The sequence below is a fragment of the Argopecten irradians genome, chromosome 14 (genome assembly GCF_041381155.1).
Source record: "Argopecten irradians isolate NY chromosome 14, Ai_NY, whole genome shotgun sequence".
NCBI classification, from domain to species: domain Eukaryota; kingdom Metazoa; phylum Mollusca; class Bivalvia; order Pectinida; family Pectinidae; genus Argopecten; species Argopecten irradians.
In genome coordinates, this window is record NC_091147.1 from 176645 (window position 1) to 248733 (window position 72089).

General features: G+C 36.9%; 3 protein-coding genes across 3 annotated transcripts; all 3 read right to left on the reverse strand.

Annotated features, from left to right (window-relative positions):
* Positions 1–13426: 13426 nt before the first annotated feature.
* LOC138308063 (run domain Beclin-1-interacting and cysteine-rich domain-containing protein-like) lies at positions 13427–31240 on the reverse strand. Its single transcript, XM_069249013.1, has 20 exons — positions 31165–31240; positions 29900–30053; positions 29191–29416; positions 28662–28768; positions 26964–27144; positions 26153–26704; positions 25703–25824; positions 24354–24524; positions 23673–23715; positions 22483–22545; positions 21526–21573; positions 21281–21370; positions 19589–19631; positions 19149–19313; positions 17075–17175; positions 16329–16378; positions 15573–15646; positions 14588–14652; positions 13855–14155; positions 13427–13529 (listed from the first exon to the last, which is right to left on the reverse strand). Exons 1-20 carry the CDS (start codon positions 31194–31196, stop codon positions 13442–13444), a joined length of 2676 nt encoding a protein of 891 aa, XP_069105114.1. The 5' UTR covers positions 31197–31240; the 3' UTR covers positions 13427–13441.
* A 5951-nt stretch (positions 31241–37191) lies between these two features.
* LOC138307690 (monocarboxylate transporter 13-like) lies at positions 37192–41911 on the reverse strand. Its single transcript, XM_069248524.1, has 4 exons — positions 41710–41911; positions 41210–41353; positions 40237–41034; positions 37192–39880 (listed from the first exon to the last, which is right to left on the reverse strand). Exons 1-4 carry the CDS (start codon positions 41894–41896, stop codon positions 39561–39563), a joined length of 1449 nt encoding a protein of 482 aa, XP_069104625.1. The 5' UTR covers positions 41897–41911; the 3' UTR covers positions 37192–39560.
* A 6534-nt stretch (positions 41912–48445) lies between these two features.
* Positions 48446–50445, reverse strand: LOC138308104 (uncharacterized). Its single transcript, XM_069249048.1, has 3 exons — positions 50347–50445; positions 49754–49857; positions 48446–49253 (listed from the first exon to the last, which is right to left on the reverse strand). The coding sequence occupies exons 1-3, from the start codon at positions 50352–50354 to the stop codon at positions 48499–48501; spliced, it is 867 nt and encodes a 288-aa protein (XP_069105149.1). The 5' UTR covers positions 50355–50445; the 3' UTR covers positions 48446–48498.
* Between the last annotated feature and the right edge of the window lie 21644 nt (positions 50446–72089).

The following is a 72089-nucleotide window of genomic DNA, read 5'->3' on the forward strand; positions in this document are numbered from 1 at the left end:
CACTGTCAATATCTACTGAAAACACAATGTAACAAACTGTATCTAAGTGTTTTGTTAAATAGGTTTTCTTGTCAATCAACTGATTAATTTCTTAAGAAGTTGTGAAACATTTTTTTATTGCAAGTCGCTATTTTGATGTAAGAACCTCAGTATTAGTGTTATTGGTGTGAGATACCTGAATGAAATTATCGACATTGTATTTTATTCTCTACAGAAATGAGAAAATTATTATCACACAGTATACAAAGTATGCAGCCAGCAAAAAAGACAATAGACCAAAATCTCACGGGAAAAGTGTCATGCAAGGTTTATATGAAGAATCACTAGAGCATGAAGTGAGGGATTTTCAAGAGAGAATAAAGCAAATGTAATAATTAATAAATATTAATGATCTTACCTGTCGACTGAAAACACTCTCATCGTCGTGCTGTTCCTCCCCCTGCTTTTTCGTTTTTCCTTTCTTTTTATTTTTCACTTTCTTCTTCTCTGTTTTGTTGAACTGACTTGTTTTCCTGGCATTGTTGTCCGATTCTACTTCTCTGTGAAGATAACTTTCGTTGTCACTTTGCCTGTTGCTGGCCATATCATCAGATTCGTACATTCTTGTAAGTCTCGGCTTTTCTGACAACCCTAACTTAAATGACGGATTCGGTTCCCCGGTAAGTCTGCCGGCGGGCATAGTTGCCCTGAGTTGATTATGTCTGTTAAGGTTCTGATTATTTGGCAGATTACCTGCACCAGATAAGAAGGTATCGGGGAGTCTATCATTTTCTTGATTTGCTATTCCATCGACTGTCGTGTTACGATATCCTGTATAGACAACAGACCGCTCAGCATCATTGCTGCATCCTCTTCGGCCTTCTGTTCTGCATTTTTATTCGGACTATTGAATTCTTTGAACGAAAGTGGTCCAAGAGATCGCCTCAAAGGAGAATTCTGTGTATCCGTTGGTCCATCAAATCCTTCGAAAGCACGTGGTCCAAGAGATCGTCCCAAATTGGTATTCTGTCTATCGTCCGTAGGCACATTATCGGTGTTCGGGTGGTAGGTGTGGCGGAGATAATGACTATCGGCCATGGTCAGCTAAGAACCATCAAGTGTTGCACTGCAAAAGTTGGCGTTTTAGATCACCAATGGCTCTCCCCACAGGTACCTACAACACCGAATGGTTGTTCACACAGCTTCACTGGGTGATTTTACTTTTACTTTTGGTAAATTCCTTTTTATATTGCAACAGAACCTTGCGTATATCTCAAATCTCGTATGCTAATGAAACCTCTCTGTTTTACCGAGTTCTGTTAACAACTGCCAATAAATAATCCGATACCCACAATCTTATACACTCCGAGTCCACCAACTGTCCGGGGTGCGCCACAACTTATGTATACCACAGGTAATGAATGATTCCTCCATGCATTTCATTACACAACAAAAACAACTGGAATTTTACTACCGGTTTGGGAACCATTCGTATAAGATAGATATTATATACAGAGAATCGGGGGTTTAAATATTAACAATGGCAATCGATCGATATTATTTAAAACAACAATTGTCGATCATTATCTCGGTTAAGATATTTCGTTAGTTTTGTGAGTAGGAACAGTGAAATAATAATTACCGAAACTTTGCGTTTTGTCGTAAGAACCTTAGATTACCTATCATTTAGGCTGAATCTACCACAAATAAAGGTATGTAAAACAACATACCTGGTCTAGTTTACAACGCTTACTTATTAAGCCATTGCAGTAGTTGAAGGCCATTCTGAATGCCATGGGATTCACGCTTCTTTTCACCTGGCGGGTATATATATCCAGATCGATCTATGATGATTATCCTTGCTGACATCTTCACTTTTTGGTTGTAGTATAAATTTGATGTAGTCATTATTGTTATATTGAATTGTTTACCTGTACCAATTAAACTGCTACTTTATTTTTGTTTGAATTATTAATTAGAAAGCATGATACGGTGTGATTCGGGGTAGTTTTTCCTTGTTTCCTAACGCCCACCACTCAATATAATATCAAGTAAAGGTCCCCCACATATATATAATTATCTTTGGGTGGTGATTTTTGAAGCCTGTATTATCTACATGCGTGTTCCCAACATACCTTAAGCTAGGCTGTGAATCAGGCCAACTATATAGTGTATCTCAATGCATCAGGCACTTTCAACAACCCATTCAACACACCCACCTATCATAGAACAGTATACTTATGCAGTTTTATCTAGTCGTCCCCATTCATCACGCCACTTTCCAAACCCCCCACCAGGGCAACCCCCCATTTTTTTTTTTTTTAAAAACAACTTTTTTTTAGGACCCCCCGCCCCCGAAGAACACATGTTCCCACCCTGCCCCCTCACCCCGACATTAGTAAGTCTAGGCCGAAACAACAGAAACCCGCCCCCCCTCCCCCCCATTACATGCCCGAACCCGGGTTTAACAGACCACCTCCACATTGTGAAAAAGGAAACCATACACCCAGAAGTCGCCCCCCACTCGTGACATTACGGTACAGCATTTACCCCAACCCCTAACCACCCAGAATAAACCACTATTCTGTCCCCTCCCGCGGGCCTCTAAAGTGGAGATCAAGCTTACCCCCTGGTTTTTTGCCCCCCCCACCCTCGTTAGTCATCAAACCCCGCCCACACCCCACTGCCGCCCAGAATGTACCTATCCCCGCCCCCACCAGCGATAGACACCCCCCCAGAAAACATTTACAAGTACACAGTTTCTAACCCCAAAGTGTCAAGGTAGACCAAAGACACCCGTAGTCGACCCTTTACCACCCCTAATGTACCTCATTTGGATCATCATGGCGCGTTTAGTGCGATAGCCCCTTTTGAAAGATTAAAGCGCGCTTATCGACGGTGCTAATACTTTCCCCATTATTCAGCACTGAAGCTGAGTTTTATCAATGCCTGATTTACCCCTACCTTAAAGCAATGACTCATTCCGTACAGAATTGCGGGTTGTAGTGTACCCATATGAGCATACTTTCATCGAAGTTACGGGCGCAATCACAGTTATACAGGTGAGTCTATCAGGTTAGAAGATGCTAGCGGTCAAATTTCACTTTACGATGACAGGAGCTCCTTAGCCCAAATCAGTTCCCCGTTGCTACTCCAGACTTGTCCATTACCCTAAAACGCCAGTGTCTTTAAAGCAACGACCTCCCATGGTTCTTACCGCGAAACTGAGGTCGACATGTTACACAATTTGTCATTTGATCACATGGACACCAGTTTCCTTCCTTTCGAGATGACTGCAATACTTGGCGTTTTTGCACTTTGATAGTATCAATTGGTTTCCCTGCACATACCTAAAGGGACAATATCAAACTATCCTATTATCAAAGTGGACAAGTTCACAGCAAGAGTAGACATCTTATCTGATTGGTTTGCTAAACCGTTGGTCACCAACCAGATTCTAGTGCGACAGAACCACTGCGTGTTGATTAAATCATCCAATCTGGCAAGTAGCGACTATTCCATCCCAAGGAAAAACTCGATTTGGGTTTGTGAACAACGTATAAATCTAAAGTAAATCCGACCCATCTGTGACGGACAACATTGTACAGCAATCAATTTCAAATCGTTGTTTGTATCTCGGGGTAATCAACTGTACCGACGTTGCGTGCCAGTCCATTGGTTTTCAACGGTAATACATCACATCCCAGAACTTGTACATTTCATGATACACATTGGATTTCAGCTGGGAAATCTTACTGACCGGAGTTGAAACGAAGTCAAAGTCTTGAATTCACAGAATTATACTTATTCGTTTAGTACCAAACCACTTGAACAATGACGAATCGTATTTTCCTCTAAATTTGAAATTGTTCCTATACTCCTATTCTCTCGACAGTTTAATTTCATCCCATTTTTTTGTGATAACTTTTTGGTGCTACGTTTCTCAAGTGAATTGTACAAAAAATTATTCTTCAACCTTCACAATTTTGCATGAGTTCGTAAACAGTCATGTTTCCTGACTTTTTCTTTTCCCAGAATTGAAATGATGCAAAGTATGTTTTGATAGATTACAACGGTTGATTTCCAACAGTCTAGGGTATCGCAACAAAAAAGCTTACTTACAAAATCCATTTTAGGAATTTTTTTTATTAAGTAGTTCAAGGCATTCGTGGTATCTTTGGGAATTTCGCTTCTTTTAGTACCGCCATCTATGTCTTGATTATATTTTCAAGTTATTTGGTTGATTACATAATTCCTTCGGGTCTGACTTGATTTTTGTATGGGGGGGGGGGGTGCCCTATTTGCGTAGATGTTGCATCGGTTCACTTTTACGATTCATTTCAGCATGTAAGTGCATTTTGGATATTGATTACAGTTAGACCCTAGTATACATGTATCTTGCAACTGTTAGTATTTTAGTGTAATGTTTAGGCGAATTAATGAATGTACTCATTCATTACGTTATTTGCCCTGTTTGCCTAATGGCCTGCAAGGCTTGTTGATTAAATCAAATGATATCTGCCACTATTCCTTCGCATTAACATTTGCCGATTTGGTCTTTTGTGAAAATACTCATTGATTCGATAAATCCTACGATTTGAACTGCTTTAGTGAGGCTGTGGGATTCATGTGCCATCTTCAGCAAAAACTTCATTGCAATAAGGACCAAACGACACCCCTTAAGCATGTCAATTAGCAAAATAAAATGACTATAGAGTAACATTTCAGATTGGTTAGAAACCTACTCAGGCCCTGCAATTCATACAGCGGAATGGAGCTAAACCCCCAAAAAGATATCAGAGCATTTAGAGTTTCATAGGCCCGGATAAGAACGCAGCTGAAATTTTCTATTAACACCCCATGGGAGAGTGAAAACGAATTTGGATATTCAAATGGTTAGATTGATCAAAATGGCATTGTTTAATGGGGTGGGACCATCAGCTGAGACCACTTCGTATCACCGTAATTGTAATACTTGAGCATGAGTTTTCGCAGTCCCTTGTAAACCTATTCATTGCTATACAGGACACTGAACATTGTACACATCCCATTTCTTAAACAAATATTAAAATAAGATTCCGTCGGTAAATCTTGTAACATTCAGGAATTTTACTCTTCTATAAAATCATATTCTTCAGTAGGGCATGTGCCCGAAAGTACAAACTGCATATGTGAGTATCAACGTCATGTGATTCATGAACTAATAAGTCTGTCTCAGGAAAGGAGTGCAATAGGCCACAATGTTTGCTGTGAATCTAGTTAACATATTTTAAACAACAAACTACATCCATTGTGTTCGCACGATTTTTTTGTAACGTATACGCAATATTTTTTCAATTGCGTACAAACATAAGTCGCACTGGCAGTTAATAAGTCGCACCTAAATAAGTTAAGACCATGGTAATTTTCAATCCTCTAAAAGTGTTGAGCATACATTAATCTCACATTATTTGGTTACTGGTAGAAACTTACATTTGGTTTCACTACAGTTACGTTGTCCCATTTTTTATTGGTAAATAAACTAAGAGTCCCTAGCTAATCGCATATTACGGTGAATCTGTACTCATTTCGAGCAATAAACATTCTTGTGATATATTTTTTGGGGGTATTTTGAGTCCCTAGGCGCTTATTACGGTGAACTGTACTAACAGTAAACAATGGGAAACGAGGTTCACACTATAAGTTTCCGCTACATATGTGTGTTTTTAGCTACGCTCTTTGCGAAGTGTAATTTAACAAACTACAATGTAAATGAATGAATCGGTATCTCATCATTAGGATCTTGCACAATATAAATTTACCTTGGATCACAAAATGTTTTTTAGTATAAACTTCTATTTACCAGAACTTGTCACAAAATGCATTGAGGTCATTTTAATAAATCAACAGTCATATGTACTGAAAATCATTACAATTTATTGATCACGCAAAATAATACTCTCACAGACAAGTATCAACATCTAGCCCATTAGATCAATTGCACCTTCACACTGTAAAATCTTCCCTCTCAGGATCCCTACCTGTAAGCTTTATCAACACAATCTCCCTATACGTAAGTACAATTGTACATTTCCATTCTACGCAACACCCAGACTCTTTAAGATTCAAAATACAACGAAACGGATCATATCTTTCCAAGTCATCACTCCCTAAATAGCTACAACTCAATATAATTTGAAGACTATTGAATCCTACTTGAGAACTAAACCAGGATGCTTGTTATACAGAAAGTGATGGTTTTCAAACATTCTCAATGTAACCACAGAGGATCTGCCGATTTGGGTAACATACAACTAAAAAGAAAAAGAAGTTTTAAATGTCTTCAATTTTGGGGTTCAGAAACACACTATATTAACTTATACACTCTCTAAAATTTGCAACAATAGAAAATCTCTCTAGTCTTTGCGATTTACAAATGTACAATCGACATTATAAATTTGTCCCAAGGTGGAACCTGGTTTAAAAAGTAATTAGGCCTTACTCATAATTTCTGACATAAAGTTAACATGGTATATAAAGCGTGCGAACTGGAGTTTCAAAGCTCTCAAGATTACTTAACCAATGAAACCTCTGAGAGGAAACAAACTTACTGTCTTGTATTTCATAAGTGTGGATACACAATACTAACCAATAGTTGGTGTTTAAAACTTCGTATCTACCAAAAAAAATATGAAAAGAAAAACATAAAGCCACGAACTTTTTGTAGCTAATGTAAACCAAGACACTAGTGACAAACAATTGTATTTACCCGAAAGACTTTAACATTAAGCACAATGGTCAATATAAGATAGAGATAATTAAGCAATAATTTATATGATTAGTGCTTGTAGTAATAAATGTATCCAAAATTTACATTATTTCATAGTTGAGGGCTTCAATTTTATACAGTTTTAGTGGTTACATAACAACAGACTAAAAGTAAGATACTTGTCCTGACAATATAATAAAACCCCTCGTGCTCAAAGTTAAGAAGGCCAAGCCAAATCATTATTGTCATGAATACATCACTTCTAGAAATTACTGGCATTAACAACTTTTGTTAGTATTTTGACATATAATAGGGAAACGCAGTTTCTATTCATCTATCGCAACCTTATTGAACATGTCCAACTTTTTTTTTTCACGCTACACACTTAATTATCGCATTATTAATTTAATAAACCGCATTGAGTAAAAAGTTAAGAGCTACCATTTTTTAAATTTTATCAAAATAGTCTATGATTTAATTTCAACGATATTGGGAATGCAGAACCAACATATTACATTTAAAGTAAGTTTATACCCAGTAAAAATTTAGCTAATACAGCTAAAAAGAACCGCTGGCGCAGTTATGATTTAAGTGAAATACTGTCAATTTTAGACAAAATAAGTCGCATAATGGGCCGGTGGGTGGCTACTATATAAAAAAGTTCGCGACCGAACTAGTATCCCAATGGGATTTACGAGATCCCATATTCCCTCCAGTATCTTCTAGAAATGAATTTACTGGTGACGATAAATCCTCAAGTGTAAGTTTCCACAGCTACTTAAACATATATTTTGAAATTTCACACGCAAAATCTTCAGATGTAATTCTTAATAAACTTAAAGAAAGGAACCTACAAGAATACTCCATTATCCTAACTGCTACATATTATTCTTACTACGGTGTAACAATAATGTCAATACCATTTTGGACACTCTGAGCATTATGGCTCTTAAATTACTGTGACCAACAGGTATGGCATCTACCATGCTGATCCTACAATTGATGTATGTTTATTACAATGGTCAATGTCTTCGCCTCTGTTACTTTACAAGTTAATAGCGTTTGCACAAATAAATAACACGCACAATCATAAAGTTTAGTATACAGTAATTTTTTAAACCTAAATCCGTATTCATATGACATTAGACAGTTTAATACATTCAAATTAATCAACTATTCCAACAGTTTAGAGTCACATCAAACTTGGTAATTGTAAGCTATGTCAATTGTAAGATCTGTACTCAACGGCCAGCAAATTCATCATTACACTGGTATCAAAGGCCAATTTGCAGAAAAACTTGATATAACCCTTTTCTATTAAAATAATCAACTAGGGAATCTTCAACGAATAGCGAAAGATTTCTAGTCTAATACTGAAATCGCGTCTATCACATCTGTATGACTCACAAATGTCTACCCTTCATCACATGGTACACTGGCACCTTCAACCGCAAATAACCCACCTATCACAGATTGTCTGACATCGTACTTAGCCTCACCTGTTGGGAAGGTCCTCAAAGGTCTGCGAAATGGGTTGTTATATAAATTGACCTTCCCATGTAATCAAATCAACGATAAGTTTCGAATGAATAAACACATGGTAATTTTCAATTACCCAAGTTTATTAATTATCACATAACAGTATGTGTAATAAACGACTTATCCTTCATTCACGTCTGTTGATCAATGACGTCCTATACACATATCTAGACTTACCAGTTGAAGAAACCAAAGACTAACCTCAAACATAAAATGTGAAATATATCCTTCCCCGTACTATGTGGACATTTCAAGCGCACTTTCAACAAGTAACATAATCCAAAAACAAATCTTTCAAAAGAGACATAGCTAATTATACATAAGGTTAGATACTCTGTTACAGCATTAATCTTCGCTAAAGATGAGAACCATTTGTAGTACTACATGAATCGTAAATCAAGTACATGATTTTAAGCATACTTGGACCTTGTTCATATTCCTGAACAGTGTAACCCCAATTTTTTGCAGTAACTCTCCATTTGTAAATGAACAGCACCTACCAGATAAACATGGTCAATGACATATCTCGAAGTTAAACTATTACAACTCTCCAGAAAACATGGCATAACACATTTATATGATACTAATTGAACACAATAATTAGAAGACAAAATGAAGACCTTTACCAAACCGGATGTCATTCGACCGAACTCTATTTCTCATAGTACTGAAAATTATTTGTTGTATATAAAACTTTTTTTCTCACATTAGCTATACATCTTTTTGCGATTAACTAATGTCATACACTATGTATAATAGTAATAAACCTGAGAAAATAGGGAATAAATATGCCTTTCTATGTTAGATATGATCAATCTACAAACTCTATAATTTCAAGATTTTGGACTTACTAGTACGATTTGATCACCTCTGAGTGGCTCAAAATTGGTCCTTGTATTAAAACTTTTCTTTTATCCATAATGTATTTGTCGAATCCAAAGTAGACTTCATATTGATGAACAAGACGCAAACAATTTAGTATAAATGCACACTCACTGTAATGAGCTTGACTGTCATCATAGTAAAGAGACCTAAAAAGATTCTACAAAATATTTCGTATTTTATGGCAGACTTGACTGCACCGAGGAACATGACAACTAATAAGATACAAGATTAAATAACGAGCTATCATTAAAATCATTAATAGGTAGTTTGAATGTCATGTATGATTGTACATTCATTTTCACACGGGTGAAACCTACTTTAACATATACAATCAATTCGTGAAACGAACGATTAGACATAATGCAAACTATTTTCTCAGAATAATAATAACATATTAGGATTACCCCCGTACCTCTTCTGAAAAAGTTATTGTTCACCCCTGCTACAATACCTCGAACCATTTTCAAACCGACCTAATAATTTTGTGATGTCAAAAGACTGCTATTTTCATAATCCCCTTTACCTTAAATAGGGGTCAAAATTCTGGTATTCAAACCTTTTGTTATTCCAATTGCACCACTCCATCAATTTATTGGCAATAAAAAAGGTGTTTTCTTATCTAAATCAGGAATTAAAGAATTGGGGGTTAACACGTGTGCTTACTAGTTTTTGCCTCCATACCATGATATGACAAGCACATTTGTTATTTTGGCAAACAGGAGTATTTTAAGTAAAAAGTAAAAGGCCCAAATTAACTATGCTAAATGTATAAATAAACGTCGCCAAAGTGACCGTATGTTATCACATACTAATGCTCCCATAAAGAATAACTACCGGACCTAGTTATCTTAGATTTGCAGCAAACAATATTTCATGACATACACTAAAGAATGCTGGCGCACAATGCTATTTAAGAATAACCCTAACAATTTCCTGTAAAAGACATAAATTTACGATGATAAAAAAAGTAATTACAGGAAATCAATCTTTTTCTTGAAGCAAAAAGATGAAATACCACAATTTCAAAACTGGCCCTGACACAATGGTACCATTTTCAAATTCCTACACTGATATGGAAAGAAAAACTTTTAACTTTAAAAATAGACCATGATATTGTTATTGGATAAACATTTGCCTAAGGCAACATTTCTCATACACTAGTATACACAGTATAAAATTAATTCTAGCATAAAGGGACAAAATTTTCAAGAAGATGGGAAACAAGAACTCCTACTGTTGCAAGCTTTGTGAGACCGCCGTCTAAACGACATGAATACCCAAAATAAACTTACATGATTCCTTACCAACAGGTATTGACAGATATTGACACAGATTCCATGGTAATCCCATGTCTAAGTTATCCGAAGTACATTTACACCTCATAGACAAACGCATGTATTAGTAAACATACTTTTTAACTGTACAACATTTAGCGACCTAAATCGGATCAAGGTTATGGCAAATCTTCCAATATTGAAATTTTAAAATATTTTTGCAGAGAAAATGTTTTGAGCTTCTATACAAATGAACATCTTATGGACTTTGGATCAAATATATTGTGATTAATATGCTATTAATTGAAGTAACCTGTTAATTCTGACAACTATTTCAGCATCAAGTTTCAATAAATTTCGAACTTTACCTTGATCACGTATAATTACCTAGGAAACAAACTGTGAGTATGACTGTAGTAATTGCAACACGAGGAAAATTGTGACCACTTAATCATTAGCGTGGACAATCGGTGATTACGACTCACAAAATCCACAAAGAACAACAGATGTAATGACTCAAACCATCCTATAAAAGACTGGAAGAAAAAATCAAATGTAAATCGTGTAGTAATCCACATACCTGTTTGGACCTCAGACCCCAGTAATTATAATATCTACAGTCTGCTGAATTTGATAAAAACACTAAAGTTTGAACACAATCATTTAACTAGCCATAAGTAATCCAAAAACCTCGAATTTCATTCTGCTACATCAGAAGTTCCTCTAAAATCTGGTGATAAGAAGCATCTTTAGCTAACCTCAAACGCCTAAATGTAAAATTGACAAACTATTGGTAGAGCAAAACAGATAACTTTAACAAAATACTATTAATTTTTGTTTTCAAACTAATATATTTCAAAAAAGGTCAATAACTATATCACAAAGTTAACCATCATAAACGACTTCAAGTTAAAGAACATGAGTAAACTTACTCAGACAGAAAATCATTGAAATGTTTCACAAAATTGGAGTGTGTGACACAATAAATTTTTTACACAACTGGTAACGAAATCCCACTTTTTGAAAGGTATAAAATGACAATTAAACTAAAACCCATTATTGCCGAGAAAACACTAACTAATAAAACATTATAAATATATTTGCACTAAAAGTCAAATCTGTATGCAGTCTTACCTTGCTTAGAATTTTTGCACATTTTGGAACATTTGTCAGGGATAAAACAGACTTATGGTGAGCAAGCAATACAACCTGGAAACAACAAAGTAAATATTATATCTAAATCAAAGAGACAGTAAGGTAATAGAAACTGTTTTTTCAATCTCTATTTAACTAAGAAAGGCATTGCAGAATGCTCTCCCCTTCCGACATCGTCATGTACGTTAAATATTTGTCATTTAACTCAGCTGTGTATAGAATTGATTTCACCCATAACTGTCAATTTCTAGCAATTTATAGTAAAAGAGCATTGGCGACCTATTTTTTTGTTCAAAATAGCGATGAACATTTAAATATTTGATGACATTACATGATGAATGACTTTGATAATATATGATGTATATATAATGAAGTTCTGTAACTTTACTTTACAACCCTTCAAGTTTCAACATGGACCGAGTTCACTTTCTGTAGTTTTCACCTGAACAAACTGTGACTGTTCTGTAGCTTACCTGGACAAACTGTGACTTTCTGTAGCTCAAACGGAAAAATTACTTCTTTATCATGGCACATCTCACAGAAAAAGCCAAGACCCTGGCAAAACTATCAAAGGGAAGAAAAAAAAATTAAGTGTGATAATCTAATACTAGAAATCAGACCTTTAGAAATGATGGGTCTGCTAATTTGACTAAATACATATCATTATGGGCGAAATAAAATTATTACTGTAAAGCGGACTTCTAAAATCAAAGTAGACCATACAAATAAATCTCCCCACCGATACCATTTTAATGGGAATTGGATATATCAAAGTAGGACAAACTAGGACAGATAATATGGGTAAGTCGTCTCCATCCCCATCCATTTAATGGAAATGGGGCAAACTAATACTATTAATCCCAACTGAATATTTTCAAACGTAACTGTAAGGTACAAAATATTGAAAAGCCTCAAATCATGTGATACTTCATATTTGTTAATTAGTCTTTAACTAGTCATATTGATGATTAATACGAACGAAGATCCTACAGGACTATTCCATGACCAGTTAAATGTATCTATACACATATATAAATTTGAACCAGCACTTGTTGAGAGGTAAACAAATACAAACTCAAGTACTATGGACCAATTTTATGACAGGCCCCAGCTCAACCTCATGATCACCTGAACTTGAATTGAAAATAGTAAATCCCAAACGTAATCAGCACAAAAGGTAAAGAGAGTTCCTTAATACCTAAGATTTTCCTGTTAATTATTTAAATCAAGCTTCAGATATCTGTGACAATACTTTTTTTACTGAAGGGTTTACAGTAGCTAACTATAGTATTCACACTTAAGCTATTTATATGATGGTATAACGTATAACTTACAGCACATGGTCCTGGACTATCCGCTTACATCGACTGAACCATGGAAATAATTTAAATGTTTCTCAACCGCAGGTCGTCAGCATCTCACCAGATAACTAAATCACCTGTCACAGTCAAACGATGAAAAACCACATTACAATCATTTTATTCACTGGTTATGTACTTTCCTCCGATCGATTTGTACCACAAATTTTCGACAATTATCTAGATACCGGATCAATGCCTCGACCATGGATCTTTCGGGATTGTATCAAGATAGGGGTCAAACAACCCTCTTTAAATTCCTCAATTTCACATTTCACATCTACATATAATAAGTTATTGGCAATAAATATATGTGTGTCTGTTCCGAGTAAAACTTAAAGCAATTTAGGATGTACAGTCAGACAAATGGATACTATGATTATTATAGGACTCCACTACATGTATATACATCTACATACAATAACTTATTGGCAATCATTGGTGTATTGGTTTTCAAGTAAAATTCAAGTAAAACAGGCAGACGAATGGGAAGAATGTATCAATTAAAATACCTGTACAAGGTCGGATAACGAGTACAGGTGTATATCATCTGTCCAATGACCTTGGAGTTGTTCCACATCACTAAGCACACTGAAACATTAAGATAAGTTGTAGCGATTACCTCCCCTTATCAGAATTTATCACAATCATGTTTTTGTGCTAACGACAAAATTTCTGATTGTATTTCTCTATTATACTGACAAATCAATCTTTTACAATGAAAAAGAATACAAACAAAATCACCGGATATAACTTCATCACCGGATATGATCTTTTAGTGTAATTCAATCACTAATGGAAACAAAAGTTATGCACAAATGTTACCAGGTATCACATGATATGTGAAATGGTCCCCAGCATCAGGATCAGCACCATAACACATTCTGTAATCACTCTATACACCCTGTAGACTTACCTGGAAGCCCTTTTACAAATCCTGAGGAAGTTTTTCAGATGTATCAACTGTGTGCGCAGATCCTTAATATTGTCCAACGCTCGGACTCGCCGATACAAATTAGAATTGATATCTGTCAGATTGAATAATGGATCACTAATGATTCTTGATATCAAATCACGTGAAAAGTTTGACACATAATACTTTTTGAAATCCCAACGTCTTAATATTCGTCCAGGTATGTATGATAAACTGTTACTATGACAACACTGACAAAAGTACTTCCCAAGATATTCACAATAACGGAATCTTCTTATATAACCTGAAATGACAAAAACACAACATATAACACTTTAATTTTATAGCTCAGATCACGATCTGGCAAATTTCAAATATTATTTCCAATTATTTGTTTGTGTGAACATAAGTAATGACTTTTATTAATATATAATATCTTATTACTTTTAATTATCACACGAGACAAATGGCATGCTACCGGAATTCAAAAACTATCATTTAAAGTATGGATAACAAAATCTGATTGAGAGTCCATAATAATATTAAACAAATAATATGTGAGTATGACTTTCTGAGGAATTTACATTTAGGACAAGTAACATGTGAAACTTAATCAGCCAGAGAACTGGAACCCAATGAGGTTTGACTTTGACTATTCCAAGGAATTGTTGACTTCAATTACAATGAAGAGACCTGATAACGTATCCAAATCCTATACAAACTGTGTAGTTCTCACCTTGTTCGACCCGCGTACCACACCCAGCACACATATAATTCTGTTTGGCCATAATGGTACTTCTTCTGTAAACAGAAAAGGAACACTACAATCATTTCTCTGTATAAGGAGTATACAGAGGACAAATCCTTAGTTTCTACAATTCTAATTTTTACAGAACAAGGAAATCATGTTATGTCAGATATTGATTTTGACATCAAAATTATAATTATAGTTTTCTACAATTTTAACGTTTATTTGACAGCACAAGGAAGTAACATGTAAAATGTCATACATAAAAACTTTATTTTGACAAGGGTTACAGCATTTAGTAAAAGATATCACAATCGGGGTTCACAACAATGACGAAAAACAAGAACAAACATGTAATACATTTGACTTTGATCAGGACTATGCCACTTTGATAGACAAACCAGTTTTTCTCATCAACATGATATTCATATTTATTCACTTAGACACAGACTTTGTTTTGAAACAAATAATTTTGATGATTAATACCAAACATACTATATTTTACAGCATTGAAACATAAAAATGATTTATATTCAATTACAAAAACTACTTCTATCACAACATGTGATATCTACTAACATATATATATACTAGTTATAAGAGTTATTGCTCAAGAAAATATAGAAAAAACTACATTAAACGAGATTTCCATAAAGAATGATGTAAATATGAATGACTTAGTGGTAAAGAATTAAATAATATCAGGATAAGTGGTATCATTTACCACAACATGTATTTTGCTCAAAGAATACTTGGAAATACTATTTATTACAAATGTTAAATTGTTTGAAGTTATGCAATATGTAAATTTGTACGCAGTATAAATGTATGCATATCATATGTGTATGTTATGCATTGGCTCATAATGATAATTTTATTCCATGTATGTATCAATTGTTGATATGGATATCAAGGCTTTCAGTCAATTAATTTTCCTGATTAATTCTAACAGGTTTCTTGTTCAGTTACTTACTTTGGAGCAGGGTGGATATTAAATATAATCTGTGGCCGGGGAGGGGCCCACTCCAAGTTACCCCGCAGCCTCATCTGAATCACAACACAACAATAATGTAGGTACCGTATTTGACCCAATAAGCACCCATGTCCCTAAAGGCGCTTCTCACCCATTTTGAGGCCTCAATTTCAATTGCCTAAGCATAGATAAAGACCAAAACTACATAAAACTGTATAGATTTGTTATAATTTTGTCTTATTGGCATCTTTTGTTTATGATTCTTTTTCAAATTTTCAAATGCCCTGGGCGCTTACTGGGTCGAATATAGTATTACAACAAAGTCACACCCAAACATCCATTAGTTCTATACAACATCATTTTAAAGGTGTTAAGTTTATAATTAAATGTTCTAACAAGTCTTTCCTTTCTAATCTGAATTGTTGTAAGGTAATAACATAACTTATAGACTTTTATCTAATGTCGAAATAACAGCCTTTTCAGAAAACACCAAGCATTTACAGATTCTTGACAGTCTATTTCAGTACTAATTCTGCTAAATAACATGCATGAATTTTCAGTTCTACTATATACATTTATTACCTTTAAATAACCAGACTTCAGAAGTTATACCATATACATGATTGTATTACCTTTAAATATCAAACCAGGCTTGACAAGTTTTACCATAACTTGATAAGTTTTACCATATACATGATTGTATTACCTTTAAAGAACCAGACTTGATAAGTTTTACCATATACAAAATTATGTTACCTTTAAAGAATTAGACTTCAGAAGTTTTACCATATACATGATTGTATTACCTTTAAAGAATTAGACTTCAGAAGTTTTACCATATACATGATTGAATTACCTTTAAAGAATTAGACTTGAGAATTCAGCATTCTCCCCGTCACTCTGGTGATAATGGTGTAGGAATTTTGGCAGTGGAAGCGTAGCTTAACAACCTCACAACATTATCGCATGGGTGACATCTTCCCTTCAGATCTACATTATCACATGGTATAACATTCTCCCCTACCAGACTCTACATTATCACAAGATAAACATGTCTTTTCCTACAGTACTCTCCATGATCACATGGTAACATTTCCGTTCAGACTCTACATTATCACACGGTAACATCTTCCTACAGACTCTACATTAGCTCATGGTAAACATCTTCCCCTACAGACTCTACATTATTGATGGTAACATCTCCCTCCACAGCACTTCTAAAATTTTTCAGATGTATAAATAACTCCCCTACAGAATTCCTACACATTATCACATGGTAAAACATCTTCCCTACAGACTCTACATTATCACATGGTTTAAACATTCTTCCCTAAGACTCTCCATTATCACATGGTAAACAATCTTCACTACAGGACCTCTACATTATCACTGGTAAACATCTTCATAAAGACTCTACATTATCACATGGTAAACATCTTCCCTACAGACTCTAATTATCACATGATAAACATCTTCCTACAGACGCTTACATTTACACATACGTAAACATTTCCCTACAGACTCTACTTTATCACATTGGTAAAATACATCTTCCCTACAGACTCTACATTTATCACCATGGTAAACATCTTCCCTACAGACTCTACATTTCACATGGTAAACATCTTCCGAGAGTACAGACTCTACATTATTGCAAGAGTAAAACATCTCCACTACAGGACTCTAACATTTTCAGATGTTTAAACATCTTCCCTACAGACTCTACATTATCACATGGTAAACTTATTCCCTACAGACTCTAACATTATCACATGGTAAGCATCTCCCTACTGACTCTACATTATCACATGGTAAACATCTTCCCTACAGACTCTACATTATCACATGGTAAACAACAGACTTACATCACACGGTAAACCCCTACAAGACTCTACATTATTCACACCGGTAAACATCTTCCTACAGACTCTACATTATCACATGGTAAACATCTCCCCTACAGACTCTACATTATCACATGGTAAACATCTCCCTACAGACTCTACATTATCACATGGTAAACATATTCCCTACAGACTCTACATTATCACATGGTAAACATCTTCCCTACAGACTCTACATTATCACATGGTAAACATATTCCCTACAGACTCTACATTATCACATGGTAAACATCTTCCCTACAGACTCTACATTATCACATGGTAAACATCTTCCAATACAGACTCTACATTATCACATGGGTAAACATCTTCCAGACTCTACAGACTCTAAAACAACTTCCCTATCACATTATAACACGGTAAACATCTTCCCTATACAGACTCTACATTATCACACGGTAACAATCTTCCCCATACAGACTCTACATTATCACAGGGTTAAACATCTTCCCTACAGACTCTACATTATCACATGGGTAAAACATCGTCCCTACAGATGGTCTTCCCATGTACATTTACATCATTACATGGTAAACATCTTTCCCTACAGTACTCTACAGTATACACATCGTAAACATCTTCCTCAGACTCTACATATCACATGGTAAACATCTCCCCTACAGACTCTACATTATCACATGGTAAACTCTTCCCTACAGACTCTCACATTTATCACATGGTAAACATCTCCCTACAGTACTCTACATTATCACAGGGTAAACATCTTTCCTACAGACTCTACATTATCACATGGTAAACATCTTCCCGTCCCTATCTCCCTACAGACTGTACATTATCACATGGGGGTAAACATCTCTCCCTACAGACTCTACATTATCACATGGTAAAATCATCTTCCCTACAGACTCTACATTATCACAGGGTAAACATCTTCCCTATAGACTCTTACATTATCACATGGTAAACATCTTCCCAACAGACTCTCTACATTATCACATGGTATAAACATCTTCCCTACAAGACTCTACATTATCACAGGGTTAAAAAATCTTCCCTACAGACTCTATCATTATCACATGGTAAACATCTTCTCTATACAGACCTCTACATTATTACATGGTAAACATCTTCCCTACAGACTTCTACATTATCACATGGTAAACATCTATCCTCTACACATCTCCCTACGAACTTATTATAACATGGTAAACATCTTCCCTACAGACTCTACATTATCACATAAACATCTTCCATACAGTATCACATGGTAAACACTTCTTACGACCATACAGAGACTCTACATTATCACATGGTAAACATCTCCCCTACAGACTCTACATTATCACATGGTAAACATCTTCCCTACAGACTCTACATTAACAGACTTTTTTCTGGTCTTTAAAAGTTTGGTGGTATTGACTGCTAGGTATATATCAGTATAGCAGCATAATAACAAGTGACTGCTGGACAGAGTAGATATTAAGCTGCATCACCTCTGCATATATAACAATAAGACATTATTTTTCCATGGCAACTGCAGGTACAACAATACACAAAATTATGCTGAAAATTGTATCAAGAGGGACGTACTCAATATTTGAAATTCAAAAATTTAATAAATCAATCATAAATAGTTTTAAAAATTGGCAGATTATGGGGCCAATATTCCATATTATTGAATTACAGTCCATTAAATATTATGTATTAAAGCTTATGATTTAAATAAACTTGAACTTTTACCTTTTGCGGAGCATCACATTCCGGTACCAGCCATTGTAAGTCTGATGCCTTCGGCAACTGTTTCTCTGTAAACTTCTTCAGCAGGGAAATAGCCACAGACTCAGCCGAGTGAGAAACCACACCACTATCCAACGAGCTGAATCAGGGAAAAAATAGAAAAATGAGTAAAAACCCTACAATCCAATGAGCTTCATAGAGGATAAGTAGAGGAAAATGTGTAAAAAAACTCTGCTAGACAATGAGCTTTATTACATAGAGCAGTGGGATAGTAAAATGTCTAAGTAAAAAGTAAAATCCTTAACTGCTATATACATACAATGTATCGCTTATACACTTATCGGAGAATTAACTGACATTTCTTTTAACGATAAATGACATTAATACATAGAAAGCAACTAAGGCAAAATTTACCTCTGCTTTTCTAAACTAGGGTTGCTCTTTTGTATATCTGCATCTGAAATTATAAAAAGAAAATAATTGATTTTTTATTATCAACTTCCAAGAAGATTTGTGGAATTTTTTTTTTAAAGATGTAATTTTGCACATTATTATATTGGAAACCGATCACATCAAATTTTGATCAACTTAAAAAAACACAAAAAAAACCAACACATTTTTACTTGAATAGAGCTAGGCCAGAGATAGAGACAAGCCTTGAGATGATAACTTACCTGAGTAAAGCCAGGCCAGAGATAAAGACAAACCTTGAGATGAAAACTTACCTGAGTAAGCGAGGCCAGAGATAGAGACAAGCCTTGAGACGATAACTTACCTGAGTAGAGCGAGGCCAGAGATAAGAGACAAGCCTTGAGATGATAACTTACCTGAGTAGAGCGAGGCCAGAAATAGAGACAAGCCTTGAGATGATAACTTACCTGAGTAAAGCGAAGCCAGAGATAGAGACAAGCCTTGAGATGATAACTTACCTGAGTAAAGCAAGGCCAGAGATAGAGACAAGCCTTGAGATGATAACTTACCTGAGTAAAGCGAGGCCAGAGATAGAGACAAGCCTTGAGATGATAACTTACCTGAGTAGAGCGAGGCCAGAGATAGAGACAAGCCTTGAGACGATAACTTACCTGAGTAGAGCGAGGCCAGAAATAGAGACAAGCCTTGAGATGAAAACTTACCTGAGTAAAGCGAGGCCAGAGATAGAGACAACAAGCCTTGAGACGATAACTTACCTGAGTAGAAAGCGAGGCCAGAGATAGAGACAAGCCTTGAGATGATAACTTACCTGAGTAGAGTGAGGCCAGAGATAGAGACAAGCCTTGAGATGATAACTTACCTGAGTAAAGCCAGGCCAGAGATAAAGACAAACCTTGAGATGATAACTTACCTGAGTAAAGTGAGGCCAGAGATAGAGACAAGCCTTGAGATGATAACTTACCTGAGTAGAGCGAGGCCAGAGATAAAGACAAGCCTTGAGATGATAACTTACCTGAGTAAAGCGAGGCCAGAGATAGAGACAAGCCTTGAGATGATAACTTACCTGAGTAAAGCGAGGCCAGAGATAGAGACAAGCCTTGAGATGATAACTTACCTGAGTAAAGCGAGGCCAGAGATAGAGACAAGCCTTGAGATGATAACTTACCTGAGTAGAGCGAGGCCAGAGATAAAGACAAGCCTTGAGATGATAACTTACCTGAGTAGATGAGGCCAGAGATAGAGACAAGCCTTGAGATGATAACTTACCTGAGTAAAGCGAGGCCAGAGATAAAGACAAACCTTGAGATGATAACTTACCTGAGTAGAGCGAGGCCAGAGATAGAGACAAGCCTTGAGATGATAACTTACCTGAGTAGAGCGAGGCCAGAGATAGAGACAAGCCTTGAGATGATAACTTACCTGAGTAGAGCGAGGCCAGAGATAGAGACAAGCCTTGAGATGATAACTTACCTGAGTAGAGCGAGGCCAGAGATAGAGACAAGCCTTGAGATGATAACTTACCTGAGTAGAGCGAGGCCAGAGATAGAGACAAGCCTTGAGATGATAACTTACCTGAGTAGAGCGAGGCCAGAGATAGAGACAAGCCTTGAGATGATAACTTACCTGAGTAAAGCGAAGCCAGAGATAGAGACAAGCCTTGAGATGATAACTTACCTGAGTAGAGCGAGGCCAGAGATAAAGACAAGCCTTGAGATGATAACAGCGACAGGTTGGACTGGTTTTGACTAACATCCTGATCTGTCACTGGAATTATAATTATCATAATTAGCTGACTTTAAAATATAAAACTTTTATCTAATTAAAATACTTCCATTATACAGAGATGAATCTTAATCTGTAAGAAAAATCCAATCAGTTTATCAATTTCTTCATCTATTAACTAATTAAATCTAACTTACTTGATAATTCTATTCTTCCTTCATCCAAATCACTCGATTCTGAGCTGTCTGAAAATTTAATAAAGAAATAATAATCAAAATCAATTTGTCAATGTGTTGTCTGAAAGTTGTTTTAAATTGAGTTGAAAAATCTAGGATTCAAGTTGTATTCTTCTTTCTTAACATGAATAATTTCTACACATTCAAATACAATTATTTTTTTGTCTTTGTTACTGATTAACCATAAAACTATATTGATAATAGGGTTATTGGTGGTAAATCAAAACAATTATACTTATAACAATACTTGCTACTGTAAAACAGATCAGTTTCAATTTTATTTTTTATAGTATTATCAGGAAACCTCACCGACACTGTGTGGGAACATTTTATTAGATATGACAGTATATGTCAGTAAAAAGATCATTGTATCATGTAATTTGCCTGATATCCAGTGACTGCGCCCAAGTAATATTTTTGCATTTTTTATTTCAGCAGTGTACCGTAATATAACCTGGAGCGAAGTTTTAATATTTGCCTGCCAAGGCCCACAAAAACAAAAATTTGCTAAATAGAATTTCATATGGAAAGAACACTCATTTTAGATCCAACATATATGTCAGTAAAAACAATGTCAAGAGCATGAGGAGAATTGGTGAAGCTGCTGAGAAAGCATCTTGTTGGTTATGGCACCGTCGGAGCATATGATATAGTTGTCATGTTACAGAATAGTGTATGGTCAGTGATTGGTAAGGATGTCTGAATGAAACAGGATATTTTTTAAGTCAGAGTTCTAATTTTAGTTTAGCTTTTGTCAGTGTGCTAATTTAACTTCAGTCGTTAAAGTCCGAGTTCTGATTTTACTTTAATAGCTGTTAAAGTAAGAGTCAGGCTTCACCGTAGTGCAATGACAAATGTATCATTGTTATAAGTTGGAGGAATATTTTAGATTCTCTGTGAGAATGAGACGTCACCAACCTGGATATTCTGGCGAGTCGACAGAGGAACTGAGAGGAGAAGATGTGCTCTGACTGGTAGTGGCTACACAAAGAGAAACACGGCACACAACATTTAACACAACTATCAATACATTGATCACATCATGTATCAACAATATTTCAAACAAAATCAGTTTACTTCAAAAATTAGTTTTTTTGTAAATGTATCAAGAATAGCCTTCCAAATGTTTTGTTAATTAGGCCCTCAATAAAAAAGAAAAAGGGTACATTAATAAAATATACCATCTGAGATGAATTTATTTATGTAGAAATACAGGCTTTGTGATACCAAATCAACTTGAGTACATTATAGTTTACTGTTGATTAGTTCCACCACGTGGTCATTGGGACAACACAAAAACAAATGGTCACCACTAGATGTCATTGTAGGGCAAGTCCTACATATATAGTATACCAGATACATGTAGCAATAATACAAGCACTAGACGCTGTATTATTTAATTTACATCAAAATATGACATCATCATCACCAGAAGGTGGGACTATTCAACAGTAAATTGTACTTTAACCACATGTTTGGGTATCTCAATATTGACATATTATTTCCTTTATCTTTTACTAAGAAGTCCATGAATTGAAAATTTAGAATTATACGATGCTCTTGATCAATGTGATGATAATTCAAGATGAAAATATTGCCTTTAGTTGGTATTAATTAAAAGCAATCATTTGAAGCAGTACTGTCTGTTGTTCAATATCTTGATATTAAAACTTGTGATAAACTGATATTTCAATTTCTCGTGACATAATATAAGTTTTTTTTAGATTTCTATCACAGTAATTTGATCTTTTACATTGCTCATATTTTATTTCTCAACAAAACTCTGATAAGTCAAATATATTTTATTTCTGTTTACAATACCAGACATTGAACAACCTTGACAGCATATAAAAAGTAAGATATCAATAGATATGAAATATGTTACCAAAAGCAAATAAATTTGTATATTTTACAACGTCCAATAGCACAATCAAGCAGTAAAAATTAATTTAAAATCTTGCGACAAAAAGATGTGCAATATGTATACTTCAGTAAAAGTAAGTGAAAATAAGAAAAAGAAATAAATTGTGACAACAAATCCTCTGTGATCGCAGGTTTACAGATTTACAGAACTACAGGTTTGACAAATGTATACAATCCAAACTTACTATCTGTCCTCCCATCACTAAAGGCAGGGAAACCTCGTCCTTTCTGTAATTAGTCACACACAACATTGTAATAATAAATAGGTCAACAATGAAGTATCACCTCTTTATGCCTTTAATATATATGTACTGTACAGTCTCCCATTACTCTAATCCCCTTTGTACAGTGACGATTACTTTATACAGAAAACATCATGTACAGAAGTAAAAATTTTGATAATAATGAATGTAAATTGTATATCAATTTGCCTTAATCATGAACACAGGATAAGATTATTAAAATCAGAACCAGAAGCGTTTCTGAGGGTTCATTGCATTTCTTACTAATGTCTATTTAGTAACAGAATCATTATCATAGAGTCACAAAATGGACAAATAACTGTCAGCTATTGCTTGTTTTTGTGGTAATTAGTGAGGTTGATTTATGAATTTTGAAAACTTAACGCTGAAGCTCTTTCCTGGGTCTAATAATTAAGAATTTGTGTTAATTAAGATTGTACTTTTACTTGCCTGTAAAATTACAAATTTCCCATTTTGTTTCATGTTGGCACTATTTAAACATTTTATATGAAAGAATATCATGTCTAGAATTTAATCAAAATGGCATTCTCCATCCCATTTTATATATTAACTTCCATTTAACATACTGAGTTTTATTTTAACTTAAAGGTATACTTCTCTAACCTCCTTTAACCTTTCTCGTTTGCGTATTCGTATTCGTTGTTTAAGTTCCTGGATTTCCTCGTCAGAGTCCCCTTCGTCCTCCTCATGCGTGTGGGGCCCAATAATATGGTTCCACTTCATCTGTTCTATAGCAGCAATAAGGGCCTCAGAAATACTGAAGTGGGCATTCTCCTGAAAAGTTAAAAGTAGCAAATCATGTAAAGGGACCTCTGAGATACTGAAGTGGGCATTCTCCTGAAAAGTTAAAAGTAGCAAATCGTGTATAGAGGCCTCTGAGATATTGAAGTGGGCATTCTCCTGAAAAGTTAAAAGTAGCAAATCATGTAAATGGGCCTCTGAGATACTGAAGTGGGCATTCTCCTGAAAAGTTAAAAGTAGCAAATCATGTAAAGGGACCTCTGAGATACTGAAGTGGGCATTCTCCTGAAAAGTTAAAAGTAGCAAATCATGTAAAGGGACCTCTGAGATACTGAAGTGGGCATTCTCCTGAAAAGTTAAAAGTAGCAAATCCTGTATAGAGGCCTCTGAGATATTGAAGTGGGCATTCTCCTGAAAAGTTAAAAGTAGCAAATCATGTAAATGGGCCTCTGAGATACTGAAGTGGGCATTCTCCTGAAAAGTTAAAAGTAGCAAATCATGTAAAGGGACCTCTGAGATACTGAAGTGGGCATTCTCCTGAAAAGTTAAAAGTAGCAAATCATGTAAAGGGACCTCTGAGATACTGAAGTGGGTATTCTCCTGAAAAGTTAAAAGTAGCAAATCGTGTATAGAGGCCTCTGAGATATTGAAGTGGGCATTCTCCTGAAAAGTTAAAAGTAGCAAATCATGTAAATGGGCCTCTGAAATACTGAAGTGGGCATTCTCATGAAAAGTAGCAAATCATGTATAGAGGCCTCTAAGATACTGAAGTGGGCATTCTCCTGAAAAGTTAAAAGTAGCAAATCATGTAAAGGGACCTCTGATAAGATACTGAAGTGGGCATTCTCCTGAAAAGTTAAAAGTAGCAAATCATGTATAGAGGCCTCTGAGATATTGAAGTGGGTATTCTCCTGAAAAGTTAATATTGTAAATGGTGCCTCCGAAATACTGAAGTGGGCATTCTCCTGAAAAAATTTGGTTAACAAATTGCAATGTATAAAGGGTCTAGGTCAGTAGGAGATACTGAACTGGGCATTCTCCTGAAAAGTTAAATAACCATTTTTATTGGGCGTTCTCCTGAAAAGTTAAGTAACTATTTTTATAGGGCGTTCTCCTGAAAAGTTAAGTAACTATTTTTATTGGGCATTCTCCAGAAGAGTGGTGGCAATGCATAGGGACCAAGGTGAAAGTAAAGTGGAGTATATACTGACCTTGTCTAAATTGGCACAGGTATGGAAGTCTTGAGATGACAGATAATTGATGAGAGACTGACCCTGTTGTGGCTGGGGGAAATAGCCTTCTCGTGCTGCAGATCTCCGACGATTTTCATTTCCTTATTTGGTATAAACAATCAATTTAAGTTTCATACAGATTAGAAGTGAATACAACAAAGTTTGTACCGTGTCTCATACACAGGGCCATCTATTTTTCCATATACTGCTTATGACACTGCTCTCAGTGGTTCCTAAGGACTTGGTCCAAGTGTTACTATTTATTATAATAAACATATACAATATTAATGTTTCATTTAATCCATTTAACTACGGATTTAATTTAAGCACAATACCCATATGCCATATATCATAATTGAACTATGGACTTTAATTAAAATGAACTTATATACAGACTATCATTTGTACAGTACCAATATAAGAACTTACTGTGACCTCTGCTTCCCAGGGTCTGGGCCTTGTCAGAATCCAGAATCTTCCCGTCTACAGAATCAGCTTGAACATCTTTAACGGCAAAATCTGACCTTGACCTTTTATGACCCAGTTTTTTACTTGGTGAGGATTTGCTCTGCACCTCTGATGCTTTCTGTTTAGGTCGACTTTCTGAGTCTGAGAAAATATCTTCTGGCTTACATTTCGTCCGCACCTTTTTCTCAGATATTGTCAAGTCTATCCCTGCCTCAGAAACACCAGCCTTGGTCACACCCATTACCATTTCTGATCGGCTTCGAACTAAAACCTTATTTTGCTGGCTATTATTTTTAGCGCTGTTATTTGTATCAAATGGATCTGATTGGTCCTGATTAAAGTCCATGTTCCGTAAAGGATCACTGTTAAGGCTATTATAGAAACTAAATTCTCGGTCTGTCGGCTCTGAAACTTGCATGTCATGGGTCGGTGATTCGGAGCCTGATTTCCGTAAGACTGTTCGGAGTGCTTCCTTGGCTAAGGCTGAAGTTTCCTGGGGACTTCCTGTAGATGCTGTAAAAAACACAATACAGACATCAAAGTATTGTAGTTAAACGTTGTAATTGTTTATCAATGTCATTTAGCGGGTATAATTATATACAGTAGAAATCTGATGCCGATTCAATATATAGCCAATATAGGCTTTGATCCCTTGGCTACCAATCTTAAACTCTTATAAAAAATATATTAAAAATTGTGTTAAGCATAATTCTATACCTCTACATTTACATCAATAAAATCTACATCTGTATTTTACAGGAAAATAACAAACCTATACTTGAAGGTAAAGCATATTCATCTGATTTACACAGGATACTCTCTTTCGTGGGTGAAGTAAAAGGTGGGGCTAGTGCCAGTGCCCCCTGGTGGTACGAACTTCTCCTGGTCGGGTCGTGAACAGGTGCTGAACTGCTCATCATCACAGGAGCGCTTGATGTTCTGCCATGGTTTAACTTTAACATGTAATTAGCATTTACTTCTCGGTATCAGTTGAGTTACTCAGATTAAGTTTCGAAAACATAAAAATGGAAAAACTATAAAAAGGAGAAATAATTATAAGTAGAAGTCTAAAGACGAATGTATTACCACTCAGGAAGAACAATGTTGTAAACTATTTCTCCAAGAAAAATCTGAATACATGTACTGTGACTCTGCCTGTCAATTCTATATAGGAAAGAGTAGTGAATAAAAATCCTACTACAGCAGGGACAAATTGTGATTGGTTGATTCTGATGAATGATACATGTTTCTATGCATGGGACACAACATTCGGTTTTACTACGAATTTGTCCTATGAAACAATATGTGACATATAAGGTATAACAATATGTTTAATTAAGTAATGTTTCAAGATCTAATTACTTATAGCTTGACCTTTGAGTGACCCTGGAGGTGTCAGTAATCACAGGTGAGCACTTATCACCCCAGCTCACCTGGACATACATGTAGCTGACATCTAATCACTTTTCATTGGGATGGCTTAATTAATGTTGGATAAATTCTCGGATTAATTTTGTAATGCACCTTTCAAAATCATTCCTCTTTGTCTTTATAACTAAATCTTATACAGAAATCCTTAGACCTAATTATAGAGCTGGCCAAATCATCACATCACACTGTTGGAGGTGCAAAAATTGGCTAAAGTATCATTTCTTTTAATTTATAACAAATATGAATGTTTGGTAAGAAAAGAGGGGATTAATATACATAAAACATTGGTTAAAGGTTTTGGAGAAGATCAATTCCCATTCACATGACTTTGTATAATGTATATGTACTGGCATATATGTTTACTTTTTGTTTAGTGATTCATGTTATTTTACTATTTTCAAGAAAAAATGCATTTTAATTTGAGCTATAGCAGCAAACTGAATGTTCTTTTATTGATTTACCTATCTGTGAATAATAAATTAATGATATTGAATTGATAAATAATAATTGTATCGTTACAAGTATTATTCATTCTATTTGTAAAGCAGACTTTTCAAAGCAATGGATTTATGAAATGTCAGTTTTGAAGGTGAGAAACTTTAGTACATGTACATCCAGAAAACCACAAACCTAAAGCCAGTACATTACAATAGTCATATTTTGGCTTCAAACTTATGATACTTGGTAGACCTGATATCTTTTGGCTTCAAACTTATGATACTTGGCTTATGATACTTGGTAGACCTGATATCTTTTGGCTTCAAACTTATGATACTTGGTAGACCTGATATCTTTTGGCTTCAAACTTATGATACTTGGTAGACCTGATATCTTTTGGCTTCAAACTTATGATACTTGGTAGACCTGATATCTTTTGGCTTCAAACTTATGATACTTGGTAGACCTGATATCTTTTGGCTTCAAACTTATGATACTTGGTAGACCTGATATCTTTTAACACTTTTAATAAATACATTTACTCTTAAGGTGAAATTCCATCAATTTAGTTTTATTTATCCTCGTGATAAACGATACATACAAGGCCAAGGTCCAGTTCTGCCAGGAGGGCGACCTTGTTCTGTTCTACTGCCTGTAGACAGATATACAGTGACCGGTAGTAATCCTTACAACGCAGGAAGGCGTGGTCTGAAAGTTGTAAAAACACAATATAATAATCCTTACAACGCAGGAAGGCGTGGTCTGAAAGTTATAAAAACACAATATAATAATCCTTACAACGCAGGAAGGCGTGGTCTGAAAGTTATAAATCACAATATAATAATCCTTACAACGCAGGAAGGTGTGGTCTGAAAGTTATAAAAACACAATATAATAATCCTTACAACGCAGGAATGCGTGGCCTGAAAGTTCAAAAACACAATAGTAATCCTGGTAACATGAGACGAATGCGATTCCTACATCACTAACATGTCTTAATGGCAGATATCTGCCATACTCTTATATTACCATCAAATGTTACTTGAGTTTAGATTTCCTTCCTGTATATGGATAGAAAGTTGTGACTATTACTTTATTACTGTACACTATAGCACAATTGTATGTATTACCGTAATAATATTTCTCCAGGTGTTTCCTGTGACTGACGAGAGTGTTTAACAGACTGGATAGGTTATGTTCACTCAAACACTCCTTTACCCACACGTGTCCCCTGCTGATATCTGGTGTGGCCTGTGACTGACGGTTTATTTTCTCTATAGCTGGAGCCAACACAGGATTAAGTCTTTTCAACCCCTGAACAAATGGCCAAAAGTCCAACTGACTGCCAAAATCACCCTGTGGGAAAAAAATAACATTAACATCTGGTGGACGTATAGTGATACATGAGGATTGTCTCCCCTGATGGATCAGTTACTGATATGTTTGGAAATTATGTCCCCTCATATCACCAGCACATAATCTGTAAGTGAACATTACAGAGTTATCTTCCCTTGCATATATGTGGTGATTGTTACATCATGTTTTTATGGCTGTAACATCATATCTTTGAGAGAAAACAATGTAATATTTGCTCACAAAGCAATGATGTGTTGTCAAATTTGATACCTACCCACAAGGAATACAACTCTGTAATATTCAAAGATGGAATAGACGATATCTGTGGGGATTATCTCCCCTGATATGACAACCATTATATGTGACAGACTTTGGTGACTATGGTACCAGTGTAGGATTATCTCCCCTCTTTTAAACTCAGTTTGGTACAGTTTGAAAAGTTGATAAGGAATATTGTACCATTGACAGAACATTTTGACATACCTGTGTACTTTTAAGGCCATGGTGTAAGATCAATTCCACTTGTTTACAAACTCTCGACAATCCACCATAGGTATTCCATACATTATATGTGTGTGTGGCAAGTAGTCCTTCAACGATCGACTTCAGTCCATTTATCAAGTCATGTTTCTCGGATCTGGTAAACACAATATATCACTAGAATTATATCATTAAAACAGTAACCATTGGAAAAAAAAAAGCTAAATTGACCCCTTTTGGCCCCGCCCCTTAGGCCCCTGGGGGGTCAGCCCCGTCTTTTCTACAATTTTCTGTCAGTAACCCATAAGGATGCTACCAGTCAAATTTTGTTGAATTCTGACCAGCGGTTATGGAGAAGAAGTCAATTGTTGACGGACGGACGGACGACGGACGCTACAGTATGGCATAAGCTCACCTTGGTCCTTCTGAACACTTTAAGGTGCATTAATTTATAATGACCAGTCTGATCTGTCTCAGAGTTATATCTAATGACAACTATGTTGGAATTTTAACAATCTATAATCTCACATCAGATTTTTAGAAATTTGGGATGAGTGCAGGTCATCTTTTTCACAATGGAGACTTTTGATGTTTTGCTTGAATTTCAGTTGTCACCAGTCCAATGGAGCCACGAGAAAAGTTATCTGTTGTCTTGAATTCACTTTGTCTTTTTCACTCCATCAATGTACAGTTTACCTCAGGTCGTGAAGGGAAGTAATTCTGATAGACCAAAATAACTACAGATAGAATGTTTCAACGACTGATTACTAGCTATTGAGATTTGTGTTAGCTAATTTGGCTACAGTAGAAAATTTCTCGGTTTTTTAATCGTATTTACTAAAAAAGAAAACATATGCATTCGTCCGTTAAACTTAAATTCACTTTCATTGAAACCTCATTGAACCTCCCAGTGGATTTTTAACAGGTTTTCTGAGAGTTAGGCTACCATCCGAACCCAATGATTTTAAAGGACAATAAAATGGAAGGATTTGTTTATTCGAAATATATGTATAACATTTGCCTCATATAAGATTTAAATCAAGTACAGATAATAACGTTACATGGAGTCATGATCAGCAGACGAAACGTCACATGTCCGTATAGCATGTTTCAGACCTCGCCATTTTGTGGACTGGCTAGGTATATGTATAGTCGCTATAAACTGAAGAAAATAGACTAGTGTGTGCATGATTCATATATTTTATGAACTGCAAACTTAAAATAGAATGTTATTCCGTGATTATACATGTCAAGACGGTCACGCCTACCTGTGGTCAAAATCCTCCTCATCGTCCGCCATTTTTGTTTACACATTTCTGACATCTAGCCGTCTTTTCGTATTTTGTTCACTGAATGAGAATTATCTCCCCTCGACCATTTGACTAAATGCTGAAGGATTTGACGCAAATTGGTAGATCATCTAGGACCCTAATTGTGCAAATTGCATTTTGTTTGTCCGATCGCCCAACAAGATGACCGACAGACAGCCATCTTGAGTTTTTGATGAACTGAAAATCGTCATATACATGTAATTAACGCTATTTCACAGAAAGAATTCAAAAGATCTGTCTGAAATTTTACATGTAAATGTAACTTAGTAGGCTACCATAGGACCTTAGTTGTGCAAATTGCGATTTGGGACTGTTCGGACAGGATTTTGAAAATTGAAGCTTTGTTACCAATATTTCTCAAAAAGGACTGAAAGGGTAAGTTTTTAAATTCTCATACATGTGCTACCCATGGCCAAGTTGGTTCTGTACGTTGCATACGTTGGGATCATAGACGTCTCGGCACTTGGTCACCTCGGCACTTTGATATTCGGCACTTGGTAATCTCGGCCCTTTTATTTTCGGCATTTGGAATGTTCAGCTCTTTTTGAAGATAATTCGGCACTTAAGTTTTTTTTCTCAATATTATAAAGTCTATCGCTGTACGAGAAATATTGACTTTCCTTCCTATAATTTTGTTATATTTCCATGATACAATAATTGTGGAACAAACATATTTCTAATTTATTAGCATTTAAACGTTTTAATATATTGTTGATATTTTATTTAAATATAATATTTAATGCATTTTGACTATTTTTCGATCAAATTTCACGGTTCGTTTTTCAACGAATTTTCCATAAATTCCGTGGTAAGTGCCCTTTCTTATGTGAATAGACGATTAAAATACAGTGTAACAAAACTTTGACGTCAATATAAAGTTCCGCTGGCGATAAAAATGCATGTAACGTACAAATATCTCTTGAAATAGGCCACGGAAGATTATACATTGAATTATTAAGGAATCTGTAAATAATATTTCTACGATCACAAGTAAATTTGGTTAAAAAACGAACCCGTGACAATCAACAAAAAATGTGTCAAAATGCATGAAATATAGTAAAATATTAGGAAATTTGATTTTACAATTAAGAGCAAATGTAAAGAATTGATTTCAACCGTGTTAAAGGCCCAATTTACGTAATGTTTCAGGTGTTGTTTTTTTTTGTAATCACAAACATTTAACAGAAAATTACCACGCTCTTTTTTTGTATAAAATGTTGACTAAAGCCAGGTAAGTTGTTACGGAGACCAATTGTGAAGTTTTGAAAAAAAACACGGTCTGGAAAAGAAAACAGTGCAATGAAAATAAAGCACGTGTCAGATTTTTTTCGTACTGAATCTTGCTGTTTTCGTTGTCGGCAGTTTTGTGGTGATAGTTTTGTCTTGAATTAAACTTGAACTTTACCTTCAAATTTCTAATATATCGTTTGCTTACTATTCTGATAATCATGCTTATTACTAGAGTCAGAGAATTAAATCTATGCTAGAGTATAATTTTCCAGTGTCATATGCCGCATTTAATCGCTGTTCCAACGAGTGTTACTTTTAGTAACTTGGTCAATTCAACATCGTAATATATTACGGGTAATTCACATGTACAGTAACCTAATAATATATTTATAATTGAAAATACTGGATACAACATATTGTACATAAGTACATTCTGAACGTAGTGAATTATGAACAGAGAAAACTTAACTACATTATTATTGTACCAGTCCACGGTACGTATGTGTTTATGAAACAACGTTGCTTAGAATTTTAAAGAAAATAAGAATTATTCAATATTTTTGTACATGTATTTACATATATTTGTGTAACTCAAAGTAAACAATCTTAATTTTTACAATTTATGTTCGTATTCTGTCAAAAGCGGATATGAGCCGTTTTATTGAGTCCTTCATTTTCTGTTACGTCTGTTTTAAATTCATATAAAAATGGAGGAATAGTAAATTTCAGTGTAATACTAACATTTTGTGTTTGTGTGTGACTACAGCAGATATTTCATAGTAATGCATCTAATATAATACAAAAACCAATGAAATAAGTTACATTTTCTCCGTAATGTCAACATATATATGAGATTTTTTTTCGTGTCCACGTTCGCCATGCAACATAAACCAAATATTACAAATATTTTAAAAATCAATATGAAATGTGTATATTTGCTTAACATATCGTTTGTTTTTATCCTAAATTGTACAAAATAAAAAGTTCCGTTGTTCCTTTGAAGATGCATGTGTGTTTGTGTTACTTTTGTCCCTATTTATTGTCTCTAAAGCAATTTTTCTTTTGATAACGGAAGGCATAAAAAATCTGAAAACATTGATAAACCGTTTCCTTTGCATATATTTTCGAAATAGGAATTCTGAAAATAATCTGTGAACATGTTTACTTCGGTGGCATACTGAACTAAGAGATCCAATGAAAATTTGGTGTCTAGTTACGTCTGTATTAATTTTGTTGATAAATCCTAGTTAATTTACCGAGTTTTAGTGAATGCCCATGTGTGAAGAAAAGAAAATATGGTTATTGAAATATAAGCATATGTAAATTGGTTGATTGTTGTAATTTGGAAAAGTAAATTACTCTAAAAGTTTTGAACGTGTCCGGTTACATCATGTTCTAGCGCAACTAAAAATAATTTTTAATGAAAATGGAAAACTAAACTATCTTTTCCTTCTCACGATGGCATGAAGCAACGCACTATGGATCCTTTCAATGTAAAAACATTAATTTTGAGGGTAGTAAGATGTAACACATTATCGAAGGACTAAAAAAATCGACTCATATACATAACAAGGGGAAATTTTATATCAAGGGCTTATAAGTGAGACTTTATATACTAATGATGTATATTGTTGACAAAATGTCAAACTCAGTTATCATTATTATCATTGTATCGACAAGTGCCGAGATATATGGAAAAAGTGCCGAGGTGACCTCGGAAAAGTGCCGAAGTGACTCCAACCCCAAGTGCCGAGGTCTCCAAGTGCCGAGATGTCCTGATACCCATACATTGTATATCTATTTTGGAGGAGCAAATCCAAACACAGCGTGGCAGATGGCCATATTAACTACATAGGCTTAATGTGAAAATGTATTCCATATTTCAAATGAAGAAGAAGAAAAAGAAGAGAGAATACTTCGCTCAATCAGTGACTGGCCGTATCAAAGTCCTCAAAACAGGAAAATCTGCCACCTAGTTGTCTACTGTATATCATAGCTACCAAGTCTTAGGAAGTCCTGCTGGTCAGTGGTACCGGTCAACCAGATGGCCGTGCCACGACCACTCTTGCGGATTTGTAGGAAGCCCTGCTGGTCAGTTGGGCTGGCAAGCCATGGCCTGGTGACGTGCCATAGCCATCAAGACGAAGATTTCGGAAGTCTTGCTAATCAGTGGTATCGATCAACCAGATGCCCATTTGTATGCGAAGGTATGGGAATCCCTGTTTGTCAATAGCACTGGTCAACCGGATAGCATTTCTTTATATAGTCACCAAAGCGAAGCTCTTGATAGTCATTGTTGCCCGCTAACCAGCGGTAACAGTCTAACGACTCATTATATTAACATAGTGCATCATCAAATTTAAGAGCTGCCTCTGGTATAGAACTGTGAACATCTAGATAATTAGTCTGACGTTCAACCGATCGAATTTAAGAGAAATCCTCTCTAGCCGATAAATATACTGTATATTGCAGCACCATATATAGTAGTCCCCCCCCCCCCCCCCCCCCCCCCCCCCCCCCCCCGTGCCATCAAGGTTAAGACCACCCTCATAAAACATTTCCAGGGGGATGAATCGAAACATTGATGTTACACTCGTGTTGTGATAAAGTTGATTATCATCCACAATGTATATCCCAGAGTCCACACACATGTAACAGAGTGCATGTTGTTTTATATAATGTTTATCACCAACTCCGCTAAGGGTCGTGCCTGGTTCAACCGGTTGGATCTTCCGTAAGGATAAGTTACCTCTCTAACAGAGAGGTGTATAACAGCTAAGGTTACAATATATTATCTACTTTCACAACCCTGCCCGTAAGTTAAGTTAACAAAATGCGACGAATCACAATAAGATCGTAGCATTGATTGTGGATCACAAGACAGAAAAAAGGACGGAAAAAATCAATGGTTGCTACTTAGTACGGTATAGATAAAATGTAGCACTCGTATTGGTTTAGTGGAGAATACACGTACTTATGCATGGGAAGATTCAATCGCAATTTCTTTGGAGAGTAGATATTGGTCTCAATTCTAGTGGGTAAGAGAAGATACTTTTCGATCACGATCCCAAGGATAAGAGGGAACTGTTCCCATTGCCACAGGACATAGAAAGATAATTTTAAATCACGATTCTTTAGAAGAGCAAGCATGGTTCTCGGGTTAGGGACAAAGAGAAGCAACGGTCGCAGAGAAGCGCCAAGCTGTTTAGACTGTTTGGAGTAAGATAGGAGCTGGGATCCATCGACAGATGAGTTGCAATCCATCCACAGTTGCGCTGCAATCCATTCACACATGAGCTGCAATCCATCCACACATGAGCTGCAATCCATCCACACATGAACTGCAATCCATCTACAGTTGAGTTGCAATCCATCCACAGATGAGCTACAATCCATCCACAAATGAGCTGCAATCCATCCACACATGAACTGCAATCCATCAACAGTTGAGTTGCAATCCATCCACAGATGAGCTACAATCCATCCACAGATGAGTTGCAATCCATCCACACATGAGCTGCAATCCATCCACAGTTGAGTTGCAATCCATCCACAGATGAGCTGCAATCCATCCACAGATGAGCTGCAATCCATCCACACATGAACTGCAATCCATCAACAGTTGAGTTGCAATCCATCCACAGATGAGCTGCAATCCATCCACAGATGAGCTGCAATCCATCCACACATGAACTGCAATCCATCAACAGTTGAGTTGTAATCCATCCACAGATGAGCTGCAATCCATCCACAGTTGAGCTGCAATCTATCCACACATGAACTGCAATCCATCAACAGTTGAGTTGCAATCCATCCACACATGAACTGCAATCCATCCACACATGAGCTGCAATTCATCCACAGACGAGCTGCAATCCATCAACAGTTGAGTTGCAATCCATCCATAGATGAGCTGCAATCCATCCACAGATGAGCTGCAATCCATCCACACATGAACTGCAATCCATCAACAGTTGAGTTGCAATCCATCCACACATGAGCTGCAATCCATCCACAGATGAGCTGCAATCCATCCACACATGAACTGCAATCCATCAACAGTTGAGTTGCAATCCATCCACAGATGAGCTGCAATCCATCCACACATGAGCTGCAATCCATCCACAGACGAGCTGCAATCCATCCACACATGAGCTGCAATCTATCCACACATGAGCTGCAATCCATCCACACATGAGCTGCAATCATCCACAAATGAACTGCAATCCATCCACAGATGAACTGCAATCCATCAACAGTTGAGTTGCAATTCATCTACACATGAGCTGCAATCCATCCACACATGAGCGGAGATTTGTCCAATCACTGTCTACTTGACACCGTTACGATGTTCAAGGACATCTCTTCAGAAGTGAATGAAACGGCCTGTACTTGTGTGTTAATTAACTTGTGAATTTCAGAACCACCCCAATACAATTTATGTGGTGGTCAATTAACGCGTGTTTCAAGTTTTTCAACATGTACATAGCCTGAATAATTATCTAATTGTTAAATTGTTGATATGATGCCCTGCGTATTGTTGATAGAAATATAAATAAATATTTATCCTTTTTTGTAAATACTAATGTCTTTTCGGATCTATGACTGATTTGCTTCTGCCCAGTACCAATGCTGGGTATAAGATGTACGAAACAACTACAAGATATCTTATGATCTCTTCGTAATATAGTATATGTATGACTTATACACTAAAAACAACTCATTATTAGGAAGCATAATTTATTTGAATTTGATGTTGAATTGAGCAATGGTGTATATATCAAGTACATAACGTGTCTAAAATATGAGTCAATCTAGTAATTATGGAGTAACTCAATATTATTCAATCTAATCGATATGGAATATCTCCTATTATGAGTGATTTTTGTAAATATTCGAGTCAATTCTGTAAATATGAGTCAATATTGTTAATATGGAGTGTCTCAATATTAGTGAATTTTGTAAATATGGAGTGTCTCAATAAGAGCCAATCTTGTAAATATGGAGTGTCTCAAATATGAGTCAATCTAGTAATTATGGAGTAACTCAATATTATTCAATCTAATCGATATGGAATATCTCCTATTATGAGTGATTTTTGTAAATATTCGAGTCAATTCTGTAAATATGAGTCAATATTGTAAATATGGAGTGTCTCAATATTAGTGAATTTTGTAAATATGGAGTGTCTCAATAAGAGCCAATCTTGTAAATATGGAGTGTCTCAATAAGAGCCAATCTTGTAAATATGGAGTGTCTCAAATATGAGTCAATCTAGTAATTATGGAGTAACTCAATATTATTCAATCTAATCGATATGGAATATCTCCTATTATGAGTGATTTTTGTAAATATTCGAGTCAATTCTGTAAATATGAGTCAATATTGTAAATATGGAGTGTCTCAATATTAGTGAATTTTGTAAATATGGAGTGTCTCAATAAGAGCCAATCTTGTAAATATGGAGTGTCTCAAATATGAGTCAATCTAGTAATTATGGAGTAACTCAATATTAGTCAATCTAATCGATATGGAATATCTCCTATTATGAGTGATTTTTGTAAATATTCGAGTCAATTCTGTAAATATGAGTCAATATTGTAAATATGGAGTGTCTCAATATTAGTGAATTTTGTAAATATGGAGTGTCTCAATAAGAGCCAATCTTGTAAATATGGAGTGTCTCAATAAGAGCCAATCTTGTAAATATGGAGTGTCTCAAATATGAGTCAATCTAGTAATTATGGAGTAACTCAATATTATTCAATCTAATCGATATGGAATATCTCCTATTATGAGTGATTTTTGTAAATATTCGAGTCAATTCTGTAAATATGAGTCAATATTGTAAATATGGAGTGTCTCAATATTAGTGAATTTTGTAAATATGGAGTGTCTCAATAAGAGCCAATCTTGTAAATATGGAGTGTCTCAAATATGAGTCAATCTAGTAATTATGGAGTAACTCAATATTATTCAATCTAATCGATATGGAATATCTCCTATTATGAGTGATTTTTGTAAATATTCGAGTCAATTCTGTAAATATGAGTCAATATTGTAAATATGGAGTGTCTCAATATTAGTGAATTTTGTAAATATGGAGTGTCTAGATATGAGTCAATCTTGTAAATATGGAGTGTCTAGATATGAGTCAATCTTGTAAATATGGAGTGTCTAGATATGAGTCAATCTTGTAAATATGGAGTGTCTCAATATGAGTCAATATTGTAAATATGGAGTGTCTCAATATGAGTAAATTTTGTAAATATGGAGTGTCTCAATATGAGTCAATCTTGTAAATATGGAGTGTCTCAATATGAGTCATTATTGTAAATATGGAGTGTCTCAATAAGAGCCAATCTTGTAAATATGGAGTGTCTCAATATGAGTAAATCTTGTAAATATGGAGTGTCTCAATATGAGTCATTATTGTAAATATGGAGTGTCTCAATAAGAGCCAATCTTGTAAATATGGAGTGTCTCAATATGAGCCAATCTAGTAAATATGGAGCGTCTCAATATTGCAACAACAAAAAATGGTTATTGCCCTTAACCGACAAAATCAATTCCATAAAAAAGGTCAATTAAACTTGAATTGCGCCAGAATAAGTATACTTGCAGTAGCTTGACGGATGAAAAGAGCCGAAAGTGTAAATTAATCAACACTGTTAAAATACTGTTTTATATATCAAATTAATTTTTTAAATTGGTTATGTTGTGTTTTCAGCTTCTTTATTATATTATTATGTTTTACTGTGGTATTTGTCTTGTATATCGATCTCCTTATCAAGGTGGAACTCTTGTCCTTTTGATAGTGCTATTTGACACTGAAGTATGTCACCACAACAGCACCTCACTGGTCACGTTATACTGACAATGGACAAATTAGTCTTTCTACTCGCTTTATGCTGAGCGCTAGGCACTACCACTTTTACAGGTTATTTCGGATAGGGAACAGAACCCATAATTTCCTTCACAAGGGCGAGTGCTCAACTCAAGGGGGCAAAGGTGATAAGGTGTAGTAGGAAACGTGAGGGAGGGGGAAAATTAAAGAAGAACAGAAAATATAAGGGCAACATAATTTCAATCTGTAAAAATGTCTATTCTAAAGATGTTGTTGACTCCATCATCTTTTCGACTTCTTCTTTTGTCGCTTCTTCGCCAGTACGGGGTTTAAACCTTGATTTGATTGGATCATCGATTGAACCAATGAAACTGTCTGTTTCACAACCATCTGTCCTCATAGCCTCGGCATCAACCGACCTCTTGTCCTCTGTGATTACAAACGTGACCTCAGTTTTCTCGTCTGCCGCTTTATAATTCCGACAGGGAAAGATCATAATACCGGCACTAAGTATCATCAACACTCCCGCCAAAACGAACGCTGCATCATACGCCCTCAACGTGTCAAACAGCAGACCTGGAACAAAAATGGCATTCTTTTTAACTAGCAGTGAATGTTTTCGTTTTTCGTGTTTTGCGTTTATTACAAGAAGCATTATGTTTTCGTGAAATACATTTGTTGTGTAATCGCAGTGACAGAATGTAGGTTTTCGCCTCTCTGAAAACTGTTTGAATAAATCAATTTACATAATGTATATAAGCATCCATTACAAGGAAAAATAACACGGGGATCGTTTACAGTGAGACAACAGGTAGCAATATCGGCTTCAGGGTTCGAAAAAAGACAATTCTTCAAGTTTGTACACCATACATACATTTTCAAGAAAATGGAAACAAATAATTTACATTTAGTTATATCCGGAGACAACTTACCTGCTACAAATGGACCAAACAGTATTCCAATGGACTGCGTGAACAGGATGATTCCGTACGTCAGTGTGAACTGATCTACACCAGCCAGGTCGATCAGGATAGCTGGAATGATGGAGCCACCTGAGGAACCATAACTAATCCCAAACAACAGAGAGTAGACTACTAGTCCGACATACCCTACATCTACCAAGAGGAAAACCATGGTAGATACTCCTCCAACTGTGTACCACAACATATACTGCTGATACGGCTGGCAGACCCTCCATTTGGGGTTGTGGATAACAAATCCCTGGACAAGCTTGGATACCGTCACTGTTATTCCAATGACGGAATATAACATGGACGCGTCTACTCTCTCATACTTCAGTTGGTGAATAACATATGTTCCTAAGTGGCCATATACTATTGTAGAACCCAATTGATACAATATATTATTTAGAGCAAGGACATAAAAGTCTACCAATTTTATAAATGACCACATATTTTTCTTTCTTTCTGATTCTTTCTTCTCTGTGATAGTCTGCTCTTGATCCCGATCATCATCTTCCGTGAAATTTGGTGATGTCACGGGTCGGTAGAGTAGCGCAAACATACACATGTTCAGGGTAATCCCAGACAAAATCATAAACATGCCACGCCAGGAATATTGGTCTGTTAGGTAATTGATAAGTGGTGGAAATGCAAATGATCCTATTCCACTTCCTGCTCCAGCCAAACCCATTGCTATATTCCTCCGCTTTGTAAAATAACGCGCTACCGCCACACTACCCGGTATAAATGTGAGTCCGCATCCAATTCCTGCAATGAATAATGAAGTAAAATGTGTCATAATTTCTTAAATATTTTTTTTTTAAATCAGTCAAATACAGGATGCCCTTAAAGTTTTTTAGAATGATAAGCACTATGATTATATAAAGCTTGAATCTCCAAATACGTTAAACATGTATAAAACCAGTTGCATCTTATACATTACCTGTGATGACGCCATAACAAAAGGTCAGCGCAGGTAGACTTGTAGCGAAGGAGCTGGCCATGAGACCGCTGGAAGCCACAATACCACCGACGAACGCTACTATCCTCATGCCGAACCGGTTCACTAATACTCCGGATATGGGGCCTTAATAATGTGAGCATACACAAACGATAAATTTTTTCACTCTCTGCTAATGAAGCAGACTTGAATCCTGGTCACGGCACCATATATAGAAATACAGTGATAATGATCAGAAAGTCCGACATGATGTCTTAATAGCTTTAGAAACCGATCAAAAGAAGCAGACTGATGGTGATCGTCTTACACAAAATAAAGGAGGATAGTATACACAAACCGTAAGCATCCAAAATACATAGCATACATGTAAATGAACTCGTTCACGAAAATGTATCTTAGCCTTTAAACGTACATGTATATCCAAAAATGTTTTCCCAATAAAACGTCTGGGCCTAACCTAATGTATACATCGACCTACTCACATGTGGCAAACGTAGCTGCTGTGATCACAGACGCAACCCATGACGTCTCAGCCCTACTCTTCTGGAACACATCCAGGATGACGTAGTACACAATTCCGGAAGTGTACGAGTTCCCGTACACGATAATCCGGATACATGACGCTGCTAGGACAACCATCCAAGCCCAACGTTCGTCAGGTTTCTCCATGTTTGTGTCTTTCTATCCAAACTATCAAATACAATGATAAATATAAATTTTCAGTATAATTAGTATCCGTGTTCAGTGAATATTTTGTTAGTAAAAGAGATTTCATGATCACCTAGTTGTATTTTAACTAAAGAAAATATCTTTCTTTTGTTCTAAAGTCCTGTCTTAATTGGGTTACCTTAATATACAGTATAGTTCGGTTACCTCTGGAGAAATCATTCTTTTTTGTTCAATGTGATAACCATTTTAAAGCAAAATAAATGAACTTTAACATACGTATCGCCCCATTATTTTCTATTGAGGGAAAGGGGAAAAAACTCAATTTAAATAATGACTAGAGTGGAAGTGTTTATTAGAAAGTCAACACTATGATGGAAATTTTTGCCAAAACATATCAAAATCCAATGTTATTTGAACAAAAAACATTTCCAATTTTTGTAAATCAAAATTATGGATTTTTCAATTTTTTAAGTTTATTCAAATTATCACCAAATGATCTTTTCATGGACCTGAAATAAATCATTACTGGTAATGTAAAGCTTTCATATTTTTTCTATAGGATATCTCCACCTGAACATTTAAAAAAAATGCATATTGTACATAACATGATCTCGTAATACAATTGATTGCCTTTATCATGCATTACAGAAAGGAAAGTTATTGAACTTCAAAATTGGTCCATAATGCATTATTTTTTCCTGATATTTGCATGATTGAAATAACCACTACTTTCGATTCAGTAATATTTACATATACTTTAATATTTATGAAAACCAAAAAAGAAATGTTTTTGAAATAAGTTTGAGGTAAAACCCTAGATTGACTAGACTAATAATAAAAATATAGAAGCCTGGTGTCATTGCCTAGGTTATGTGATCTAATATCTCTGTAAATTGTGACATTTAAACAGATATTTATCCCATTATAATGAAGATTGCCCTCATATGTTGCACTGGGATATTCCAAAACTCAATTATTAAAGAGCGATCTTCATTTACTGAAAACTAATTTATATTCTGTGTGATTTATATACGTGTTGATTAATATTCGCGTATAAGTTATATTCGCCTCTATGAGGAATATTAATGATCGCGGAAATCAATCGTCACGATAAGAAATTTCCAATATAAGTACAAATGAGCATTTGGCCTGTAAATAAAAAAGTTAAATCTTCGTGAAAATGTCATTGGGTATGAAAACGCGATATGAAGACACCGCGAACGGAAGATTGTTTACATAACTAAGCCGGCTGATTGTGTAATGTGTGTAATAATGTATCAAAATATTGAAAAATGATCGTCAAAAAAATTTTTAAAAAAATTACGAAGCCGTATCGGAGGTCTGAAACATCATTACAGTTTCTAGTGAACAGGTAGTATTTAAAAACCGGGTCACACTTTAATTGTAGAAACCGTTTTAGTTGTTCAGAGCATACCAGCAATTCATATCTACACACATGCTTCACACTGAGAGAGTTTTCCTTATAAAGTAGATCGTTGGGCCTATAACCCTATATAACTTAATGGTAGCGAGAGTACCACTTGTATAAACTACAACTGGTGTTCAGTGACACACATGATGAACCCGGATACATTTCGGGTGGTGAAAGCACAAACTTTCAATTCATTTATCTTGTACAGGTACTTACGTTAAAACTCCGTGTAGTATAGGTCCATAGTATGAAATTAATTAGGAAATCATTTCTTCGTTATGTCATGCTTAGATGTCGCGTGGCATGCAATGTGATGATATTCCCTATACCTGTGTGAAGCAAATATATTTAAAACCTCGTTAATTCGTATGCCTCGGTAAGTAAGAAAACTACCTACTGTGACCATATACCTGTGTGACCTACACTAAATTATAGCAAGGTATATATATATTATTATCATAGAGCGATATGTGATAAGAATATAGTCGAGTCGTGAAGTCGTCATGTGAAACAGAATAAGGAATTAGGTCATATGTAATTTTTATATATTTAAACAGCCAAGTATCTATCATACATTACGTGACAGAACACTGGATTCTGATTGGCTACACACATGGTTACTATTTGCAATAGTGCCCGGGCATGCGAAATTGAACGTGAATGTATTGTGACGCCACCAGTACATGACGTCATTATAACGTTGCGCTTCTACAAAACGTCAAGATGGCGGACAGGCTATTGTGTGCGGGGATGGAAGCAAATGTTGCTTTTCTAAAGAAGTTCACTCATGATCTATATCGATCTACTTTTAATCTTCATTTAGCTGAATCCCGTTTTATAGAAACACAGATTTCTGCGACAATTCATATGTTGTTCTTGTAATGTAACAACGTGGTGTGGAAATGAAGATAGCGTTGCGAGGTATCGCTTGACGTGCTTCTATTACGGTGACATGAAAATGGGTCTCATGTGAGGGTGATGTACTAAACCCATTGTGGCCTGGTTGAGAGGGCACTATTGCCTCATAGTATTGTCTTGTATTAGGATAGTGCCTCGACAATACTATGAGGCAATAGTGCCCTCTCAACCAGTCCATATTAAGTTACTAGTACCAAAATCTCCCGCGAAAATAAATGGTTTACAGTGCATAAGACAGCGAGAGATTAAAATTGTATGTGCCTTAGCTGGGCGAAAATATTGACGTTATTATTGTTTCTTTAGTAATCTATTGAAAACCACAAGGTTTAATAAATTCAGCTGTAAAGGGATCAGAGAATCAATTACAGATTAAATAATCATGGACCCACCAAAGTGCCCTAAGACCATTTTTAGACGCGTTAGAGGTCTAGATCAAAAACGGTAAATTCATACTCTACATGGTACTGTATACGAGAAGGGTTGCAAGCTAAATGACTCAAAACTTCTAACCCGACACACTTTAGCGGCTACTACATTTCTAGCACATCTTCATAAAAACCGTTACTCTCTTTGGAAAGAGCGATGATTTTTCCTTCAAAATCATCCTACACATCTATACAAGGTGCCGTCATTAAGACGATTTAAGGCTTATTATAACAAACATTACTCTAGATTCTTGAATATCATCTAATTAAAATTCACATTGTGCGGCTGATATGATATGCATGAGCGAGACCTCTGCTGCAATCTCCTCAGTTGTATATCATTTAAATAGTAACGGCGAAATCTTTATATTGAAGTACAACGTCCCGAGGCGAGAAACCTGTTATAGCCGGCCAATGAAATTTTTGATCTAGACATCTAAAACGTCTAAAAATGGCCTTAGGTCACTCTGGTGGGTCAATGATTATATAATCTGAAACTAATACTCCGATCCCTGTGCTCGTGCCCGTAAACGCACGTATACCTTTTCATTCACAATACAAAATGCAAAGTCAAGTTTGCTTTGATTGATAGCTGGCGATCCGTCAATTAGTTACAACACATTAATTTATGCACTGTAAAGTTAGATTATATGCCTTATGTACGTTTAGATGGAAGCATACCTGTGATCTGCAGTATTCAGTTTACAATTAATTACCAAACTGTAAAAATGTGAAATTAAATTGTAGACCACCTGATGGATCTATGTAGGGACTCATTCCACTGTTTGACGTCAATAGAATGATGTTTGGCAGTACTACCAAAAACAGTTTTAGCTCTTTTTTGTAGTTGTAAACTAAAACCTATGAATTGTAAGTATTGTAATTCTCAATCTGTTGGTAATGAACAAAATATTAAAAGATCTAGATTCATGAGTATGAAAATTACGGCACATGTAACTTAAAAGTTATCTGCGATTAATATAGTTCAGCAAACTCAAATTCAAAATTGATGATTGTCAGAAACATTATGTGTTGTCAAAGTGACATTTTAAAGCTTTCTTATCTACAAAATAGTATCACTAGTCACTGTATACAATATCGACACTTTGAATTCGTTTTCCCGATTTTGTATCCAAATTATTTTCTGCATTATCTACGTAAAACTCCATCATCGAGCTTGTACTTACCAGCTTGGTAAGCTCCTACATGTTATGTGGAATGCTTGACGTAACGGTTTGTAATGGTCTGTTTGCTTCTATCCACTGTAACGGCTGTACCAGGGTGGGTATTGATTATTATAGCACACGTGTTCACGTGACAAAACAAAAAAGGACAAAATTACAGTTATCCAATTTTAATGAAATTGAATTTATATAGTTCGTTGTTTGTGAAAAGTTATTATAACAGTTATTATTAGTTTCTGCTAACAGTATGAAATTGGTGGATTTCCGAGGTGGTTAATACTACAAACCTGTCATTATTATAAAGTTCTGTCAGGGGTCGTGTGTCTATTTTGGTGTTATAAGTTTTCTCCAGACATAGACAAAGACAAAGGTTGCTGCAGCCAGTCCTTGTGAGGATTATTGGAGACCGGTAAGTTTGAAACACTTAAAATATGTATTATCTATTGTAAAGTAAAACCTATTTTCTGCGAAACTACTGCTCCACTGCCGACCTTCCGAGTAGCATAAATATGCTCATCATTTGAACAATAATTGGTGTTTAGTTGTGTATATATGTCTAATTTTAACACACAGAAAATATCATGAAATAATTAGTTTTGCTTTTGTGCATGCTCCATCAGTACTTCATTCCATATAAGGCATACTACCATGAATTTGTTTTCGGGACGCCAACTAAATTTCGCTTTTTGATATTATATTTATCGTGAAGTAAACATTAGAAACTCAGACTTTTCAATAGTGGTAATGGTGTAAAGTAAGTAAATTTTGTAACTGAAGAAAAATACTAAATCGTCTTCTCCTGTTTTTGATACCATTTATCAGCGTGTAGCATCTTTAACTTATGTATGTAAAGTGATATGGCTTCTTATACATTGAAATAGGGGATTTCAATTCATCTTTTGTAAAATTTGAATATACAGATGCTTTTTTATAACTCACATTTACTCCAAACGGATCGTTTTCATTGCACAATAAAGTAGAGCATGTTTACAATTCAACCAAGATATTATATTATCACCCAAAAAGAAGATATCGTATATCGTTGTGGTTCTCAAATACATACTATAGGTTACGGTCGTGCAAATCGTTGTATTAATCACAAAAAAACATTATACGTGAGTCAACAATAGTTTATTTCAAACATTTATAATGCATCAACCCGTGAATGGATTGTATATATTCAATATGAACATATTGACCATAAATATAGTAACCTAGATACGTAAATGATTCTTCCTGATGCTGAGTCTGGTAGTCTTATAGAAAAGACAAATAAAACATATATCCTCAATAAATCTGCCAATGTATATTTTTTATTGTGACGTCAATTGTTTGTGCGATTAACGTCATGAATGAGAGTAAAAATTATGACGTCACAATCAATTACTGGTAATGCAAACATGAACCATTGCATCATGAGAAGTATCCTATGAAATTAGTTTTTCACCGAAAGAAACAAATTTCCGTATAATATTAAAGTTTCGTTTTGTCGTAACATCAGCTATTTCCTTCGAGACATAGATTAAATTACTAGTAACATTGCTATAGACATTCTTATCATCATGACTCAATGAGTCAACAACCAAAACCCTTCTCTGTGAAGATATGTTTAAGATTTTATCATGAAAGACATTTCAAACAATTATTTTATGCAATACAGAAAGTATATTGAATAACAATTAAAGTTGGGAGAAAAGATGAATAGCTGACTTATCAAAATTAGTTCGATACGAACCAGCATATGGGCTCAATATGAGCAAATATATAGTACAAAATAACAATAAAACTGAACATTAGTATGGACATTGAAGACCGTCTAGTCATAACAATACATTATTATAGACGACAGTTGATAACTACATGGCAACCTTTTTAAGTCTTGTCGACTCAGATTTCAGGAAACTAAATACTTCATCAAGGTGGTACTAAAAGGAGAGGGTAAAAGTGATTCTTGTTTCGTTGGGTTTCAAAATAGGTTTAACAAAAAAGTGTCAATCGACAACTGTTGAAAGATCATTTTCTCTTGAAGGGTCGATTTCGATTGAAAGAAGTGACACAACCCTACAAAAACTTGTTATATCAGCATGTGTATATTGCACAATGTCAAATTATACATGGACGAAGATTACAAGGCGTAGAAAGAGCTGGTGTTTCAAAAATGGCAATATTACTTTCCATTAAGAAAAACTGCCAGCAATATATAATTAAAAAAAATATACAACAAAACTGGAGTTTGGATCTTTTGTTTTAATAATGATTTTCAAAATTTAAACATTTGGAAACATAAATTTTCCATATAACAACTATAAAATAAAAAAAGAGATATATTCACTATCTGTGAATTTTATTTGAACAAAATTCAACAACGTAAAATAAAATTAAAAAAAACATACCTGGTACTTGCTATCATAATTTTCTAAATTTAACATTTGGAAACAAAAATGTTGTTATAACAACTATAAAATAAAAGAGATATATTCACTATCTGTGAATATTAATTGAACGGAATTCAACAATGTAAAACAAAACATACCATACTTGCCAAAACCTGAGCAAAATCTGCCAGATACTTCTATAAAGTTAATTGCAATTGGTAATAACTAACAACAAAACACTGTAACTTTACAATCATTTGGTTGAGCACTACTGATCAGATGTGCTCTGCTTATCCATAATGTCGAGAAACCTGTCGAAACGTTTCATCCGCTCATTGTGCATTTCACCAATTTTTTGCATGAATTCTGAATGCTGATCCTCCAATGCACTCAAAACCTGTAAATTACTTGACTTCCTTTTCTCTGTTTTTTTGGGTAGTTTCTTGCTGTTTTTCGATTCCGTTGAATCATCACTTCTTTCTTTCAAAGTGTCAACAGTAAAAATTGGTCTTGAACTGACCTTGTCACCATATTCATCATCAAATGCTCTCTTGTGAGTGAAACGTTTAGCTGCTGATCCTGAGGGACTGTCTATAATCTCCTTCCACCTCTTTTTCAATGCATTATATTTATACATAACTTGTTGACTAGTAGTTGAACAATTCAGTGTTTCATTAATTATGTTTGCTATTTCCTGCCACAGGGAAAGGTGATTTCTGGTAGTCTTAAACAGAGCTGATCTCTCATGCCTCAGGTCAACAAGCAAGCTTTCTTCATTTTCTGTCCAGGTCTTAGTCTGGTGGCTCTGGTCTAGAGAACTTCTGTCCCTACATTTACTTGGTTGAGTACATTTTTCTTCATCATTTGTAGTTATACTTGAATTGGCCTTTTCTGAGATTTCTTTAGTCATCCTGTCTGATTGCTTACTTTGCTCCTGCAAGCCGGTTTGTTGTTCCATATGGGCTTGTGTCGAGTACTGTTCTTTTATGATACTTAGAACCAAAGCCTCCTTGGCTGCAGCTTCTGTTGCCAAAATAAACCAAAGACTTTTTTTACACATAATGATAAACAATACCAGAGCATTAATCCCAGAAATAAATATATGTCAGAAAATAAAACAGGAAAGTGACATGCATTTTGACAATAAACTGGTGATACACTAGATTAAATTCTTTAAAAGAACAACCTGATTGTTAGCATATAGGCATGGTGTTTACTGTAGTTATCCTGCAATCAACCCAGAAGTATATAACAATCTGACTGGTAGGCTTATAACAGGACATATAGGCTGGCTAACTTGCATGATAAATATGGTAAGAGATCCCAGATGGATGATGGTTGGCTCTTTAAGATTGACCTTGATGACTTTAAAATGGTTAATTAATTTAAATATCAATGACTGGACACAAATGTCCTGACCTGTTAAAGAAAAAGCCATTTAAACGAAAGTTGGTAGATGACCGGTCAGCCCACCATATCAAACATCCGAGACTCTCTATGCCAGATGACCTATAAATACATACCAATTTGTGGAGACTTCAGAAGATTGGCCATGCTCTCTGTCACCCTTATCCTGGTTTTTCCTGCCATTGTTGGTGTGGTTACTTCCAGTGTTACTAGATTTTTGCTACAATGCAGGAAAACATATGTCGGATGTGTTACAAACACAACTAAATGACCAAAACACCTACTGACATAATTAGAGTAGCATATGAACTCACTCTGGTGCTAATTCTGGGGGGCCACCATTAATTATATAAACAAGAGGTCCCAGAGGGAACTTGGCGCCAACCATTGACAATTCTTAGTTAGTTCTATGATAGACTGTTTTTCTCCCTTCTTTTTTCACTCCTTTTCCCTTCGTGATTTAACAAGTCAACCACACAATTAACTTTCAAAACTCTAGCTCTGACTTTTTGGACAAACTAAGCTTCAGGAGCTTTATAAGAAATAGCAACCACAAGAATTAATAGCCCACCATCTGGTGACTGTGGGGTAAAAAATAAAAACTTGTGAAATATGTTACAATTAATATTTGATAAATATGTATTGATATAATCTGTCAAAATTAAAGGTGATGATACAATTAGTAATCATTATTTAATTTCTGTAATACCTTGCCATGCTCAGCACAATAGTTGCACAATACAAGGGTGTCTTCTCCTGTTAGTACTGGTTCCAGTTCAAAGTCAACACAAACAGGATGAAAACAAAGACTGCAATTCTCACACCGAAGTAGGATGCTGGAAAGATGAAATGATAGTTTATAATACTCTCTATCTGCAAACAAGATGTTATTATTACCAATAAACCATATTAGCACTTATTGGACTTTTTGATGTTTAAGGAAAAATATATCCAGTAAAATTACAGTATAAATTTATGAAACACAAGACAATTTTTAACAGATTTTGTATCAAGGTTATTGTCTTATTTATTTACACATAAAAAATATGGGCAAAATAATGTCATGAAAATGCATTAGCCCAAATATCTTTTTGATTAAACACATACATATATCTAATTGGGGATGAAATTAATTATGAGACTTTTTACACATCAATGCGTAATGTTTAAAAATTAATGATTATTTATGTCCCGCTGAAAGTGAACCAAAAGAAAAATCTGTTATATATTTTCAGGGATTTAAATAGTATAATTATATAAACAGATAAATCTCTGATATTTTTACCTGTAATTTGTATCAACAAACACCTTGACTTTCCCCAGTTGATTTGACAGTGATGCAGCACTGGCAGGCTTCTTGTGGCATTCAACGCAAGTCCAAAACACTTCTTGCTGATCCATTTGCTCTGAAATGTTACAACTGAAATGTATTTTGGATATTCCCGCTTTTTGAAATACACACACGACCTATTAACCACACGTGCTCGTTGGTGAAGAGGTTTTCAACGAAGATAAACTCGCTTTTATTACATTTTATTCGATAATTATCTGATGTCGTTCCAATATTTGCATATATATGACGAAAATCTGTTTATCTTTTGCAGAAAACGTTCAGGGTTTTTCAAAATCTACATTTTAAATACTTACGATTTCAGAAACGCATCCTTTCCGCCATCTTTGAACTAGACCTCTAGTACGGCGCGAAATAGCTGACCTCAGCTCCCGAAAAATCGTCACTTCCGGTAAGCTACGTTGCGTTCCATTGAACTTTAGTTCGACTGTAGCAGCTAAAGTCCTCGCTCGAACTCGACCATAGACGACATGTGACGTAAACAAACTGCACATAACTTAGCCTTGAACTTTAACTGTTATGTTCATGTCAGATCTGGTCATTATCAGTGCATTAGTGTGTAGCCACATGGTACCGGTTTGATCAACGCGCATGTCTGTGTTGTAGTTTCTGAACGCCATGATTAAATGTCTTAATGTTACCTGCAGTGGTGCGTGTTCTTTTACCCTGAATTACCCACACAAACACAACAGTGGCGACGAGGATCAACATAAAATTACATCGGAACAACGCCTGAAACAGAAAAACTGCAAGGTATGGCTGTAAAACACGGAAACATCGAAGAATTTGACATAAATTCTCATAACTGGGACGAGTACGTCGAACGCTTAGAACACTATTTTGTAGCTAACGAAGTCGACGAGGAAAATCAACAACGTGCTATATTACTAACCGTCTGTGGTAGTAAGACGTACGGGTTGATAAGGAACATTGTTAGTCCGGCCAAGCCCAGTGACAAAACCTACGATGAGCTGATAACTGCGATTCGCAGTCATTTGAAGCCCAAACCATTAATAATCGCCGAAAGGTTCAAGTTTCATCAGCGGAAACAGAAGGAGGGAGAAACGGTGAGTCAATTTTTGGCTGAACTTCGAAAACTTAGTGAACATTGTAATTTTGAAGGGTTTTTGAATGATGCCCTACGTGATAGATTCGTGTGTGGGCTGACGTCAGCTGCTACTCAGCGTAAATTACTATCCGAGGCTGATCTAACATTGAAAAGAGCGATGGACATTGCCGTCAGTATGGAGTTGGCAGATTGCGAATCCCGCAAACTTAAGGAAAGCTACACCGTAGATGAAAGTAAAAATGAGGAAAGGGCACACAAGGTATTTTCACAATGCTTCCGTTGTGGGAAAAGCAACCACAGTGAAGAGAAGTGTTATTACAAGAACAGTAAATGTCATAAGTGCAAGGAAACGGGTCATCTTAGCAAAATGTGCAAGTCTCGTCATCATGTAAACAAACAGCGCGGACATCAAAGTACTGAAAGTACTGTCAGCAAAAAGGGACACAAAGTAAAGAAAAAGAATCCGAAAGTGAACTTTGTAGACTCCGACACAGATACTACTGATATTCAGGAAACAGAACTGAAATATGCATGGCCGTTGTTTTCTATTAAATCTGGCGGACAAAAGGAAATCAAAATTGATTTGATTATCGACAACAAGCCATTGAAAATGGAGTTGGACACAGGTGCTTCAGTAACCTTAATGTCAGAGAAGGAGTATAAACAGAAGTTTGGTGGAAAGTTAAGCAAAACATCAACAGTCCTAAGGACTTACACTGGTCAGATATTACCAGTAGTGGGTGAGAAGTTGGTGACTGTGAATTATGAAGGACAAAAGTTGCCTTTATCATTACTAGTTGTCAAAGCGGACGGACCAGCACTGTTGGGAAGGAACTGGTTGAGTCAATTGAAACTAAATTGGCAGTCTATCAAGTACACCATTGATGGAAACTTAGAGGATGAACTATTCCAGAAATATGAGGTCTTCAACGAGGAACTGGGTACTGTCAAAGGGGTAACTGCTACGCTCAGACTACAAGAAAAGGTCACACCCAAGTTTTTCAAGCCAAGGCCAGTGCCTTTTGCACTTAGGGACAAAATCAGCAATGAGCTTGAACGACTAGAAAAGGCAGGAATCCTGAAACGTGTGGAAAGCTCTGATTGGGGCACACCGATTGTACCTGTTTTGAAACCCGATGGGTCTGTGAGGATCTGTGGTGACTATAAGGTCACACTAAACCCGTACCTGGATGTTCCGGAGTATCCATTACCAACAAGTGAAGAGTTGTTTACCAAGTTAAATGGTGGTGAGAAGTTTTCTAAACTTGACCTGACTAGTGCTTACCAGCAAGTACTGTTGGATGAGGATTCACAAAAGTTGGTAACCATTAACACTCACCAGGGATTATACCGATACACTAGCCTTCCGTTCGGAGTGGCCGCAGCCCCCGCTATTTTTCAGCGGACCATGGATCAAGTCCTGCAAGGAATTGTGGGAGTAGGATGTATTTTGGATGATATCCTAATCACAGGAAAATCAGAAACGGAACACCGAAAAAACCTGAATACAACGCTTCAGCGACTCGAAGATTTCGGTATTCGCCTGAGGAAAGACAAGTGCTACTTCCTCCGCGATGAAGTTGAATATTTCGCTTTCAAGGTAAACAAGGACGGCATTCACCCTTCACCTAAGAAAGTTGAAGCTATTCTGAAACTTGCTGATCCAGAAAACAAACGCGAGCTCCAATCTTGGCTTGGAATCGTAAACTATTATCGGAAATTTATTCCGAACATGGCTACTGTACTGGAGCCGCTCACTCATTTGCTGTCCAACGATGTGGAGTGGAAGTGGACTCCAGCATGTGCACGTGCTTGTGAGGAAATCAAGGAACTTTTAGTTTCGTCTGAAGTCATGGTTCATTATGATCCCCAAAAACCATTGACATTGGCAGTAGATGCTTCAGCTTATGGACTCGGCGCTGTTATTTCGCACACCATCGAGTCAAGCGACCAGCCGATTGCATACGTCTCGCGTACTCTTACATCTGCAGAGCGGAATTATTCGCAAATCGAAAAGGAAGCATTAGCTATAATTTTCGGAATACAGAAATTTCATCAGTACCTATATGGGAGGCGTTTCACGTTATTGACGGATCACAAACCATTGACCACCATTTTAGGACCAAAGAAAGGAATTCCTGTTTTGGCCGCGTCGCGACTGCAGCGATGGGCTATACAATTGTCCGCATATCAATTTGATATCAAATTTCGTTCTACAAGCAAGAACGGAAACGCTGATGCATTATCACGTTTTCCAGTAAAAGGGGAGGAAAATGAAGCTGATGACCATTATGTGTTCTATGAAGAAGCACAACTAGTGAATAGGATGCAGGTAAACAGTTTTACCTGTCACTGCGTCGCGCATCGCAGCAGCGACCAAGAATGACCCAGTGTTGGCGAGAGTAGTGCAGTTTACAAGGAGTGGATGGCCAAAGGTTCAGGATGGGGATGATTTGCATCCATATTACAAACTCCGCGATGAACTGACTACTGAGGAGGGATGCTTACTCCGAGGAGTTCGGGTAATTGTACCTGATCAATTTCGTAAGGAAATCTTGGATGAGCTACACCTCAACCACCCTGGCATGGTAAGGATGAAATCTTTAGCAAGGTTGCATGCCTGGTGGCCTCGCATCGATGTTGATATTGAGCAGAGAGTGTCAACCTGTGAAGATTGTAGGAAGGTTCTACCGAATGCACCCAAATCACCTGCCAATCCTTGGAGGTGGCCGTCATCACCATGGGACCGTATACACATTGACTTCGCCGGCCCATTCATGGGTGAGATGTTTATGATCGTGGTTGACGCACACTCAAAATGGTTAGAGGTAGTACGCATGTCATCCACAACCACGACATCAACCATTAGTGCTTTGAGATACATATTCTCTTCCTATGGATTGCCACGTGAACTCGTGTCTGACAACGGACCACAGTTTACAGCGGCTGAGTTTTCAACATTTCTACGTGAAAATGGCATTCGTCACATTCGATCTGCCGCGTATCACCCCAGCTCTAATGGCGAGGCAGAGAGAGCTGTACGTACTTTTAAGCAAGCGATGAAATCAGTGTCAAGTGAGGTAGGAAATTTAAATCAGAAACTGGCTTCTTTTCTCTTATCCTACCGTACAACACCGCATACGTTGACAAAAATGACGCCCAGTGAACTGTTCCTCGGACGGAAATTAAGGACGCGACTGGATGTCATGCGCCCAGACCTATCTGGACATATACAGAGGAAAACTACACCAACAAGGTTTGAAACTCGTGTGTTCGAAATAGGCGATGTAGTTATTACTCGTGATTATCGCAGTAACCCAAAGAAACCTTCTTGGATCAAGGGTATAGTTGTCCGAAAACTTGGACCAATGACCTATATTATTCAGGTGGACGAACTGAATTGGAAACGACATGTGGATCAAATACGCGCATGTAATCCAAACTGTAACATTGAACCACCAGAAACCAATACTTCTGGTGTACCATTCTTTGTCAGTGCGCCATCTGTAACTTCCGTTGTACCAAATCCTGTTGTTACCACCGAGAGAATGACCAACCCCGGTATTAACTCTAGTCCAATTGATGGTACAAGTACACCAAAGACTCTCAGTGTACCACCAACGCCCACCAAATCCATGTCCAACACGACTAGTGATCGTCGCTATCCGCGTCGCAATATCGTGAAACCATCGCGTCTTATTGAGAACTGTTAAATGTGTTAAATTGTGTTCAGATAATAGTTCAGTTTTATTATCCTATTGACATTTTATAAGTGGACAATAACTTTAATTCAGTGTTTCTGAGCTAAGAAAGCTTTATTGATAAGGTAAAAGTTAACCATTTTTCTGAGAGAGGGGAAAAGTGTTATGTTCATGTCAGATCTGGTCATTATCAGTGCATTAGTGTGTAGCCACATGGTACCGGTTTGATCAACGCGCATGTCTGTGTTGTAGTTTCTGAACGCCATGATTAAATGTCTTAATGTTACCTGCAGTGGTGCGTGTTCTTTTACCCTGAATTACCCACACAAACACAACATTAACAACTTAAGTGGACTCGGGAGAGGGAGATATTACGGGTCAAGTATACCCGAGGTGTCTCCTTCCCTGAAGCTAGGAGGATAGTCGAGTGTTCAGACCTGAATGTGGCAACCTATACCCAGATCACCCGCGCAAAGACGCCTGTTGATTTTTATCACTACGTTAATTAGATAAGAGGATCTGAGAAAATCTCATAAGGGGTCATGTCCAGGTGACCTTTGCAAATGGCCAATCAAATTGCTGCTGGCAAAATTTTGACAGTGAATTTCATGGGACGAAACAGTTTGAAAATCTGTAAGAATTATTTCCGTGTAGGTAGTCATCTCGCCCAAAGAGCACAATAAAGCTAATCGTATTTGTATGTTGGGACGAAATAGCGTTGTCAATTGACAGAACAACGTGCAGAAAATGCATTTGATTAGAATTACACGTGGTATAAAGGTCATCCGAACATGACCCTTAATCGGATTTTCTCAGATCCTCTATTACAGGGCCTTGTTACTATTGATGATATATATAAGATAGGTCACGTCTATTTAATAATGTATGTAAATAGACGTGACCTATCTTATATATATCATCAATAGTAACGAGGTAAATAGACGTGACCTATCTTATATATATCATCAATAGTAACGAGGTAAATAGACGTGACCTATCTTATATATATCATCAATAGTAACGAGGCCCTGTGATTGAACGGAGTGGTTATAAGGATCTGTATTTCAATCAGATTGCCTGTTGACAGTGTCACCGTCAAACATGCGTCGGTCCAGGCCTTGGTTGACAAGCCTAACTGGGACAATGATGTCCCAGATATGGCTGATTCTAAGGCCTGCAAAGTAATCATGGGGGACCCGAACAGGTTCAAGCCAGGTCCATCTAAACCACAACAAAAACCACCTGCTGGGCCACCTGGAGCTGAAACGCCAATCCACCGGCGTCACCATTCTGAAGTAATATGAAACACGCACCTCGCACAACATACACGCAACACACAGCATACATGGGAGGCCGTCCTTACATGACCATAGCTGTTAATAGGACGTTAATTAAGCAAACAAACAAACAAACAAATCCCATGCAAACCTCTTTTTTATCAAATAAACGCTTACAATCTGTGTTTTAGTCCTTACCTGCCTTTTCTTACCCTGATCTTTTATCCTGATATTAATGCATGACTTATAGTATGGCCCTAAATGACCTTAGTTGTCGATGGGCCATAAAAAACAAACAAACTAACAACTAAAGAATGTCATTGGTAATATATATATATAACACTCAACCTTTTAATAAGTCTCAGACTGTGATAAATTGAAGTTAATTATACAATAAAATTAAAACCAATCGCAGCCGTAGCCTAATGTTCGATAGACGAGAGTAACCGATACATGACCTGGGTGGAAGTGCCGTCCCGCATAATTTATGCTAATGAGGGCACGCTTACCTTATATGGCACTCCGCGAAGCGCTCAATGACTTGCCCTTCAGTACAGCCCCACGCACCGAGAGCATATACTTGCGAGACCCCTTCCTCGAAACATGGACGCCATCTTGGCTCAGACACGAGAATACCCCAGTCTTTAATCCCTTATGTCGCAAGAAAAAACAATCACTAGAGTCAGCGCACAATGTCCGTAAATTAGCGTTCACCACATCCACAGCACTATTATACTTGTCTACTGGTGCGTGACGGGTCTTAGACCTATACATGAGTTGCATAACACAAACACTGGCCACCCCAAAACCACTTACCATGCATTATGCGATCGAAAATATATCTCTAGCCAATCGCCCAGAAAAATCCTCACACAAGGTTGAATCAAGGTCATTGCCACCTATCTGTAACACTACTACAGCGGGTTGCTGTCGCGCGAGAGCTTGAGACATATCAGACTGGAGAATGTGACCTACTTTACCACCACCCCAACCACAACAATGAATTGCCATTGATGACTCATCAAAACCAAGGTTATACCACGACCCTGTCATCTGACCTTCCAAACGTCTCACGAAACTATGACCCATAATGAGCACCGATATCCTCTCCATATTTTCTTTCAATTCAATTTGTTAAAAACGTAACAAATCAAAAAACTGACTGACCTTGAAAAACGTCCTTCGTTTCTTTGTTTCTCTATCGCAGCTCTGATGCGCATGCGTAATGACTATTATAAATCTCCTACCCATCTCCCCCTTCTGTATCGCCGAATTACCGCGAAATTTAAAATGACTTTCACACATAAAGCTTACGGTACGATTACGTTTAACTCCTAGCATGTATAAAGTACATTAAAATGTTATTTTAATTATCATTTATCGTTCGTACACGGATATACAACACAGATACCAATACTGATCAGTATTGATTTACATCGTTGATTTCTCAACATCTAATAAGCCTGTTTTGTCAGAAACCATGACATAATATATTGAGTTGGACCAGATATATTAATTTATTACATGTTCAAAGGGATATGACATAATGTGTGACTATATGAGATATTTGAAAACACAGGTGTCTGACGTGATCATATACACACCTACTGTGCATGTATTCATAAAGGTTGTAGTCTACCTGTACTGTATGCATCCTAGGTGACAACTCATTGTTATGGTTGCCTGTTACCAGTTCTTGGAAATATGTAGTAATTGGCTATACATATTTGCTACATGTGTTTCTTTTTTAAACAAACAATGATCAGTAGCAAATTAGAAAAGATTAAATAATTAATTATCATTGAAGGTGTACTTAAAATAATTCATTTTATAACTCCAAACTTTTGACTCTGTTTGTTTTTGAGTTGCTCTCATATCCAAACAGTCTGCATAACAGTTTATCTGGATTATCAGTACGACGTTTAACAACATCAGCTATGTTTGAAGCAGTAACTAGATTTCGTCGAGCCTCTACCCAGTTTTTGTTACACTGCTGTTCCCTCGTAGCTATCTCTACTTTCTCTGACATACTACTGTCAAACGAGATGTTGTCTAGAAAATATCTAAACACCACCATTCACTGAATGTCAATGCTATCCCTGTACATAAATGGATTCAGATACATGTCTAGAAAGGCACTTATGTCTGTTTGCACCATCCGCAATGTCTTATAAAAACACATTCTGGGTAGATGCTTTCCAAGCCATCAAGAAGCTGTGAAAGGAACAGGGCACCATCATCTTGACATGGCCAAGCCTTGTAAATACTTGAATATGGTTTGGTCTTCAAATTGCCACTTTCTTTCTCAGTTTTTCTAAAAGAAATGTCACAGACTCTTAGGACTGGGTTTTCTTATGATTGGTCTTGGCCGATCCCACTTACATTCATTTGATGTGCATGAATCCTTGGTTTTTTACTAAGGTATACAAAAGTGCTCCTGCATTTGCACATAGTCCAGCTGTTCCAGCTTTACAGTTACAAAATGCCTGACTAATATATCCAGACTTCTTTGATAAATAAACATTCAAACTGCAATGTTTTGCTGATTTCCCCAGATTTCCAACTTGGACAGATGTTCTCATGGATGGAAGACATTCTGCTTTCACATAGCAGTATTCAGTATCAGGTGAAATGCTGTTGTAGTTGATATTTCTGACAAATCCCTTATTGCAAAGTCGCAAACTTGTTCCAGTTATTGGATTCTTCTTATACAAAAAGTAATGATCAACATCTCTCATCTCTAACGGTGGAATGTCTGAAGAATTCAATACTTTCCATACACTGTCCACTTTGTTAATAGGTAGAACTTCCAGGTTATCATTTTGTGTTGCATTGACACCCTCATCACTGTCAGATTCCATGCTATGGCTCATTGCTCTGAAAACTCTGTTTAACAAAAACTTTCTTTACACCACTTTTCTTCAACTTGTGCTTCACAAGCCATTCTTGTAACTTGGTATATTTCCACCTTTGTATATCTTCAAGCGACAGAAAAGCTGGTTGTTGTTCAAAATCTGAGTAAAGTTTGTCCATCTCTACAATAATGGTTACACCTAAACAATAAACAGAAAAACAAAATAAATTAATTGTTTAACATTAGGTTTGAAGTATTTGACTGAAGCCTAAAATAAAAATATGTGTTTTGATTTCGCTAAAACTGTGCCTGCCCTGTTTTTTGCCTAACCTGAATAATTAAAATTAACTTCAATTTTTTTACATCTGGGTGTGTTGCTCGGTGTCTTCGGCGGCATGCTTCAGTGACATAGCACTATAAAAAGGGCAAAAGTTCCACTATACAAGAAGACACAACATGAATATACCGCAGTCTCCCGAAACACGCACCTCGCACAACATACACGCAACACACCGCATACATGGGAGGCCGTCCTTACATGACCATAGCTGTTAATAGGACGTTAATTAATCAAACAAATAAACAAACAAACAAACAAAATGACGAAACAAGTTATACAATTTATGCAAATTACTCTTGATGACCCTGATGTAAGGACGCGAGGGTTTTAGTGTTGGAGGAAACCGGAGTGCCCAGAGGAAAACACGCATAATCGGACAGGTGATCCTTAATCTTTTCACATCTGTGGCGGTGATCGAACCCCCAGTCGGCTAGGTGAAATGCGAGTGGCTTACCACTACACCACCCCATCACCCTAACCCGAATAATTAGATTTAAGTGACTGGTTGGGCTATATTTGAAACTCAATATATCAATCATTTACTTAACTCATAAGCTGTGGACATTTCAAAGCAGTGTTTGAGTCTAATAAAATAAATTTATGGCCCAACAGGAATCTAAAGTCTTTATAATATCACTCAGGTACAGGTAGGTAATTTGTTTTGACAGACACATTAGGAGGTCTATACTACATGTAAGTGTGTGCACAGGTGAGGGTATAACCGAGCGTTCCTGAGCAAGTTGATAGATCAGTAAAGACAGTAAGAAAATCTCAACAAGTACCTAGCTACTATGTCACAAGATATATATATATGTCGGATTCCAAAAAAGAGACATGTTCTAGTTGAAACAGTGTAAATGTACATAATTAGTGTGATAGATGTACATATTTCCATTAATTCTGACAAATATGGTCGGATATTAAAGAATGTCAGTGAAGTCACATTTGATTGAATAGTGTACATGCTTAATCAATAACACAATTGAAACAAAAATGTATGCTTGAATAATTATTGTGCCTTTCTATTTAACAGACCAGAAAAAAAATGTTTATCATTAATTTGTTTGTTTGTTTGATTAATTAAAGAAAGTTTATAAAGCTACTGCGCAATGTAAATGTTTAAATTAAGAAAGTTACCTGAGATATATACCGGTATCAAATTGATATTTGTAGAAATCGGATGTCCAGAATGAATTTGCTAATGCTAATAGTCACCTATTACGTAATCGGGTATTAAATAAATGTCCGTTATGATCTGAATCGGATGATATTTACACATGTTATATTGTATCACTGATACTATCAGTGTTGTATGTCACTATTGTAACAGGGTGCAGGATTTACAATAAATTTAATACCTGCCTCTGCCAGGGATCGAACTCGGGACCTCTGGATTACTAGTCTGACGCTCAACCGATCGAGCTAAAGAGAAGTTCTCTCTAGCCGAGCGATATATTGCGGCAAGTATTGACCAGGGTTACATACTCCCCCTCAAGGAATCAACTCATCCTCGAGTTTCCAGGGGTTACAACAATTCCTTCGCAGGTATCGTGAAGTATCATTCCCAAATCCCTACATGGGCGCCAATGTAACAGGGTGCAGGATTTACAATAAATTTAATACCTGCCTCTGCCAGGGATCGAACTCGGGACCTCTGGATTACTAGTCTGACGCTCAACCAATCGAGCTAAAGAGAAGTTCTCTCTAGCCACAAAATACCAAACCACGTTGGGCGCCAATTTGTAGGCCGATTCTGTTCATGCCATATGCCAGTCTATGGTGTCTAACTTGCCTCCATTAGCGGACAGTGTATCGGATGTTGCCGTAGCTCATGTGGCCAGTGAGTTCGCGGTGGAATCTGATACTATTAGCACGGTAGACTGGAAACAGGAACAACAGGTGGATCAGGACATTGCTAGGGTTTCCGATCTGGTGAGAACCGTATTTCATCCCAGGGGGAAACCATTACAGAATGAGTCCCCATATGTGCAAAAACTTTTAAGAGCTTGGAACAAATTGTGTTTGCGAGATAGTGTTCTCTATAGAACCGCTTCTCTCGATGGTCAGAAAGTAAATCAGCTCGTCCTTCCAAAGCATTATCATTCCCTAGCACTTAAGGGTGTCCATGATGATGTTGGACACCAGGGAAGGGAGAAAAGTCTTTGGTTGGCACGTCAACGCTTTTACTGGCCTGGTATGGAGAAGGATGTAAACACTAAAGTTGACACTTGTGGCCGCTGTTTAAGACGTAAGACTCCAGTTAAACCGGTTGCTAAGTTGGTGCCAATAGAATCCTCTAGACCACTTCAGATACTCTGTATCGATTTCCTCAGTATTGAGAAATCCTCAAGTGGTTATGAGAACATTCTGGTTATAACCGATCACTTCACTAGGTATGCGCAGGCAGTGCCATGTCGTAACCAGACAGCACACACAACAGCTAAGGCTTTGTACGAAAAGTTCATTGCCTACTACAGCTTCCCTGAGCAGCTTCATAGTGATCAAGGGCGTAACTTTGAGAGTAAGGTGATAAAGGAGCTGTGTAAAATCGCAGGGGTTCAGAAGACCAGAACCACTCCTTATTATCCTCAGGCAAACGGCTCAGCCGAAAGGTTCAACAGAACACTCCTAGGGATGCTTGCAACCCTCGAGGAGCATGAAAAACCAGACTGGACCTCTTATATAACGCCCCTGGTTCAAGCCTATAATGCAACAAAGAGCGATGCCACCGGCTATCCACCACATTACTTAATGTTTGGTTGGCATCCTCGATTGTCAGTAGATGCGTTTCTTGGCTTCAACCCAGCCGAGCAACAGGAATCTGTGGACCCGTCATCCTATGTTGGTAAACTACGGGGCCGCATGGAATTTGCGTACGAGACTGCCCGTCGTACCGCATCTAAAAGAGCTGCTCGGAACAAAGACCGATATGACCGGTCAGTTCGAGAGTCGAAGTTTGAGGTTGGTGACCGTGTTTTGGTTCGCAAAACTGGTCTCAAGGGAAAGAATAAATTGGCTGATAGGTGGGAACAGGAACCCTATTTGGTGACTTCTACTCCAAATAGTGATATTCCGGTCTATAAGGTTGCACCCGAATGTGGTAAGGGATCGAAACGAACCCTTCACAGAAACATGCTGCTTCCTTTTTACTCAATTCCAGTGGACGTTCCTCCTAAGGGAGCTAACCGTAAGGTTAACCGACCAAAACAGTCAATCCCTGAACGACGACATAGTCCAGACCCAACTTCCACATCTGAATCTGATTCAGAGTCAGATACTGAGCTCTGTCCTGTTGTAAGACAACGTACAAGACAGTCGAGAAACCGTAAGCCCAGTGAGGTAGGCCTTAGTCCAATTCCCCGACCTAGTCGATCCACTATCGATTTAGGTACGACAGGACCTAACGAACCTGTGTCACCACAGGAACTCCATATCAACCCTCCGGAGAGTCCCCACTCAGCCACTCCGTCTACGGAACACCCTATTGATGATACCATCAGTGTTGTGGACGGGATTGCGGTTGATGAGAGCATGGTTTCTCAGCCTGTTCCAAGGAGGTCAACTCGGCCATCTAAACCTCCAGAGCGTTGGGCTATACGGTTTCCTCTATAGCAGCTGTGAGCAAAGAGTCAGGAGAAATCTTTGTGTGATTAGAACTTACACAATATCCAATTTTATCCAATACCATGAGTAGCCTCCCTTGGAAAGTTGATACCGACTGGTAGGGGGTCCCCCAACCGTTGGAGATTAAGTTCCAGAGTGGAAATGTATTTTTTTAATGTGTCATTTGTATATTTCATCTTGTGATCAACCTCATTTTATTAATACCATGTTTTTAGGTCATCTGACCCGAAGGGTCAGGATGACCTATAGTCATCATGTTTCGTCCGTCGTCGTGCGCCGTCCGCCGTGCGCCGTGCGCCGTCCGCCGTGCGCCGTCCGCCGTGCGTTAACTTTTCACATTTTGAACTTCTTCTCAAGTTTGACCAGTGGGATTGAGCTGAAACTTACCTGAAATGATCCTGAGATGGTCCCGACAAAGTGTTGTTATTTTTCGGGTCGATCCGAAATCCAAGATGGCCGCCACAGCCGCCATCTGGAAAACACATTTTAAACTTCTTCTCAAGTTCTACCGGTGCGATTTGGCTGAAACTTGCATGAAATGATCCTGACATGGTCCCGACAAAGTGTTGTTATTTTTCGGGTCGATCCGAAATCCAAGATGGCCGCCACAGGCGCCATCTTGAAAACACATTTTGAACTTCTTCTCAAGTTCTACCGGTGCGATTTGGCTGAAACTTGCATGAAATGATCCTGACATGGTCCCGACAAAGTGTTGTTATTTTTTCGGGTCGATCCGAAATCCAAGATGGCCGCCACAGCCGCCATCTTGAAAACACATTTTAAACTTCTTCTCAAGTTCTACCGGTGCGATTTGGCTGAAACTTGCATGAAATGATCCTGACATGGTCCCGACAAAGTGTTGTTATTTTTCGGGTCGATCCGAAATCCAAGATGGCCGCCACAGGCGCCATCTTGAAAACACATTTTGAACTTCTTCTCAAGTTCTACCGGTGCGATTTGGCTGAAACTTGCATGAAATGATCCTGACATGGTCCAGACAAAGTGTTGTTATTTTTCGGGTCGATCCGAAATCCAAGATGGCCGCCACAGCCGCCATCTTGAAAACACATTTTAAACTTCTCTCTCAAGTTCTACCGGTGCGATTTGGCTGAAACTTGCATGAAATGATCCTGACATGGTCCCGACAAAGTGTTGTTATTATTCGGGTCGATCCGAAATCCAAGATGGCCGCCACAGGCGCCATCTTGAAAACACATTTTGAACTTTCTCAAGTTCTACCAGTGCGATTTCGCTGAAACTTGCATGAAATGATCCTGACATGGTCCCGACAAAGTCTTGTTATTTTTCGGGTCGATCCGAAATCCAAGATGGCCGCCACAGCCGCCATCTTGAAAACACATTTTGAACTTCTTCTCAAGTTCTACCAGTGCGATTTGGCTGACACTTGCATGAAATGATCCTGACATGGTCCCGACAAAGTGTTGTTATTTTTCGGGTCGATCTGAAATCCAAGATGGCCGCCACAGTCTCCATCTTGAAAACACATTTTGAACTTCTTCTCAAGTTCTACCGGTGCAATTTCGCTGAAACTTGCATGAAATGATCCTGACATGGTCCAGACAAAGTGTTGTTATTTTTCGGGTCAATCCGAAATCCAAGATGGCCGTCACAGCCGCCATCTTGAAAACACATTTTGAACTTATTCTCAAGTTCTACCGAAGGGATTTGGCTGAAACTTGCATGAAATGATCCTGACATGGTCCAGACAAAGTATTGTTACATCTCTGGTTGATCCCAAATCGAAGATGACAACCATGACACTATGTATAATTAAGTTCCTATATTTAAAGGCCCTTGGGCCTCTTGTTTGAAATAAAATTTGTTGAAAGAAATTGAAAATGATCCTGACATGATCCTGACAAAGTGACACCATATATAATTAAATTTTACTATTGTCAAGGTAGTCAGATGACCGTTAAGGCCCTTTGGGCCTCTTGTTTATGTATTAGTATCCTTCCAGATACAAGCAACCACCACCTGTTGTCAGGTATGGGGCCCCCAAACCGTCAGCAGTGGTGTGTTGTAGTATGATGGTGGGTGTGTTATTTCGGTCGTAAAACCAGAAAGAATTATAGAGTTTCATTTTGTTAACGTTACACATGCCATCCAGAACTTAGACTGCTTTATTCTTTAAGCCAGTATTAATGTTCTATTATTAGCATGTCCCATTTAAAGGTCCCTTCTGCAAAGATGGTTCCTGTCTCTCCTGTGCTATTGCTCCTAAAAAGGGTTCCTTTATAGTAAACCATACCTATATTAGTTCCTATTTCTAGGGCACTACCAGACCTAGAGCGGTAGTCTCCGTGATATTTTTATCGTTAAATCATCTTTAAAAATGTCCTATTGAGAAATGCCAGGTGTCATTTAACAAAGCGGGGGAGTATGTAGCCAGGTGTTGTTTACATCATTTTAAATCATCGCGCCATTCGTCATTTAAATGTATGTAAAGTGCACGTGCCGCACGGACCACTTGTCCACACTCTATCACCGGCCTCTCCCCACCGCACTCTCACTTCACCTCTCGACAGGAACGGACGTCCCTGTCGAGCTCAACCCCAGCATTTAATTCACCATTGTCACAAAGAGCCAAGAAGCCCTGGTAAGTATCTGTATGAAAGTGTTCATTAAACGTATTCATCATGTAAATATAATATGTCCATTTCTGTCCATTTATATCATCGTGTGAATGACGTGTGAGAGAACTTATACTTTTATACTTTATCTGCTTTGCAGGTCTTCGTACCAATAAATGTATATTTGTACCAAAAGAGAGTGTCCCTTATTATTTTGGGAACCCATGCTACACTATGATCATGAATATCAATGAAAATGTTGGTGCCGTTTTATCAAACGCTTTTCATAAGCGTAGAATAACAAAACGGATGTGTCAGTTTTTTTATTTTAAAACTATGGCCCAGTCATATATCAAGTGTTACATACAGACTGCATTGACACCTGTATGATAAATACGTGTCCCAATGTGATTATGGCCAGTGGCAGTACTGTATTCAGCCCCGGATACTTTACAAAGTTCTCGTGTATTTGCGCTAATAATCTACAATTTGCGCAACAATAATTAAAATTACCTGATGACGAATTTAACAAGAAGTCTCTGGCCACTTATCCAAGTGTGAAGTGGATAGTCAAACGGGGATTGTCGATGAAATATTACATGTGTTACTGTCGTCAGTCACATTCTATATTGTAAACACGTGTACGGCCTCAGGGCTTTACTACCCGAAGTGTAAAACGACCCGCCCTCTCGCGGTTAATCAAGTTAGATAACCCCAAATACTTGCATTGCGGAACCAGCCCATTGCTGTTCCATCCATGACGATAACAAATGGTTATTTTATTATAGATGCAAACTTCCAAGGGATTTCATCATAAAATTGTAACCAAAGGTAAATATAAGCATTGGACGTCTTTCATTTGGCATCCCTGCAGGTATAGGGCGTTAGAATTGTACCTGCTGCCCCTTTATTGCATGATCTCGTAAAAAGGCGACTAAATTTAGGATCTTATCTTTTCTCTTCTTCCTAACTGACTTTATCTTTCCTAATGCCTCCCTTGGCACCGCCTCACTTTTGGCCTGGTCTTGAGTTTGAGCTATTGTTCGCCCCTGTGTGAGGAAGGCTCTGGGTTCTAGTCCCTGGCCGAGAGGAGACACACCCAAAGTCTATAAAAGTGGTTAGTTTCTGCTCCTGCTTAGCGTTCAGCATACACGGGAGTGGGACGACTGGTTCGCCCGTTGTCAGTATAATGTGACCCGGGTGGGGTGTGGTGCTTAGGTGTGTCTTCGGCGGCATGCTTCAGTGATATAGCACTATAAAAAGGGCAAACAGTTCCCACTATACAAAGAAGACACAACACGAACATACCGCAGTCTCCCCCAGTACACTCACCTCGCACAACATACACGCAACGCACCGCATGCATGGGAGGCCGTCCTTACATGACATAGCTGTTAATAGGGAGTTAATAAATCAAACAAACAAAACAAACAAAATCATTTGGCATTCATTGCCAAAATGAATGACAACTGAACAGAGGCAAATCCAACATGAAAGCATATGAAATTTGCCTCTGTCCAGTTTGCATTCATATTGGCTATGAATGCCAACTGAAAGACGTTCAATGCTTAAATAATATTTGTAAAATGATATTTATTTCCACGCTAAGCCATGAACAACTATTATATTATGATGGTTTACAATTATAGGTGCAACGCTAACATGAGGGTGACATATCGGCTGTTCCTCAGTTGAATAGACGAGTAGTTGTACAACATCAGTATATAACATAAACGCATTGGCATTTTCAAGAGATTACCACTTCGACAAAATTGGAAAAAAGCGATTGCCTGGAAGGCGGAATGAGGGACGTTGGCTTCAAGCCGAAATGCAATACAAAAAAGTTCTCTAGGTGTGCGATTGGAAAAGGCTCGGTGCAACGAACGGAAAATGCTACCAGATAAAATAATGGAACTATAGCGATATTAATAATAAAACAAATGAACAAAATCCATGCTTCAATCTGTATCTATTGAGTATTTTAATAGTGGACTTCTTGTCTAAGCAGTAAAATATAAATATGTATATACGTAATAACTACGTAAACTACAATTACAATAGAAAAGCGTTATTAATTATAAGATCTTAAAAACATTATTTTGCAACTGTTGGGATATTAATCAGTATGGTATGATGATAATAATGGAATGGCTGCCGCTCTCGAATTATGCATCATATTTTATTTATTCATTCCACATTATATTAAACATGTAATGACGTATTAAATAATATGAAATGTATGAATAACACAATGTAAATATAAAATAAAATCACGTTCATAATACTATGAATCAAATCTTAATGATATATCAATGATCGAATTATACAATGGACGTTCACTTTAAGAAATGTGAGGTATAAATCACACTGAATGCGGGTCGGTTTCGTAATCAATGGTAACATAAACGACAAATCCTAGAAGGATCGTGGCGCCCACCAAGGAATTGTCTGACATTTGAAACAGGGGTCTTTTCTCTGCTTTTAGACTGGCCTCCAGTCTCTAGAATATTAAAAAAATCACTAAAATTTGGCTTGATCATTTTTGTCTCTACTACATCCCTGGTTCTATCGTCACACAACATACATGCAACACACCGCATACGTGGGAGGCCGTCCCTACATTACCATAGCTGTTAATAGGACGTTAATTTATCAAACAAACAAAAAATCTATCGTCAGAGTCTGTCATAATCTGAGGTTTTCTCTTTTGCAGTTCCTCAAGCTCCTGATCACTGTCTTCAGACTCTTCATTACTTTGAGGATTAGACATTGACTGTCGGATACCTCTGAGGATACTCTTCTCCATCGGATACGGGACCAACGCAGGAACATCTACACAGACACCTCCATAGGCATGTACAAATATCACAACATTTGTGGAGTGGCTTAACAGTTAGGTCCGTATCTTCTGTTGAAAATGCTGACATTAACTGTTTTCTTCTGCATGTGAAGAGTGGACATACTGTTTCAATTGATGAAGTTATGTTAACACTGTTCATACAGTACCTGTGTTTCATCAATACTGCGTTGCAATCTATGTCCGGATCTCGGCCAGCTCGACCAGATTCCTGAATATAGTTGTCCGTCTCATTTGATGGCCCATAATGTATCACTGTGTTGACACATTTCACGTGGCTGAAAGTCCGTGGAGCACGGCTGAAAGAATTAGTGGAGCAGAGAACCACAACTCGAATTAGGAACACATTCTAGTCGTCTCTAAATGTTGGCGACAGTTTGTTATCTATGAACTCACTGCCTTTAAATTGACTTGAAGGAATCGCAATTGTGCGATGTCTGAAATGGAACTATCATGCAAAACTTTTCCGTGTGTTTGACCTAAAGATTAAGGAGCAACTGGAAGATTTTTGACAAATATCGCTAGACAGGATATATTTTCTATCTAAGAACTGTTGATTTTTTCGTATTAGGATTTAACTGGAAAAATTCTGTTCAGTGTCAGTTTGTCATACACAATTCGTACCATTAATGATTTCTCTCTTGTGGCCTCTGGTCGCTGTTGCGGTAATCGAAATAACTTGGGATGTCCCTTCTTATCAAAGATCGGTTTTCACCAGTGATGTCCCATATGCATGTCTATAAGCTGGCTGCATTATGGATTTTCTAATTTCTCGCTGTAATATAGTAGACAACAATATATGAACTACCATTCTCGCAAAGATGATGTCGCATGTCCCTTCATGCATATCTTTCAATGTTACTGGACTCATCAGGTGTTTTCTTGCAAATAAATATGACATGTACTCCTTTCATTTGAAATGCTCTCAGCTTGACATTTCATCAGTGTCTACTAATGGCGAGACAACAATCACAGTTGAAAGTCCTTCTAGACACTGGGTATACTTTCTAGAGACAAATGGTGCTATCTCAAAAGTCAAACTTTTCCCACTCCCTGTCGGTAACAAAATAATATCTCTTCCTTATAAATATGACTTAACAACTCTTTCTTGATTTTACCGAATATATGCATGTGTTAACCTCCTCCCACTCCAACTGTGTTTAGGGTGTCATAAAATCTGTCCCAGGGCTACACATTGACCACAACCTAATCACCAGATCAAACTCTTCACAGTCATGGAAATGTAATAGGGGTTTGACCTTGGTAGACTTCGAAATAATAGCGTATGCGGATAGCAATGCATTGATATTGGCCACACCAAAACTAAATACGTTATATAATTTAATTAGCATGCTGTAGTTAATGAAGTACAAATGTAACGGTCAGGTGTAATCAGCGGTTTTGATTGATAAGGAATACACACGTGTCAGCTCTATGAAATGTTTAAAGGATTTATGGGTTATACCAGTGTCGTTTCAAATTAGAGAGGCTGTAGAATCCTTCCCCGCAACACTTGTTGGGAGCGTCTTTATTAGGATCATGGCCAGGCATGTAGACATCATGTCCAGATTTGAATTTGAAATTGTTTACTACAAAGAGAGCATAGGTGCGCGTGGTCATCATCTATTCCATTCATCACTGAGCCTTAAGAAATGCAGAAACGTAATTTTGATATGTAAATGAAAGAGACAATATCATAGTACGTGTATATCAAAGAATTCAGAATTAAGACTAAAAAGTAGTAAAGCTAACGTTTAAGTATAACACATTTCACTGATTACAAATTCTGAATTACTTTAACAGCAAAGCGAAGTTGAAATGTCAGAAACATCAAATGGCCTTTCTAATGACCACATAACACAAAGTATGATCATATAAATCGAGTTTTTAGAATAAAGCTATGAATCCGTGGAACTTTTGGTGAATACCTTAGCTTTGCGCGACTTTAACAATATAATTAAATTGGTAAAACTGCATAAAGTGCCAAACAACAATCTACAAAAGAAAATATGTGCAGACTTTGGTTTGTCAAACACTTGACAAACCGTATTTGTAACATTGATGTTGTTTGTACTACATGTACAGATGTACCTGCTAGAAGTTAATGTTTAAGTAATGTTTTAATGTAATATCACGATGAAAAAACCTCGTCTATGGGTACGAGCTATAAAGTTACATACATAAACATGTCCAATTGATAGAAATATACACGTACTGGTTCGTGTCAACTCATCAATCAGAAACGGTGTATGTTTACTCATCATTTTTTAAAACTTAAGACTTAACAATGAACCTTATGTTTTCCGCCACAAAAGTTAGATGTAAAATTGAATATAGGATATCACATTTTGGAAGGTATCATTTATAGCGAGCAACGCTGTCAAAACCCAGAAAACGTACGAAAAGGGTAAATTTCGTGTATACTACCAATTCTATTTCATGCAAACTCCGCTCCGACAGAAAAATAAAGAGCGTTGAAACACAACCAATGCATCGGTGTGTTAAGAATCGATATGGTGTATGCTCGTCCCTATAAAATGTCGATATAAAGGGTATTTTCAGTGACTTAAATGCTGGAGGCCGCCATTTTTCATTCGTGTAAAAACATCACACAAACTCACAGCATTCACACTAGTACTAGCACTCACTCTTTAAAACATATGGATAACAGTAAAAACAAACACAGGACTCTACCATCCACACACGAGAGACAACACAAACAAACTAACGAACGTACCACATCCATCCCTACTCCAATCACGCAATAAAACAATTAAACCAACTT

Excerpts from the sequence above, each read along its gene's own strand:
- LOC138307690 (XM_069248524.1), bottom strand. The coding sequence starts at position 41,896 with ATGGAGAAACCTGACGAACGTTGGGCTTGGATGGTTGTCCTAGCAGCG. Across the intron at positions 41,354-41,709 it reads AGCAGCTACGTTTGCCACAT|GCCCCATATCCGGAGTATTA; the intron begins GTGAGTAGGTCG and ends CACATTATTAAG. Across the intron at positions 39,881-40,236 it reads GTTTGGTCCATTTGTAGCAG|GTCTGCTGTTTGACACGTTG; the intron begins GTAAGTTGTCTC and ends TTTTTGTTCCAG.
- LOC138308063 (XM_069249013.1), bottom strand. The coding sequence starts at position 31,196 with ATGGCGGACGATGAGGAGGATTTTGACCACAG. Across the intron at positions 19,632-21,280 it reads TCTGGCCTCGCTCTACTCAG|ATGCAGATATACAAAAGAGC; the intron begins GTAAGTTATCAT and ends TTATAATTTCAG. Across the intron at positions 19,314-19,588 it reads CCTAGTTTAGAAAAGCAGAG|CTCGTTGGATAGTGGTGTGG; the intron begins GTAAATTTTGCC and ends TCCCTGATTCAG.
- LOC138308104 (XM_069249048.1), bottom strand. Across the intron at positions 49,254-49,753 it reads TCTGAAGTCTCCACAAATTG|AAGCTGCAGCCAAGGAGGCT; the intron begins GTATGTATTTAT and ends TTTTGGCAACAG.